General features: G+C 36.0%; 3 protein-coding genes across 3 annotated transcripts; all 3 read right to left on the reverse strand.

Moving 5' to 3' along the window:
• Window positions 1-23,547: 23,547 nt before the first annotated feature.
• Window positions 23,548-24,279, reverse strand: LOC141718769 (putative mitochondrial protein AtMg00310). Its single transcript, XM_074521154.1, has one exon. The coding sequence runs from the start codon at window positions 24,277-24,279 to the stop codon at window positions 23,548-23,550; it is 732 nt and encodes a 243-aa protein (XP_074377255.1).
• Window positions 24,280-65,595: 41,316 nt separating this feature from the next.
• Window positions 65,596-66,255, reverse strand: LOC141718770 (uncharacterized). The gene has a single exon (XM_074521155.1). It carries the CDS (start codon window positions 66,253-66,255, stop codon window positions 65,596-65,598), a length of 660 nt encoding a protein of 219 aa, XP_074377256.1.
• A 2,649-nt stretch (window positions 66,256-68,904) lies between these two features.
• LOC141718772 (uncharacterized) lies at window positions 68,905-71,214 on the reverse strand. Its single transcript, XM_074521156.1, has 2 exons — window positions 70,537-71,214; window positions 68,905-68,982 (listed from the first exon to the last, which is right to left on the reverse strand). Exons 1-2 carry the CDS (start codon window positions 71,212-71,214, stop codon window positions 68,905-68,907), a joined length of 756 nt encoding a protein of 251 aa, XP_074377257.1.
• Between the last annotated feature and the right edge of the window lie 875 nt (window positions 71,215-72,089).

Genomic DNA, 72,089 nt, shown 5'->3' on the forward strand with positions numbered 1-72,089 from the left:
GCTCCATACAGAATGGCCCCGATTGAAATGAAAGAATTGGCTAAGCAACTTCAGGAGTTATTGGATAAAGGAGTTATTCGACCCAGTGTTTCCCCGTGGGGTGCCCCAGTGTTATTTGTGAAGAAAAAGGATGGAAGTATGAGGTTGTGTATTGATTACAGAGAGCTGAATAAGTTAACGATAAAGAATAAATATCCCTTGCCGCAGATCGATGATTTGTTTGACCAGCTTAAGGGAGCATGTTACTTTTCAAAGATTAATTTAAGGTCCGGCTACCACCAATTGAAGATAAAGCCCGAGGATATCCCCAAGACTGCATTTCGAACAAGGTATGGCCATTACGAGTTTCTAGTAATGTCGTTTGGATTGACGAATGCGCCAACAGCTTTCATGGATTTGATAAATAGGGTATACAAGGAGTATCTGGATAAGTTTATTATTGTATTTATTGATGACATCCTCATATACTCAAAGAATCCAGAAGATCACGCGGTGCATCTGCAGATTGCCCTTCAAAAGTTAAGAGAAAAGCAATTATATGCTAAGTTTTCTAAGTGTGAGTTTTGGCTGACGGAGGTACAGTTTCTTGGACATGTGGTGAGTAAGGAAGGTATCAAAGTAGACCCGGTAAAGATTGAAGCCGTATCAAAATGGGAGCAACCGAAGACACCCACGGAAATAAGAAGTTTTCTTGGATTAGCAGGATATTATCGAAGGTTTGTGAAGGATTTCTCAAAGATTGCATCCCCATTAACTAAGTTGACCAGGAAGAATGAGAAGTTCGTTTGGACGGAAAAGTGTGAAGAGAGTTTCCAGGAGTTAAAGCGAAGATTAGTGACCGCTCCAGTGTTAGCATTGCCAGATGAGACGGGAAACTTTGTAATTTATAGTGATGCTTCTCTGAAAGGATTGGGATGTGTGTTAATGCAGCATGACAAAGTGATTGCGTATGCCTCCAGACAACTAAAACCTCACGAACAAAAATATCCAGTTCATGACCTTGAATTGGCGGCTATAGTATTTGCTTTAAAGTTATGGCGTCACTACTTGTATGGAGAGAAATGCGATATTTACACCGATCATAAGAGCCTGAAGTACATATTCACGCAGAAAGATCTGAACATGAGACAGAGAAGATGGTTGGAGTTGATAAAGGACTATAATTGTTCAATTAATTATCACCCAGCTAAAGCCAATGTAGTGGCTGATGCCTTGAGTAGAAATGAAAGGCTGAATATGATTAAGATTGCGGAAGAGTTGGCGCAAGATTTAGAAAGAATGGAAATTGAAGTTCGAGTACCAAATGAAAGTCAGGAGCAGCTATATGAAGTTACTTTCCAGCCAGCATTGATGGAAAAGATCAAAAGGTGTCAAGAAGGAGTTATAGAACAAGAGTTGGATACTTTGACAGAAGAAGAGCTGTGTACTCAAAAAGATAGTCAAGGTTTGTATAGATTTTTGTCCAGAGTTTGGATTCCTAATGTAACAGAGTTGAAGAACGAGGTATTGCAGGAAACACACAACTCTAGGTTTTCTATCCACCCTGGTAGTACCAAGATGTACCAGGATTTGAAGAGAAATTTTTGGTGGCCAGGAATGAAGAAAGATATTGCCAATTGGGTAAGTAAATGTCACGTGTGTCAGACGGTGAAAGCAGAGCATCAACGACCGAGTGGATTGTTACAACCTTTGGAGATTCCCCAATGGAAATGGGAAGACAGTGCTATGGATTTTGTAGTAGGATTGCCAAAGACGAGAGCGAATCATGATGCTATTTGGGTAATCATTGATAGATTGACTAAGTCGGCGCATTTTCTTCTGATTAATGTAAGGTATTCATTGGAAAAGTTAGTTAAGTTATACTTGGATGAGATAGTTACCTAACATGGAGTTCCTGTTTCTATAGTGTCGGATCGAGACCCGAGATTTAATTCCAGGTTCTGGACTAAATTCCAAGAGTGCCTAGGAACGAAATTGAATATGAGCACTGCTTATCATCCTCAGACGGATGGCCAAAGTGAGAGGACAATTCAGACCATAGAGGATATGTTGAGAGTCTGTGTTCTAGATTTTAAGGGTAATTGGGATGAGCATCTACCTTTGATTGAGTTCTCATATAATAATAGCTACCATGCTAGTATAGGGATGCCACCTTATGAAGCTTTGTATGGACGAAAGTGTAGGTCATCATTGTACTGGGATAAGGTAGGAGAAAAGAAAGTGTTAGGCCCTAAGTTGGTTCAGCAGACTAGAGATGCTATAGTGTTGATTCGGAAAAGATTGGAAGCAGCTCAAGATAGACAAAGAAAATACGCAGATTTGCATAGGAAAGACATGGACTTTGAGATAGGAGCTTTGGTGTTACTAAAAGTATCGCCTTGGAAAGGGTTAGTACGATTTGGTCAGAAGGGTAAACTTAGCACTAGATTCATAGGACCCTTTGAGGTTTTGAAGAAAGTAGGAAAGGTCGCTTATGAGATAGCGTTACCACCGCAGTGGCAGCACATTCATAATGTGTTCCACGTGTCTATGTTGAAGCCCTATGTCCCTAATACGAACCAAGTCATAGAATATGAACCGATTGAACTTTAACCAGATTTATCCTATGTAGAACAACCAGTTCAAATCCTAGACCGTAAGGAACAAGTCCTTAGGAATAAATCAATTCCTATAGTAAAAGTTTTGTGGAGAAATCCTCGAGTAGAAGAGTCTACTTGGGAATTGGAGTCAGACATGCTTGATAAATATCCTCATTTGTTTAGTTAAATTAGATTCTGGGGACATAATCTTTTTAAGGGGGAAGGAATATAATGACTCGTGTATTTTTATTTTAATTCTATTTTATTTGGAAGTGTAATAAAGGTTTTAAGTAAATAAATAAAATGTGTATAATGGTTTTTGGCAGCGGTTATTGATTATTATTTAATTAATTATGATTTGTTGATAAGTGGGATTGAATTGTGAGATTTATTAGTGAGTTACATGATTTATTTTGCTTGTAAAAGTGATTTTATGGTAATTTTAATTCCATAAATATTTGGGTTGTCTTTAAAATTGGTTTTCTAATTTTATAATTTCAATAATTATTTTTAGGACTTTATATAATTGAGAAATCAATATTTCGTTAATTATTCATTTTTAAATGATTTTCTGAGTGTGTTAAATGCTAAAATCCATATTTAATTATGGGAATCTTTAAAAATTATGAAATTTATATTTTATTAAATTCGTATTATACGAAGAATTTTAAAATTATTTTGAAAATTTTTGGGATTTGTTTCACCGCGTGTCATTTCATTATTTGTTAAAAACTGGGTACCAAGAGTACCTTAAGAATTGTTTTAAAAAATTTTGAAATTATGTTTTTGTAAACTTCGGGAAATTTCTGAAATTTTAAGAGTATTTCGAGATTTTTCTGATACATTTAAATCGTATTCTGTTTCGTAAAAAAATAAGAATTCGGGTTAAAAATCGAGTCCCTGAGTATTCAGGGATACGTGTTAACAACTTATATTAAGAAGTTAACACGTATCCAATTTTGCAGGACACGTGTTCACAGCATCTTACACTCCCTCAACCTTATTCTTTTATCTCGGTTTTTTTTTCTTTGCCCTGTGCTCTCGGCTTCTTCTTCTCCGATTCACTTCGTTTCCTTTCCGTTTTTCTTCTTCCTTTTTCCCGGTGATTCTCCGGCCTCCAGTTCCGGTAATTACTTCCGGTTCTTCTGTTCGATTTCCAGTCGATTCATTCCTTTATATATATATTTATGTGTGCGTGATTATGTATGTATGTGTGAATATGTGTGTGTGTGAATATGTGTGTGTGTGAATGTGTGTGTATTGGTGTGTTGGTGTGTGTGGGCGGTCGTGTGTTGCCGTGTTCCGGCCGCGGGTGTGACGCTCTGTTCTGTTCTCTGTTGCTTGGTTTCTTTGTTGGGCCTTGCAGTTGGGTTGACTGTTGGGCTGGGCTTTGAAAGCAGTGGGCTAACTGTTATAATTTTAATTACTATTTTCTTTTCTGCAGGAAAATAAATGATTAGTATTCATGAAATTAAAACTTTCGTTGCGGGAAATAATATTAATCGGTATAATTTATTTGGGAACCCGTATCATATCGGGCGCCAATAAATTGTGCCGCCGTTGACGATGAACTTCGGTGAGTCGACGGTGGACGGTGATGACGATGTTCTGAGTCCTAAATTTTATAAATAAATAAAATGATTTTTCGTAAAATATTTTCGGACTTAAATAATTAATTGTGATTGGTATTGGAGTGTAAGTTGTATAAAAGGATAAAATAATATTGTGGATGGTTGAGAATTGTTGACGTCGATTGCAATCGACGGGTAGTCTTATAAATAAAGAAGATGCTGCCAAAATTTCCTAAAAATATGTTCGAAAATATATATTTATGTGTCACCCTAACAATATTTCCGACTATGTGACTATGTGATTACGGGTTTGTGTGTATAATAATAATACGAGTCGGGTTGTCGGATTTGGGTTATTAGTATTTGAGGATATCAAGCATGTCGGCATAACTAATTAGGGTATTCTGTAATTGTAGATCCCAATCGAGTTGTTCCAGGATCGAAGTCAACGTGAAAGCTATTAGGGTTTGTAAAGCGTTGCAAGGCAAGTACCCCTGACCATTCTTTTATGGTTCAGTGTATATGGATAGCTAAATGTTTTATTCTCGTAATGGAACATAAATGTTTTAAGTTACGTATCCCCTGTAGTTATAAAATTTCTGTTTTCGAATTGTTTTGGGGAAAAGTAACTTCGAAAGGTACCTGTCTCAAATGAAATGATTTGCGAAACGGATTTTATATGTGTGCTGGCTAGATAAATGATTTTGAAAATGAGATAGGTACAAGTGTTTTTGAAAACTGGATAAAACGGTCAGATATGGGATACATTGGGGTCAGAGTAGGCCTATTGAGGTGGCGTAAGAGGATAATTCGGTTGCGCGTAATATAAAACCGATTAGTCCAGCAGGTCAGAGACCTAGCTAGTCTCTGAGTTCCGGAACAGGTAAATGGGATGGCAGTTAGAGCCGTCTGGTGTTGATAGCCTGATCAGCTGTCTTCACATATCCGCTATGTATCTGATTGGGATTTGTGAATTATATGAAAGCATGATTGATTGATACAGCGGTTTTATAAAATGGTTAGCATGCTAAAATTGGACTCTGGTATTACACAACACACTATAATGTTGATTTCACAAAGCATGCTAATTAGTGATATCCAGTTACTTTGATTATCATTATGAAATGTTGATATCGTGATTACAGCTCTATTCCTATTATTTTTACTTTACTGTTTTAATTTGTTATTCATATTTGGTACTGCTGAGCGATTATGCTCACCCTTGCAAACTGTTATGTATATTTCGCAGATGCCTAGAAGATCAGTCAGACCGACCCGTGTTCCCGCCCCTATTGGACCTGGCTGCTCTGAGGTAGTTTGTATCAGACCATGAGGTCTGAAGAGTTGCTGAATAAAGTTGGTGTGTCTTAGATAGTGAATAAAGAGTTTGTATTATTGAGAACCTGAATTATACTTGAACCTGGATCAGATCTTGGTTTGGGGTCAAGTTAATATATTCAAATAATAATTCTGTTGTTTATATTTTTGGAAATTGTGTTTAGTAACGTCAACTCCTGACCCCGGGGTTGAGACCGTCACATGTTCTATTATCACTTCTCAATCTTTTTACACAATTGTGATCTTCAGCCTGTTTTTCTATCTTCTTGATGTGCTCAATTATGATGTGTGGAGTTTCATCTTTAGAGTGCATGAACTCTACCCAAGTGTATCTTGAGAAATCATCTACCTTCACAAGTGCATATTTGTTCCTTGAAATAGATAAGACATTTACTGGCCCAAACAAGTCCATGTGAATGAGCTGCAATGGTGCACTTATAGAATTCACAATTTTTGACTTTTGACTAGATCTTTTCATTTTTCCTTTCTGACAAGCTTCACAAACTTCAACTTGAGCAAACTCTAGTTTAGGTATGTCTCTTACCAATTCCTTTTTGACCAAGGTGTTGATTGCCTTGAAATTCAGGTGGGACAACTTTTTATGCCAAAGCTTGCTTTGTTCTTCTGATGCCTTGGTGTAGAAGCAACAAATTCCATCCTTATTTGTTGAGTCCAAGTCTGCAACGAACAAGCTTTCGTTTATTGCTCCTTTCAGAGTTGTTGTGTATATGTTGTGTACTTGATGATTACATGAACAAAACACTTTGGTAGATTTTACTTAGTGAAATTATGTAGCACTCGACGGATAAGGTTTATAGCCCCGACGGATGACTCAATATAGTCTAGACGGATGATGACTTATTATCCATCGAGTGAGTAGCTTATGTAACAATAAGTCTGTAGCACATTTTTGCATATACATTGTTTAGAATCTGTAGTAGTATTTGAATCATGTAGACTTTAGTTAGATATGCAGAATAGGTTGATTAATTGTACATAGATGATGTCTTGTAATTCTGTATAAGTGAAATGAAGTCAAGTGTCTGATTGCTACCCGACGGATGAACAACAATGAATTCGACGGATGATCAACAACCCGACAGATGATCAATAACTCGATGGATGATCAAGAACCCGACGGATAAAGAATTCAAATATTTGTTGACAGTGACAACACAGTCACATGCGTCGAGTGGATGCAAATGGAATATGGTAGCCTATTTCACTGGGTTTTCAAGAACAAAGAAACATTGCCATTTCCATGCTATTACGAAGATATTCAAAGATGCTGGAATAGAGTAATGAAGTAGCATTGTAATAGACTAGATAGTTTTTGTTTTATTATCCTGTCTCATTACTTTGTAATCTCGGTGATATATAAACCAAGAAGTAGCAACTAAGAAAGTATCTAAGAGACACAAGCAGAGAAACATTTGTAAGCTGAATTCTTAGCATTTCTCTGTACTCTTAGTTGTTCAATTGCTATAAGCAGCTGTGAGCATTTTGCACACAGGGTTCTCTCGATATATAATATATATCTCTGGTGGAATCATTCAAATCCACCAGAAAGTTTTTAAAGACTCTTGTTTTTAATTACTTATGTTTTGATTCATTTAAGTAACTATTCCGCATTATGCTAATCAATTCACACTTATATATATATATATTCGAGTTAGAACATTTTTATTTCGAGAAAAAGTTTTAAGAATTCCATTCAACCCCCCTTTTGTAATTCTTGTCATATTGTTAAGGGACTAACAAGAGTAACTTCACCAGTTTTCTTGCTGATAAAAGTGCATTCTTCTTTGTTGAATAAAACTTTAAAACCTTTGTCTGCAAATTGACTAACACTCAGAAGATTCACTTCAAGACCAGCTACTAGTGCTACGTCATCAATGACAACATTTTCAGAAATAATCTTTCCATATCCCATTGTGAATCCCTTGTTGTTGTATCCAAAGGTCACCAAAGGGCCAGCCTTATCCTCAAACTGTGTTAGCAGGGCCTTATCACCTGTCATATGCCTGGAACATCCACTTTTTATGATCCAGATGACTTTCTTCACTTTGCCCTGCACAAAATGAGTTTTAAGCGTGTTTAGCAACCCAAGCAGTGTTGGGTACTTTCTTCTTGTTAACTAATTTAACAGAAGTAGAATGAGTAGTTTCAGATAAAATAGAATTCATTGACTGTTATGCATTTTCCCTTTCTGCTGTAGACCCAATTTTTGTTTCTTTGAGGTATACTCTCAGTTTGTGGCAACTTTTCATCACTTTCAAGTTACAAGGAATGCAGTCAAACTTGTCACAGAAGGAGTATGGATAATTTGTATTTGCTTTATTGTATTTGCAGGCTCCTTCAGTTGGCTTGCTAACTACCTTTTTACAAAGGTGAGTTAGGTGACTCATAGAGCCACATTTTTCACACTTCTTTCTTGGAGCATCTGCAATATAAGCAAAATTGTTGCTTTTGTTTATCCCAATTTTTCCATTTCTATTTTTCTTCTTCTTTCTTGTATCTTCAGTCTTGGTTTCTTTGACAGGTGTCTTGGAACTTTGCTTATCCATGAGCTTTTCTCCAGTATTGGAAGATTGAGCTGATTCTGTAGTTTTCTTTTCTTTGTCCTCATTATCAATTTCTTGCTTGATAATCAGCTCTTCTTCACTGAAGTTAACTTCACATGCCTTGAACATAGGTGATACAACCTTTTCCAGCATAGCTGAAACATTTTCATTAATTGTTGCTTTTTCTTTGTCACCTATCTCTTTCTTCTTGCTATTCAAGGTATCATAGTCAAGACCAATAGCAATATTTGCATATGGTTTGTTTTTCTCATGGTATTGTCCAACTAACTCAGATGCATTTTTGAAGGACTTCAACTTCACCTCATTCCTTTCAAGCTTCTCCCTTAGCACTGCTTCAATTTCAGTTGCACACTTGAGCTTGTTCTTTAGATAATCATTTTCTTGTTTTACAGCTTCAAGCTCCACCAACAACAATTCAGTTTCTTGCTTCTCATTTTCAAGCTTCTCATTTATCTTTGTCAGACTTCTAACTTCTTCATTAGCAGCGACCATGCTTGTGTGATTGTGAAACATTTATGTGTTCATCTTCTCTACAATTTCCTTATATCGACTCACATTTAAATCAATGGTGGTAAGAGTTGGTACCTGTGATTTAGATGAGGATGATTCTCCTTGCTCCAAGGCCATGAGTGCATAATTTCCAAATTCTTCATCTTCATCATTTTCAGAAGCATCCCAACTCTTTCCCTCTGCAATATAAGCTTTGCTTTTCTGTTTCTTTAGAGGAGCTTCATACTTTGCTTCCAGTTCAAGATAAGCTTTATCTTTCTTGGGTTTCCTGCATTCTGTAGCAAAATGGCCTCATTTATCACATTTGTAGCACCTTATCTTAGATCTGTCAACAGATTCAGTTTTGTAACCATTTTTGCTATCATAAGTGTACTTCCCTTTTCCTTTCCAGCTGTTGTCTTTGTTGAAGGACTGTCATTTATCCTTGAAGTATCTTGGCTTCTTTACTCTAATGTTAGAGAATTTTCTAGCCAAATAGGCCATTGACTGATCTAGCTCATCCAGTTCATCAAGAGTGTAGAACTCATCTTCTTCCAATTCCAAAATGACTTGTTCCCGTGAATCATTTGTTCTTTACTCACTTGTTGAGGCAACTGGAGTTCGAGATCTTGGCTCATCATTAGATGTTTGACTTTCATTGACAATTAAAGCACTTGAGCCATCTACAACATGTCCTTGACCAGATCTCAATGATTTCCTTTGAATTATTTCTAGTTCATATGTTTTAAGAATTCATTATAGAACTTCCAGTGTTATTCTACTCAAGTCTCTCCCTTCCCTGATTGTTGAGATTTTCTGTTCCAAATGATCAAGGAGTGTAAGCAAGAACTTCAAGTTCACTTCTTCAGCTTCATAGTATTTGTCATGGAGCTGCAAGTCATTTATCAACTTATTGAAACTTTCAAACACATCAGTTATACTTTCTTTTGGCTTGGCCATGAAACCCTCATACTGTAAAATCAGTATCCTTCTTTGATTAGATCTAACTTCCTCAGTTCCTTCACAGAGTATTTTAATCTTTTCCCAGATTTGCTTGGCAGTGTCACAGTTGACAATGTTGTTGTACATCATATTGTCAAGTGACTCTATCAATATCAATTGCAAGCCACTATCCAGGGAAACTTTCTTCTTTTCAGGCTCAGTGTACTCAGAAGGGTCTTTTGGAGCATAATGAGCTGGAATGACCATATCACCATCTGTTGATTCTTCAACTCTAACCATAGGAGTGAAAGGCCTATTTTTGAGAATCTGAATATAGAGTGGATTGGCCATCCTGATAAACAGCAACATTTTCTTTTTCCAAAGAGTGTAGTTAACTTTGTCAAAAGTAGGAATTTTGATGCTACTAATTTTCTGTGTATTCATTCTTCCAAGATCTTGAATCTATTGACTTTCAAATTTTGCTCTGATACCACTTGTTAGGTAATGAATTACACACATGGGGGGGGTGAATGTGTTTTTATGTTTTTGTGCTTTTCTTGAATTGTTTTTGATTGAACAAAGTAAATCAAATCTTGTAGTGAAATATGTTAATACAAAAATTAAACATGCAATAATAAAGAATACAGATCTTTCAAAACTCACTTAATTTTATATTAAAATTAAGAATGTTTTGCTATAAAATTTCTAGGCTCTTTGTTGATAAAGAGCTTAACTTCTATCTTGAGAGAATACACGATTTCTGATCTGAATTGTTACTTCTAACTAAAGGGCCAGTGTTAACTTTATAATTTAGTTAACTGCTGGTTTACACAGTGTACAATAAGACATGCTGTTAACTTTAGTAAATTGTCACTTGTCATTTCCATTTTAAGAGAAATGTATATTCTATTTCCGGCTTAGCATATCTTAGCATCTTGTATTTACTTTGATCTTCCTTTGTCAGTTGATCTTCACCCTTGATCTTGCACACTCTTCAAGATGCTTTTTGTAGACTTATCAATCCAGCTGGTTGAATTGTTTGTTGATTGTAAATCTTGGATATTGAACTGGTCTGCAATTTTGTACTTTGAGATTTTACCTCGAGATCTCCATTTTGGTCTATAGAGAACTTGACATCTCGATAAGTATATTGGCTTACCGAGATCTCTAATACTCCATAGTTACTTTGACTTGTAAAGGTCTCTGAGTTCTCTATAAGAGAATTTGGCTTGTCGAGATCTCTAGTCTTCATTTCTTCATTTTGACTTATCGATATCTCTGAGTTTCCTAGTGGTTTATTGACTTGTGAATAACTCAGAGTTCTCTAGTCAAATTTGACTTGTCAATAACTCAGAGCTCTCTAGTGAATTTTGGCTTATCGATATCTCTGAGTTCTCTAGTGGAATTTGACTTATCGATAACTCAGAGTTCTATAATGAATTTTGACTTGTCTTTAACTCTGAGTTCTCTAGTGAAGAAATGACTTGTCGATATCTCCAATCTTCATGTCTTCAATTTGGCTTGTCGATATCTCTGTGAGTTCTCTATAAGCTTTTCTGACTTCTCGATAAGTCATTTTGAGTTCTTGAGTGAATTCTCTATATTACTAAATCTGTGACTTATAGAGATCTTTGACTTAAAATATTTTTATTCAAATAGATTTATTCAACTCCAAGCTTCTTTATAATTCTTCTGAGGCATGATCTTCTTGATCTTCTTCCAGATAGAATCCTTAGGCTTGATACTGTTTAAACAAAAAGACTCCAGTCTGCTCTTTTACATTTTTACAGACTTTAAATGTTACAAGTATAAATGCAAACTAAGATTACAATACAACTTACTTAGGGTTGTCAATTTGACTTAGTCTTGTTTAAAGTACAGACATGTCTTGCACAACAAACATGGTGGAAAAGCTAGATACTGATGATTCATCAGATCTTGATACATATACTGACGAGGATTCTGAGATTGATCTGGATGATCCTCAAGTTGTCGAGATGGCTACAATGCTGATTTAGGCTTTAGAAGGATGAGATTTGTAAAACCACAAAGAAGAGGTGGTTTCAACAGAAATTTCTCTGGTGATGGCAAAGGCAAGTTCAGAAAGAGTGATGGACAGTACACCAATGGAAGGAAGTTTGACAAGACCAAAGTGACTTGTTACAACTGCAATGAAAAGGAACATCTGGCTTCTGAGTGCCCCAAGTCAACTAGAAAGGCTTTGGTCACACCAACTCCAACAAAGACTGGATGGACTCATCAAGAACTGACAATGATGATGAATGATATGACTCATGGCAATTCATGGAGAGGATGCTTCAGGAACTGATAAGGTACATTCTGTTATATTCCATGTTGATACTGATAACATGTCTGAACTGAAAACTTTCTTATACTCTTTGCATGTCACTTTTGAAAGTAAGATTATTGAATGTGACAGTTTAATTGCTGATAATAAGAAGCTTAGAGAAAAAAATAATTTCTTAGAAGCTGAGTTAGTATGCATGCATGAGATTGAAAAAACATGTAAGAAAGCCCAACATAATGAAACTCAGATAAACATCAAATATGCCAGAGTAGAGAAAGTTATTGAGAAAGAAAGAGAGGTGTTTAAAACATGGATGACTTAAGGATAGATCACATGGATCTAATCTACATAGTCAACTCAAGTCTTTAGGGTGATGTTGTGATAGTTCAAACTGGAACTCCAAAAGCAAACTACACAGTCAACTCAAGTCTCTAAGGGTAGATCACATGGATCTAATCTAGAAGCTACTCTTGTTACTCCAAGTTCAATTCCTGACAACAAAGATACAAGCATTGAATCTTTCCTAACATTGATAGAGTGATAGTAATTCCTGATTCTGTTAAAACTGAAGAAGAAGAAATTATATTTCGGGTGGATTTGCAGATTCTTTCTGCTTATGTTAAAGCCTTAAATGCTGAAAATTTCAAGGAAGAAGAAATGGCTTTTGACAGAGAAGAAAGGGCACAAGAAGGAAAAATCAGAATTGCTGTTAACAAAGAAAATCAAGCATACAAAAATATGCTTAGTATATCTGAAGGGAATAGATGGATGTGTACAGATATGAAGATGTTACATGAAAGAGCAGAAAGGAAAGCTCAAGTATTTCCAAAGATCAAGAATAAGTACAAATAGAGAAATATTTTTGATCTTATTTGTAATAATAAACCGAGCTTTACTTCTGGAGAAATAAAGATAGATGGTTTACTTGGTTCTAATACTATGGGAAATAAGCAGTCTTGGTTAGTACAAGCCAAGAATTTCAAGTTGATTGAACCATTCACAAGAGCTGGAATAGGACATCATGAAGCTAAACTTGTCAACTTAAAGTTGGTGAACTTCACTCTTGCTGATAGTCCTGCTCAGGAAGTAACTGCCGATCATCTGGATAGACTTGAAGCTGTGAAGATTATTCTTGACAAACATGATGGTTCTGAACCTAAAACAGAATATCTTACTCTTATTACAAAATGATCAAGTTCAAGTTCTTTCACTTGATGAACGGTTGATTATGTCAACAAAGGAATTGAAATATATTCACTATTTGCTAAGAGTTAAGATGAAACTTCAAGATTATGGTAAAAAATGATTCTTTCCAATATCAGAAAGAGGATACTGGATAATGGTCAATATTACTTTGGATCGTATATTCTTACATACATAAATTTCAAAGGGCAAGAAGTAAACATGAAGAAAGGAGAAGCTGTGATTGAAAATGTTCTTATACAGAGACAAACAACCATGAATCCTGATGGTTTTAAAGCTTGTTATGTGACACTGGAGGAGTTGATAATTGAAAGAACTCCTATCAGAAACTTAAGGGCTGCTATCTATCAACTGTCAGATAAATCTGGATATGAGAAGAACTTGAAGATCATATTAGAAGAGATATTATTGAAGAAAATTGATGACAGGGTTAAAGCTTTTATTCAGAGATACTGCAGAGTTTATCAAGAAATATGAAGATAAAAGTCTGAAACAAATTATGCTTTGTAATCTACAATTTGTCTCTTTGGTTTTTGACACTAGACATTAATTTGGAATTTATGCTTATTCTGCAAAACATAAATTGGGGGAGATTGTTAGGAACTGTCATGCCAGGAATCAGGATTTATCAAGGCGTCATGATCTGACAGATGTATCAGGATATGATTAATTATTAGGATATGATTATCCGTTAAAAGCTTCATTATCATCTGTTGACAATTTATTCAGTCATCCATTGATATCTACATATAAATATCCGTCAAAGCTATAGCATATATATCCATTAATCAGGTTATCCGTTGAGAATGACTTGGATGACAAGTCAAAACTGTGAGATAAATCAGAAGGTGCTGATTTATAGGATCGTAGTTGATTTAGATATGTATAGAAAGTGGTAGAATTATACTGTAAGATATCTTGTGATTGATAGTGATTGATTGTAGTTGTGTAGTATATAAACACAGAATAGGTTAACACTTTAGGTGTGGTGTGGAACTCGAGTATTCGCATAACCAGCAGCTCTTAAAAATATTATTCTCAAGAGAGTTTTGTAATAGTTTAATAAAGATCAATATAAAATGTTATTTGATTCATCTGTACTTACTTTACTTTCATAATACATCGATTTGTAAGTAATTTTATCCAACTCCTTTAAACAGTTACTTTACTGGGCAACACAACTAAAACACAACATGCATAAATAAGGATAATTAAAAGGACTTTTATTCGGGTTATAATTGGGCTGGGGACAAGGTATGTCAAGAAAAGTTAAATGTGGCGAATTGACAAAAGCTAGTAATTTTCCATAATCAATCACACAATCTCCCCATATGTCCTTCCCACACTTGGACTAATATGTACATGCAATTTACTTAGTTTGAGACAACTTATCAAAACACAAATAATAAGAAATAAAACAAAAACTCTCACATTATTTTTTAAGGCAATTATTTTTTTTTATTTTCATGCTCATGAATATAAGTTCATGAACGTGAAAATTTTTCTGATTATTTTTGCCTAGCATTTTTTCTCCTTTTCTCGTTATTTTTTTAGAGCTATAAGCAAAACACTAATGTATGTACAATCAAATTGATCCTCAAAATGTCTCAAGAATACATACTAAGCAAATGCAAACAACCTCAACATTCCATAAATCAAATGTATGATCTCAAGTAACCTATCTGTCACACATTATTAATTTTACCTCACTTTACATGCCTTTGGCAAGTTGAGATCAAAATCATATTAGGCCAAAAGAAGAAATGAGTCTAGGTACGCAATATGTTGTGTCACAGAAAGAAAGGATTAACCTCAAAGGGCTACTAATGGTTCATATATGCAAGGTATGTTATCGTGGGATATTTTATGGTTCATCTTAAGTGCCTTTATCATGTTACCATTCATTTCATGCCATGTATCTCAAGAAAGGTCTAAGACAAATGATAGCGATTGATAAGTGGATTTTATATCTACTTGGAACGCTTCATTACAAGCTTAAGTTGGTGTTTTGCACTCAAGTTGTTGTTATTTATGATATGTTTTTGTGTTATTGCATTTCAGGCATCAGTTAAATGAAGAAAGGAGATTTTCAAGGAAATATGCTGAAAAAAGCTCAGAATTGGAAGCCTAGTCCATTCTCAAGTTGTATAAAATCTCTTTAGCTTCACGTGGGCAGTTGAATATCCTAATTCTGACGAGAAGAACTCAAGATACGGCCAAAAGAAGAATCAGCAGAAAAATCCAGAAGTCAGGCGCGCCGCCCCCAAAACCAGCACGGCCGCCCCGCCTTCTGTCAAAAAAAAAGCGCGCCCACGCTGATTTGAGCGTGGCTTCCCCGCCCTTTTTGCCCTAGAATCCTGATTTTAGTACAATTTGATGATTTTGAGGGTCCAGGTCTACTAGGGGCTTATATATACCAATAAAAAGACATTTTTAACGACAAGGAACCAAAGGAGAGCATTGAGAAGACCTAGAGAGCACAAGACGGCTACGGAGAAGAAGACTTTTATTTTCTTTAGTACAATTGATACTTGGATGCTTGTTTTCGATTTGTCTTTGAACCCTAGTACTCTTATATTGTTTATTATCATGCTTTCATTGAAACCCATGGTGACGATGAGTTCGATTATGAACTAATCGTTATCGTGGGGTTGTAACGGATTTACTTATAGATTTCTATAGTTAATTTGTTTCAATATCTTGGTGTGTGATGATTGATTGATATCCTAGTATTGGTTGTGCTTATTCATCTGATGTGCGTAGCTAACATATAAGATAGCGTGTTAATCTCTATTGAAGCGACAGTGAATATAGAGATTTAAAACTTGCCATGCTAGCATAGGTTCATGTATAATTGTTATGCATGATTCGTATATAATTTTAACTATCTTACTTGCCCTATGTAATCACGTTAGATAACTTGTTTATTAAACCTTTATGTTGTCAAATTCTATAGACATATAGGGTCTCAACTTAATTGATGTCTATTCAGCATCTATCTCTTTTGTGGATGTCTGGTAGTAGGGTATTCGTACAACAACAGTTTACTAGTTTTGTGTTATCTAGATTAGTTGTCATCACCATTGCATGTTAAGGTTAAGAACAATGACTTTGAATGAAGTAGTAATGAAGCTAGAATCCCATGTTTGTCTCATATAGTTAATTCAATCACTTTTATTCTTAGTTAATTGCATGTTAGTTTAATCTTAGTTATAAACATCTCAACTTGTTATTGTCTTAGCATTGAGTGATAACCATACCATTGTTGCATATGTGCATAATCTTAAGTTAACTAAAAAGAGTCTATATGGGTACGAATCTGATTTATATCTTATACTACTTGCGAACGCGTATACTTGAGGGAAATTTAGCGCGTGTTTTCGCCCTAACAGCGATGCAAACACAATATGGACACACAACGAATAAGATGCAAAAGATATGCATATAGGCTCTAAAGATGACTGGGTGTCAAAGGTTACTAATCCCAAATCAAAGAAAAATTTCTTTCTACTGCACCTACTTGTATTCAAAGCATAAAAACTAACACATCTTGCACATATTCTATGTACTTTTAATCACTTAAGCATCCAATGAGTCTATTTACTTCAACTTGCTAGTGAAAGTGTGAGCGCAAGAGCATAAATATTAGACATATCAAAAAAATATATCAACAACATAAGATCACTTAACATACATATATACATTTAGCTAAACTTGTAACAATTAATGCATCAACTACTTGAAAGACAACCAAAGATATTTCCCCATATTAACTCTTTCATTTTAAAAGGCTAGAATTTTATTTCTAATTTTTAATTTTTTCAGTTTTTTTATAAATATATAGAGAACACCTCATCCACACACTTAGATGTAGGGGTGTACGGACGAATCGCTCAACCGCTCGCAACAGAACCGTATTTTGCGGATAATCATGAAATGCGGGTTGGTTACGGATTTAAATTTTAATAATCGCTTATTCGCAATTTGGATGCGGTTTTAAATTTTTAAAAATTTAAAAATCGCAACTGCAAGCAGCTACATATATTTATAATAAAATATATTTTTGTTGTGGAATAAAAATTAGAGTGCATTAATAATTAATGCTAGGGTTTGTGAGTTTCAAGCTTTAATGGCTGCTCTCGTGTGCGGGACTATCGGTCCTTGTAAGATGCCTACGTATTGCTGTGTAGTAGAGAATCAAGCCAAAAACGTAGTTCTAGGTTGAGGGGTAGACCTCTTTATATAGAGGTGAGTCTAGGGTTAGACTTGTGTTGGGAGACTTGGTGGACAAGTCTCCAACTTAGATGGTGCTTATGAGTCCTATAAGGGAAGGAACTCTAGAACCTTCTGTGTAGGACTTTGAGTCCATTTAGGACACACATCTCTGCTCTTCCAGCCGTATTGGGCCTAGTCTATGAACAACTTGTGTTCGTGGACCTTGACGACCTCTGTTAGTGGGCCTTGGCTACATGGGTCGTCCTGAGTCTGCTACGAGTTTGGACAAGACAGGCCTGTACTGGATTTTAGACAAGAAGCCCAAGTATAATTAATGTGTCTTTAGGATGTATTTTCTATCCATATCATTTTCTCCCCAACTTCCGGGAATAGTGCTCGAGTTTTCGTGGAAGTTATAATGGTCTTTTCGTGACTCGGGTACTTTTGGCCCTTCTCGGGTATCGGCGCTTCATGGGTATCTCCATATTATCGTAAAATATGGAGCGACCTACATGTTTATAATGACTTATATAGTGCGATTATACACACTTGAGTCCTTTAAAATAGGATGCAACATAATTATTGGTATCTAAAGTACTTGACAAGTATCAGACAATGATATATTGTTAATATTTTGTTGTAGATAATTGTGAGATTTTAAGTTCTAGTGAATCTATATGAGTTGCTATATCTGACAGATTCACTACAATTTGAAATTACCAGCATAGTCAGTCTTATTAAGATTATTTATCAATAAACAATGTTGTTGGTAATAGTTTTATAAAGATAAATTATGGAGCTTTCAACATGAATCAGAATTGCTTAGACTTTACCCTAAGTGATCAATGCTTTTACAAAAACTCATTCATGTTGAAAGACAAAATCTTTCTTTCTCTTCTTAATACTGCTAGGTCATCAGTCTGTGTCTTATCAAATTATTTATCTTTTTAGGCATAAAAACAGACTTGTGTACTCGAACAGTTTTAAGAGAAAATCAAACTTCTTTCTACATTGGTTATTTCTTATTTCATTAAAATCTTTAGAAATCACTATTGTACATCATTTCTCTCAAAAGACTAAATGCATAATTTTCATTCATTATAGATCTTAAGTGCATTTTATCTCTATATTGCCATATGCTCTGTGATACAGGTTCAGCCTCCAATGGCATTCATTCATTTAATAGTCATGAGGTTGAAAACCCACAACTTCTATCCCAGACTGTAAAGACAAATACAGAAACAGAACCAACCAACACTCTCTTACCCCTAAAATGAAGTATGACTGAACGTGAGGGAGAAAGTGCCTTAGTGCACCACATAAGGAAGGTTCTGAAGTCAACCAAGCAGTTATGTCTCCTACAAAGATGAGTAGTATTTAAACCGAGGCAACTGCTATCCCCCATATATCTTCTCAAAAAGATGTAATGGCTGAAAAGGCACAAAACAGTTACTAGATTTATCCTCTCAACAGGGTGCGTCTATTAAAATTCGCCTGTCGGCCAGGGTATTCGATGTAGTGTCACCACCTTAAACATAAACAATTCTTGATGCACAAGGATAGGTTACACACACAAAGGATGAGTTGACGAAAACAAGAGTTTCGACCATTTTAAGGTCCAATTCGATTGTTCAAGGTTCTTTAATTTATAAATTGCCTTTACAGGTGTTAGGAGAGGATACTGATCCAATAGCCATATGTCAGTGGTCAGTGTCTACCTCCCCAGGACTAATAAACCTGGATGCATCTGCGGATAGTGGATCTGACATAGGTGCAGATCGGCAACTTGTTGATAATGATTCAGATATTACCTGATGAGTCACAAGGAAATGTCTTCACAGACATTAGAAGGGAACTTTGATCTTTATGCTAAATTCTTTGGATCACTGTTTACCTTCCCAGAGTTCAAATCTGGAACCCTCAAAGGGAAACTAGCAACTTGTAGATTATGACTCAGATTCATCTGACGAGTCTAACAAGGATGGGGATTTGCGAACTCCCATTGCACCACCTGTGACCTCCTTAAGGATGGCTAAGGTGATTTTCCTTGCAGGTACAGCTGGATTTTGGAGTTATGAGAGGAAAGATACACTTGTGAGAATGAGTGTAAACATGAGTGGAGAGAAGAGTGAAACATTTGGGAGGTACACGAAACAGAATCACACACTCACAGTGAGGAAGAAAGAGAAACACCATATCTCATTCCCTATCCCTAAACATGGTTCTTGATAATTCGAGTCTCGATTCTGTTTATGATTGGAACCTAACTCTTAGGAACCTAAAATTTACAGATTGGATTAGAATACTTAGAGACCTAACCAGGTGGGACATAAAAATTCGTAACAATTGGTGATCTCATAGTTGGGAGGTATAAGGAGTTGAGAATATTAGTTAACATGATGATCAACAATGAAGCCATTATGCAGAATTTAAAGGGACATGGTTGATCAGGCTATGACTTGTTATTTCTTTTCCAACCAAGTGAAATATGAGCACTCCTTCAGACAACATCATACATTCCTGCTCTAAGGGGGAGTTAAAAGCTTATATAATAGTTTGGAGGATTCCTCAACTAAGGGGGAGAAATAGCAGGAAGGAAGAAAAAGGTAAAGCACATGTACACTACACCACACCATTGTTGTTTGTAACTACGGATCCTATTGTACGGGAGAGGTGGTAAACACAAGGTGATTTCCTAGTGATCATATGAAGTGGCTTGGTTCATCACTATTCTTCATAAGGGGAGAAACTGTTTTCCAAAAGGGGAGTACCATTAGTTCTTATCTGCGGATCCTATTGTATGGGAGATGTGGTAAACGAAGGTGATCTCCTTTAAGCAGTTGATTCTCATAGGGGTAGAAGCAAGAGAGATATGCGCTTCTCAACGGGAAATGTGGTTGTACAAAAGAAGCTGCTGATGATTACTTCAAGACTGAGAAGTTTTATCTGGCAGAGATTTGAAGAACCAAGAAAATGAAGATGAAACTACTTGAAGATCAGTTCAGTGCTAGAGGAACAAGCATCTTTCATTTCAGTTACTCAAGAAATCTGAAAATGCAGTATTTGATCCAGAAAACCAGTAGCATTAATTACAAGTCGTGGTACATTACTTTTTCTAGTTGTTAGTTGAGTTATCCTCTCTATTTAATTTGTTTGTTAGGTTTAACAATCAAATAGGGGGAGATTGTTGGTGAGACTGCGTAGCTGTATGAACAGTTACGTGATAACTCAACATGATAACAATATTAGAACATGACATGTTAATAATACTATGTCTACACAATAAATCAGAAAGATTGAAGACAAGGCAAATACACAGAATCAGAAGATTAGAAGAAAGCCTGAAGTCTGTCTATAGATCACTGAAAGAAGTTCATTAATATGATCATGCCTGAGTGAAGAATAAAGGTTAAAGACTTTCATGGTTTCAGAAATGTTGAAGATTCAGTATACAAGTGCTACTGGAAGATTTTAGTGTATTGACATTGATTGAAGATAGACCGTGTTCGAAGCATAGGAATCTGAAGAATTGAAGATATGGTATAGACAGAGGTTAATGAAGATGTTGTCTAAAAGACCATAAAGGATTCCGGTGAAAGTACAGTTGTTTATTGACAGTCAGTGTCTGAAGCAATAAAGTTGACACAAGCTTAACACTATAATCAAGGCTATAATACGAAAACCTGAATCGGGGTTAGTCGTCTGTGAACCAAACCAGTTGCACTAGGCGTCAACAGCTCGTGAAAGGAATCTGGGTATTATTTTTAGAAGGATTGTTAAGTTGAGGAACGTACTTGGATTGAACGTTTATCTGTTAAAGTACGAGAAGAGGTGCGCAGGGTATACAGCTAAACAACTTAGGGGATTGGCGAAGCTCAAAATTTAATTGTTTAATTAAATAAATTTATTTAATAGACTTTAATATAATTTATTTAATAAACTTAAAATGATTTATTTTATAAACTTTAAATAAGTTTATTTTATAAATCTAAATTAGTTTATTTATATAAGTTATATTTAAATTTATTTTATAAATTAATTTAGTTACAATTTAAACTTAAATAAAAAGAAAAAAAAGTAAAAGAAAAAGGAAATAGAAAAGAAAATAAAAAAAGAAAAGAAAAACAAAACAAAAGAAAAGAAAACAAAAAAAGGAAAAAGGAAAAAGAAAAAAGAAAAAAAAGAAAATAAAAAAAAAGAAATAAAACCAAACGTGTACATTTTGTTCAGGTTGTTTAAGTTATTAGTTAAGTACATATTCATGTACTTGTAGTAAACGTGTCGCCACAAGATTCTTCCCCCTCCCCCGTCGCCACACAAATCAAAATTACTCCCTCCTGTTCTCTTGGTCGCCACAGAAATAAAGTTGTCGCCACAGAAGTACTCAATTCTCAGCTATACAATTTTATTGTATAAAGACTACACTTTGCAGCAGATCTGAAATAGTTCTGTTTATCTTCTTCTCCAACAAAAAAGAGAGCTGATAAAATAAGAAGCGGAGATTTATAGAGAAGCTCCGACACCTTGAATATCCGTTTAACTTCTCACCGGAGTAACGTTATAATGTCTGATTTAACTCTTGTATATTCATAGGGGCATTATAATCGTTACCCGGTAATTAAATCCTAGTACAAACAAAATCTAGATTATTGTATAGCATTTGATTTATAAATCTTTGTAGTAGCTAGGAACTTTGTTGTTCTTAGATTGTAGCCGATTAATTTATTTACCGGAGTGTAGCAACACCCCTCGAGAATTTATATACGAATATATACTTCCCTGAATATCTTGTGTTCCTCGTTTTTATCGTTCCAAACACTATTTCTCTCAAGAACACGAAACCACTAATCGAGCACTAAATATTTTATCCGCTAAAGATTCGAAAGAATTTTTAATTTAGTGATTATCGTATTCAACCCCCCTTCTACGATAATTCGGGACTTAACAATTGGTATTAGAGCTGACTGATTGATAAACAAATCAGGATCCAGAAATTAATTTATTTTATTAATTTGCATTTACATAAATTTATTTTGTAAATTTGATTTAACAAATTTATTTTATAAATTTAATTTAAATAAGTTTATATGAACTTAATTTAAATAAATTTATTTTATAAATTTGATTAAATTAATTTATTACTTAAATTTTAGTAAGTACAATTTTTTTTTTGACAGGAAGCTTGGATTTTATTAAGGTTTCAAATCCATATCAATACAATCTTGAATCGAACTAGGAATATCAGTCCTATCGAAACTACGACCAGACAGAAAATATGACTCCCTAGCTAACTGATGGGCAACCATATTGGCTGATCGCTTAACAAAAAACAAACTAACTTTGTTTAAATGTTGCAACGTGCAACGACACTCCTCGATGATTCTGCCAAAGTAAGACCGCATGGGCACCCGACTTCTGACTGCTTGAACCATTCTTAGACAGTCGGACTCTACAACTGCATCATGCCACCCACGGTTATCCAGCCAACTCAAGGCCTCTTTGAAGGCCATTGCTTCTGCCTCGACGGGGGAAACCAGCCCCGGCTTGAATATTGCTGTAGCTTCACACAAAGCTCCTGCAGAATCTCTGGCCACTAGACCAAAACCAACACCACCATGAACTTTAAACACCGCTGCATCAACTGATATCTTGATTTTGTTCGGTTGGGGCTTGACCCAATGAATAGCTCCATCTCCGTCTACCTGAGGCTGAAGAGGAGGTACAAAACTTCTGTTTTGGGCTGAAATCCATTGTTCAAGATACTGCTTTGCTGCTGCAACTATCCTGTAAATTCTTGTTGGCTTTTGATTCCAGACAAGGTCGTTTCTTGCTCTCCAAATAGACCAACAAAGAGATGTTACCTCTGCAAATTTACTCTTGTTCACCGTATCAAAGATAGCCACCATCCATGAAGGGAAATCACTAGCTTCTATGGACTGACATTCTGGGAGTAGAAGCGACCAACACTGCCTAGCATATTGACATTGTACCAGACTATGAATTATAGATTCTTCTTCCTCTTGACAAGTTGGGCAAATAGCCTGGACCTGCACTCTCCTGGACTGAAGCTGAGTTAGAGTCGGTAAAGTACCTGTTAAAGCACGCCAGACCAGGTTAAGAACTTTTGGAGGTGCTTTTATGCTCCAAAGAGTTTGCCAGATTTTATCATTGTTGTCTACACCCCAATTGCTCTTCTGCTCTTGGAGGATTCTGTAAGAGGATTTAACCGAGAAGATACCTGACTCCTCAAATCTCCAATATAACTTATCCATTTGATCTGGGGACGATAACGGAACTGCTAAGATGCCCTCCTGATCTCATTCATTAAGCACACCAGCAACTACGTCCAAATCCCATTCCATTCTATCCATGCACATCAAAGAGTCCACTGTGTGTCCTTGTAAAGCAGCTGTAGTGGTCGTGATATAAGGGTTTTCTGTTGTGAGTAGCCAAGGCTGGTCCAATATTTGAATGCTTTTACCGTTACCAACCCTCCATCGCATCCCCTGCCTAAGAACCTGTTGGGCCTCCATAAGACTCCGCCAAATAAAGCTAGGATTGTGGCCTTGTTCAGCACGAAGCACATCAGTTTTGTCAAAATACCTAGCTTTGTAGACTCTTGAAACTAGGCTCTGAGGATTCGTTGCCAACCTCCACAATTGATTTGCCAGCATTGCATTATTAAAGTCTCGAAAGTTCCTAAAACCCATACCACCATGATTCTTATGATTGGACAGCCTCTCCCAATTCATCCAGATTATTTTCGAGTTGTTTGTTTGCCCGGAGTTCCACCAGTATTTTGTTAAACACTTCTCGATGTTCCTCGTGATTTCTAAGGGCAAGAGAAACACGTTTATAGCATACACTGGTAAAGCTTGGGCCACTTGTTTCACCAGAATTTCCTTACCGGCTCTTGAAATAAAATTCCCATCCCAACTACGGATTCTTGAATTAACTTTGTCCTTCAAATATCCGAGGACAGCGGATTTATTCCTGCCAAGGATGTTTGGCAATCCCAGATAAGTTGAGTGCTCTGACGCCTCCACCATCTGCAGAGTATCACAAATGGGTTGTCTGTTATACTGTAAAACATTTGTGCTGTAGAAAATTTGCAGATTTTCCTTTGTTTACTTACTGCCCTGAAGCTTTTTCATAAATATCCAGCAGCTCCCTTATTCGCATAGCCTCTGCTGGGTCAGCTTTGTAAAACAGATACGAGTCATCTGCAAATAGCATATTATTGATCATTGGAGCCTTCCTGCAGATTTTTACCCCGTGAATCCATTTGTTGTTCTCATACTTCCTTAGCAACGCTGAAAAACCTTCAGCACAAATGATAAACAGGTAGGGGGACAACGGGTCTCCTTGGCGGAGCCCCCTCGTTGGCTGAATAGGACCTATTTCCTGCTCCCCATGATTGATCGAGTACCTCACTGTGGTCACGCATTGAAGGACCAACTGAACCCACCACCTGGAGAAGCCCATCTTCAACAGAATTGTCCTCAAAAACTCCCATTCAATTCGATCATATGCCTTGCTCATATCGAGCTTTAAGGCCATATAACCATCTTTACCAGTCCTTTTGCCTTTCAAATAGTGCATGATCTCATACGCTACCATAATGTTGTCAGAAATAAGACGATTCGGGATAAAAGCACTCTACGTATCGGACACCACACTGTCAAGCAGACATTTCATTCTATTGGCCATTACTTTAGTGACAATCTTCATGAGAACATTACACAGGGCTATTGGTCTAAGCTCTCCTAACATCGTAGGGTTGGACTTTTTCGGAATCAGGATAATATTAGTGTCATTCAGCCCCTGCGGCACCTCCCCTGTATCAAAAAACTTTCTGACCAATTTATAGATATCCTCTCCAACTATATGCCAGTGTTTTTGAAAGAATGCCGGGGTCATCCCATCTGGCCCCGGGGCTTTGTCAGGGTGCATTTGAAAGAGAGCACGCTTCACTTCTTCTCGGGTCACTTCTGACTTAAGCTCATTGTTTTGCTCGACAGAAACTGATTGGGGGATACACCCTATTACCTCCTCAAGATCCACCTGTCTTGCTGTAAATAGGTCTATGTAAAATGTCTCAATGAGATTCCGGAGTCCGTTTTGCCAGTCTACCCAATTCCCAGACCCATCTTTGAGTTTTGTTATGCGATTCGTTCTTCTTCTTTTATTACAGACGGCATGGAAATATTTAGTGTTCTTGTCACCAGCACTCATCCAGAGCTGCTTAGAGCGTTGCCGCCAGAATATCTCTTTTTGATCAAGGATTAGGAACAGCTGGTGCTTAGTGTCCTTATACTCTTTGACTGATTGATCATCTCTCTTACGTCGAAGAGATTTAAGCTTCTGGTGACAATCTCGAATCCTCTTATTGAAGCAACTCGTAATCTCCTTTCCCCAAATACTAAGAGAATCCGCACATAACTGAATCTTCTGTTGAACTCCCAAAGAGTCACTAACTTCCCAGTTGTTTCGAATAATTGTACTGCACAAAGGCTCTGTCAACCAAGCATTCTCAAACCGAAAGCGGAATTTCTTCACACCTGACTCTACATCGGCTGCGTCGAGAAGAATGGCGCTATGATCAGACGGTGATCCCTCTAAATTATACAGTTTTGTATAGGGGAATGATTCCAACCAGTTATTAGTAGCTAGGGCTCGATCCAACCGAATCTCCACCCAAGTGTTTGTGCCCCGGCCTCTTTCCCACGTAAACTGGTGACCATGCAGCTCGATATCTTGTAATCCAACTTCCCCCAGCGTGTCATTGAAACCATCTAAAAGCCATTGAGGGTATGGCATCCCTCATTTCTTATCTTCTTGAGATGAGATATTATTCATATCTCCAATAATACACCATGGTAAGTTACCGTCCCTAGCAAGATTCCGCAGCAACTCCCAAGTTTTTCTCCTCCGACTTCTATTCGGCTCTCCATAGAACCCCGTTAGACGCCATGGCTGCCTATCTGGCATCGAAATGATCACGTCTATATGGTTGCTCGACATACTCAACAACCTGACTTGGTTGAGGTCCTGCCAGAACAATGCTAGCCCACCACTACGTCCCTGGGCTTCTACTACCAGCATATTCTGAAACCCAACTCGAGTTCTCACACTTTCCATCTTCTTTGTATTACTCAACGTTTCACACAGAAATATCAAATTAAGCCGTTGTCGACGTATAACGTCTTGAAGGAACTGAAGCTTCCAAGGCGGCCCCATACCTTGGCAGTTCCAACTTAAGATTTTCATGGCGTCCGGCTAGCTTGCTTAGCAAGCTTAGCCAGTTGAGAGTTGTTTGACGTTGTACAATCCGTTGTAGAAAGTCCACCATCCTTTTGTTGAATACTTAACGTAGAGTCTGTTATTTTTCCAAGATCTCCTGGAGTGTCCATCGTATCATAATTGTCCGGCCCACCTCGCATCCTTTTTCTATCCGTAACCAAAAGCCCAGTCATTTCATCATTATCCAGACCATCCTCAAAATTTAAATTTTCCCCCTACTCTCCAAACTTAAATCTTCCCTTCGACTTTCCTTATATGCTGCTGCTGCAATTGCGGGATTAACATTATCTCCATGATTTCGGTTATCTTGTCTTACTGCATTTCCTAAAATCATGCTGTTATCTATATTCCCGTAACCACCTCCCCCTGATTTCGGGCCTGACGTGTACCGTCCCTGACGCGCCTCCCACTCGGTGTCGTCTTCTTCCCTCAGATAACGGCTTCTCACCGGACCACCAGCTTTCCTAATCGGAGCTCTAAGCCAACTACCCCACTCCTTGCTACCTTCCTCGCTTGTTCTAGAGAGGAATTTCCTACAATACCTCTCTGTGTGGGTTAGCATGCCATATGTAAAACAGAATTCACCTAACCGTTCATACTTGCACGCCACCATCACCTCTATTCCATTCTTCTTCGTAATTTTTTTTTTACGTTTGAGGGGCTTCCTGATGTCCAATCTAATTCTGATGCGCATGAACTCTCTCCATACACTTGAATTGTTCTTACTATCATACTCCAGGAATTCACCAAAGAAATCACCCAAGAGTTTTCCCACCGATTCTGACATGAACCCAGATGGGAGATCAAACAATTGTATCCAGATATTCACATGCCATAGAGGGACATGTAGAGGTTCCTCGCCATCTGGAATCTCCGCCATTACAATCATAGCGTTATCAAAGGACCACGGCCCTCCCTTCAGAACCCAGTTCTTATCCTCCTTATGGTAGAATTGAAACAAGAAAATCCCTGTCTCCAACTCCTTGATGTTTACCCCCATCGCCGGCCTCCAGACATCCGCCATCTTTGTTTTCATAGCATTGACATTTATACTTTTCCCCGTCAAGAATCTGCCCACCAAACATAATTCATACTTGTTGCCATCAGTAACTCCTACTCCTTTAAGCACAAATGCAGAATTTTCCTCCTCCTCAATATCTAACCCATCAAACTGATCGTTCAAATCAAAATAATGCGCCATAAGAAAAATAACTCTCACGATTCACCCTTTAGGAGAAAGGTTGAACGAAGAGACCATAAAGCTCTCACAGAGATGGAGAGAAAATGAGTATCCAATTGTGATATTGTAAGTACAAATTTTTAATTTAATTATTTTTGATTCATGATTATTAGGTGCCAAATTGGTAAAAACAGAAGCTACCTGTTGTTGTTTGTTCAGCCACGCACAGAATTAAACAAGGAAACTGGCTTGGTTTTTATATAAACAAAAACATGCTATTTGTGTTGTTTGTGGTGTGGTAATGTACATGCGCAACACGCGCCTTGGTTATTAGAAATTTGCGGTGCACGCGCGGGATATCATCAAACAACAACCTCCTGGAAAAGTAGCACACGCGCGATAATTGGTAGCAGCAAATTAAGGAAATGGTATGGCAGCCTCGAAGACTTGGTGGTCGCATAGAAGGGATTCCATTTTCTCTCGAGGCAAATGTACATTCCTTCTGTACGTCGCCATACAGGTAGTCGCCGTATAAACAGTCACATGAGTCGCCACAGAGTAACACGAGATTGTCTAAGGCGATTATGTACACCTCCTGGCACACCCTCCAGTCGCCATAGAAATTTTGTAGCCCCGAAATAATTATTTCTGATTAATTTAATTTTCCATAAAATTTAAAATTCTTAAATTTATTTTTTTTTTAAATTATGATTTACATTTTATTTAATTTTTAAGAAAATTCGAAATTCTTGAAAATTAAATTTTACGTAAATATTTATTTTTGATTAATTTATTTTCTAAGAAAATTAAAAATACGGGAAATTTAATTTTTCTTAAATATCAAATTAAGGGTACTCAAGATATTGGTAGACTCAGGATTCCTCCGGGCTTTTTAAAATGGATTTTAATCTTTTGAAGAAAACGAAGACCATGTGATATTCAGACGGAAAATTCCCAAATACGGAAATTGAAGATAATGGTTTTCTCACTCCAATGAAAATGAGTTCAAGACCTACAGAAGCAAATTGTGGAACTTCCTCGAAGGCTTACTCCATAGGATACCACTGGGTTTTCAGACGCAGGAAATGAATGAACTTTTTACGGGTACAATTTTTCTCGGAGATTTTAAGACAACAACTCTATGATTCCAGATTATACAGTCACACAGTGGTTTGTACCAATGCTATATTTATCTGGGAATCAATGAGATCATACAGGCAGGAATTGTGGAGGTTAGAGAGAATAGTGGGGACATACAAACATCTTAGTTACATGCAGTAAAGTTGAAACCTCTTGACAAAATGTAAGAGTTACTGATAGCTAAATCAGAAGAAGCCCAGGTAGAAGTACTTGAGGGACTGGACGTCAGGGCAGTGTTTCACTTGTCAGGGAAGTTTAGTCGCATCAGATTCACAAGGAGTACATAAGCTACATCCAAGGATCAAGCCTATCTATTCTGAAGCAGAGATTCTTACAGATTAAGTTCAAGGGGTGATTACAAGACTGAGAATGGGACATAAACAAGATTTGATAGCTACAATTATGACAATACATATGTGTCAAGTAACTATCAGGGGTTTTGCTACAATAGAACAAGAAGCTTGACAAATAAGGACAAGTAGGGATTCAGTTGAAGAGTTGAGACAAAGGTGGAATGTTTTCTTAGGGAAGCAGCCAATCAAAACTTATAGTGCATGGGAAAGAGTTGGGATGGATCAGATGACGAGAATCATGAATATCTTGCTTTCATAGCAATCTCCGAAGATGGTCCAACTCACATATCTCAGGTTTCAATTTCTTGAACCACTGCAATATTTTGTTCTCAATATTCAATGCATGATAAGATCATAGTGTTTAAATGTTTAACACTCACACAAGCATGATACAATCACACATAGATAATGCTGAACTAGTTCACTAGATTATTTTCTGGTAACTAGGATTGATGTTTAACTTGTGCATGTTATATTAGATGATCTTAAATATGTGTTTGAATATTTGTTGAACATGATTATTTGCTTTAGTGAGGTATATGTTTTTTCAGCATATAAGACCTTTGTTTATGCTTATCTCATGCATCCTAATACAATGTGATTTATTCATTTGATCTGAATTGTTTGTTAAGATGTGTTAGTTAATAATTAGATTGAGATAGCTAGATGAGATTTATCAACAGGATTGGACTAGATAGAATTAGTGATTTATTTGTTAATTCTGTTTGTTCCATATCATGCCTATCTTGTTTAATTCTTATGTATAATGTGTCTGAATGAATGCCATGTATTCTTAACACAATGCTTGCTTATGCTTATGCCATGTATGCATCTCTTAGTACTTGCATTAATTTGTAGAAAAAGCATGTTTAGAATTATAATAGGGCAAAGACTACTAGTCCTCCTTATATAAGGTTGGAACCATTTTCCCCTAGCTTAGAGACAATTCTTTCAAGGGTAGTAAAATGGAGAAAATGGTCAGTCAAAGATAAGAATTAACATGATAAGGTTGAAGCTGTTGTTATCTCTGATTATAATAATATCTCTAATCCATCTGGACCCAAACTAATAAGTTGGGTACCAAAAAATGCTAATCCATTTGTGAGTGTTGGATATAACAGGTCAATTAATTTATATGTATTCTTGATAATTCATACTCAATGCATATGATCAAAGAAAGAGCCTCACAATCAAATGTGATTAACAAAAGCTATTCCGTCAGTAATCTTTGGAGATAACAACAAAGGTTTTCATTACGAGACAAAATATACAGAAAAGGGATGTCATCATGGATTCAACAATTGCTATCACTGATAACAACTGATAATTGGAGTCACTGATAACAGTTGAAGTAACTTCCTTGTTGTAGAATCAAGGCACAAATCCTCTTATCAGATAGTTCTGCATCAAAGAACAAAATGTTAATTCAATGAAGGATTAGTGTCTCATCTGAAGCAAGAAGATTGAGAAGCTTGCTCTTCTTAGAGTAAGGAAAGGAAATGCTCGTGGCTAGACTGGAAACTCTGAAAAGGTGAAGTCAATGGTTTCTACTGAAAAGTTTCATCTGACAAAAGTTTAGCTATGGCATTAGAAGCTCTCACCCTTGAACATCAACTCAAGGAACTCTTTTGTGAAAAGTGGTTAGTGAGAGGACTGCCTCATCTGAAATTCAGAAGGACGATAAATGTGAGGCATGTCAGGAAGAGAAGTCAAAGACAATATCACATCAAAGTAAAGATATACCTTAGTGATGATTAATGACTACTCTTAACTCAAAGTTGTTGTTTGTACGTTCTCAAGTCAAGACATCACATATGGTGATTGATCACATCAAAGAAGATCAAGCTGGAAGCACTTGTAAAAGAAATGATCTTATGGTCTAATAATGAGACTGAATTCAAGAAGCAGTTCTGATTAATATCTGTAACATCAAGAATATTCTGAGACATATTCAGCACTAGGAACTCCGTGTCAGAATGGAGTGGTACAAAGGAAGAACCGGAACTTGATTAAAGCAACAAGGACAATGACAAGCTAATCAAGACTTTCTAAAATACCAAAGGGCTGGAGTAGTCAAAACAGTTTGTAATAAGTAAGATCAAACCTTGATCTGGATGTATACATGAAGACCACTAATGAGTTAATGGCCAACAGAAGCAAACAATAAAATATTTTTAGTTGTTTGAAGATCTTGGCATTTGCAGCTAAGACTTGTAAGGATATTCTTCATGGCTACTCAGTGGAGTCTACAACCTATAGGGTGCTTGTGGTTGTTCAACAGAAGATGATTGATAGTCTAAGTGCACAGTTCAACAACTCCATGCTCCAAGCTGTTAAATGAGAAATTAATGGTATTGTTAATTCATATCTGAGCAGTGGAATGGCAGTGTATAACACAACTCATTATTTCAATGAAGCCAGACGGCAAGGGTAAGGATTTTCAGGAAATCCCAGCAACAACTTAGGGGGAGCATAAGAAGGATCAACTAGTCAGACACAACACCACATTGAAAATCAGAGGATACAATAACATATCTGCTGAGACAAAGGGTTTGATGTCAAGTCTATTCCCAGAGTCTAGTTCTTAAGTGATCCATATGGTGGAGTAATGATTAGCAGGGCTACTGAGTGCGAATGATTATTTCTCTAGTTTTCTTTCTGAAGATGAAACTAAGAAAGTTATAGAAGCTCTGATAGATCCGGATTGATTGGGTGATTGTAAAGCAAGATGAACTCAATCATTCAGCAAGCAGATTGTAGGGAAGCTGGTATCCAAACTAAATGATAATATTGTAATTGGTACAAGGATAACCAGAAGTCAAACTGGATGACAATGGCATTGTTATGAGGGACAAGGACAAACTGGATGCTAGGTTATTATCAGGAAGTAGTATCTAACAGATAGCACCAGTGACGAGACTTGAGGATATTACGACATATCAGGCACTTGATGCACATTACACTTGGAATTGGACTCTAGTAGATGTGTACAAGTGCACTCCTGGTTGGTAAGTCAAAAGAGGAAGTCAGTGCACCATAGTTCATGGACTTTGCAGTTGCAGATCTATTGGACTATGCATATCTCTTCTTCACAATCTTACTTCAGGTTGGTATGAACTAGTATACTACTCAAGAAATCGTCAAGGACATGGTATGGCACTCTAACTGAAGTCACAGTTTAAATATGAACTAGTAGAGTCGTCATATTAATAACTCTCTTATCACTAGGCACAAACATATTATTTTATATGTGCAGTGATATAATGATAATGTTATATGTTGGTCTACTAACAAAAACTTGTGCAATATTATTTGCTAAGTAATTGCAGAGTAGGTATGGAGGAGCGTGTTGAAAAGGTTGCAATTCTATTTGGAATTACTACAAACAAGCCATTAGGATAATTATTTTAGGAGCACAAGTAAACCAAAAGAATGATGGCAATACAAGTAAGTGAAGGATCTTTTGAAGATGCAAAATTTGGAAGATTCTGAACATGCCAAGACTACTTACCAACGGAAACCACTAAAGCTTGATCAATGCAACTCAGGTATAATGAGAAGCTATAGACGTATGACAAGCTCACTCTTTTACTCAAATGCTAATAGACAACATGTAATATTCTCAAGATGCCAATGCGCAAGGTTCCAAGTGGATCCTAGGGAATCCAATCTTATAGCTATTAACAAGATTATTAGATATCTTAAGGGACTATCAACTCTTGGAGTAAAGTACCCTGAAGATATTATGCTTAACATGTTTGGATATATATATATACAGATTATGCAGGTTGTAAGAAAGATAGGAGAAGCATCTCTGAAGCTGTCAACTCAAGTGACATGAGAAGCATCTCAGGAAGCTGTCAACTTCGTGGAAGAAGATTGATTTCTTGTTTTGATAAGAAACAACCTCAAGTCCAACAACTCTGTGGAACACTCTATGACAAGGCACTTGACACTAGGTATCAGTTATTTCGAAAGCATGTTTTTTAGTCAAAGAGTCACTTGCAGAAACACTTATTAAATCACTTGTTAAAGTTAATTTTTCAAGACTGGTTTGTAAGTGTGGGATACCATTCATTGTATATTAGTTGGAAATCCCATTTATAAGGAATTCTTAATATAGTTTCACAAATATTAAATCTTTAATTTTTAAAGGACTTGTGAATTTATCAGTAATCCAGAACCTCGTACTTAGTGCTACTATCTTGATTATCATGATTACAATATCATATACATTTGTGGTAGTTAAGTATTATAGCATTAAGTTTGAACTTTATTTTCATTGATTTAAATTATGACTGTAGACAATTCCATTCCATATCAGTCTCATAATTTGAATTATGTTAAAATAATATGCAGCATAGTTATTTGTATCTTGAATGAATAATTATGATACTTTTAGTATTAGTGATATTATTTAGAATTTTTATTCTAAGTAATCAATATTTATTTCTAAAATCACTGATATTGAAATTTGAAGTATTTTCTAAGTCATGTGTATAAAACTCTCAATAGTTTATATGCTTAGAAAGTATTTCTAAAATTACTAATCATCCAAAGAGTGATTGCCATGTATATAATTAATATATCCTATTGGTGCTTACTCAAGGATAATTATAAATATTTAAGTGCTAGTATCTAACTCATAGATATTTAGTATTTATTTATTTAATATTTATGTCGGGTTGTTTAGATTATGGAATTTGAAGCAATTCAATGATTTTATTTGCTCCATAATTCAAACTAACTTAAAATAAATAAGCAGCATGATTGATTATAACTAAATCTGTGAACAATTGATATCTAATATATTGATTGTAACTTATGTGTTATAAGTTAATTATGAGATTTTGGTTTTAGTGAATTTAGCAATGCTTATATCTCAAGAATTCACTGAAATCAGAATATGATTGTAGCATGATTAGTTGTGTGCTAATTCTTGACTTATATCGGTTAATGATATTTAGTTAAGAGTTCAAGTATGAACTAATTGTGAAGTATTAGTATTTGTGACATTACTTAGAACTCCTCTAAGTAATCAATGCTTATCCTCAGTCACTTATACTAATATAAAAAGTGTAAAAATATCTCTTAAAGTACAACTATGGTCAATGAGGATTTTGCTTTATTAGAAGTAACCATATGTTGTCCACCTAGAATAATTTTTATACTTATTTGCAAACTCCTAAACACTTTGATAATAGATGCAATACTCAATGGATCAAAGTATATGGAACTTAGAACATTTTTCTAAGATTGCAAACAAGACAATGTTGGTTAATGTTGCTTTATTTATCGAACCAATATTGTTTGAGATATTACAGTTGTTAGGAGTTAACAATTGTATGATATATATAATTGAATGCTGATGTCTTTTTGATAGATAATTGGTATTTAATTCATTGATATCTTATTTTAATATTTAAAATAGGATGCAACATAATTATTGGTATCTAAAGTACTTGACAAGTATCAGACAATGATATATTGTTAATATTTTGTTACAGATAATTGTGAGATTTTAAGTTCTAGTGAATATATATGAGTTGTTATATTTGACAGATTCACTACAATTTGAAATTAGCAGCATAGTCAGTCTTATTAAGATTATTTATCAATAAACAATGTTGTTGGTAATGGTTTTATAAAGATAGATTATGGAGCTTTTGACATGAATGAAAATTGCTTAGACTTTACCCTAAATGATCATTGCTTTTACAAAAACTCATTCATGTTGAAAGATAAAATCCTTCTTTCTCTTCTTAATACTGCTAGGTCATCAGTCTATGTCTTATCAAATCATTTATCTTTTTAGGCATAAAAACAGACTTGTGTACTCGAACAATTTTAGGAGAAAATCAAACTTCTTTCTACATTGGTGATTTCTTATTTCATTAAAATCTTTTGAAATCACTATTGTACATCATTTCTCTCAAAAGATTAAATGCATAATTTTCATTCATTATAGATCTTAAGTGCATTTTATCTCTATATTGTCATATGCTCTGTGATACAGGTTCGGCCTCCAATGGCATTCTTTCATTTGATAGTCATGAGGTTGAAAACCCACAACTTCTATCCCATACTGTAAAGACAAACACAGAAACAGAACCAACCAACACATTCTTACCCCTAAAATAAAGTATGACTGAGCGTGAGGGAGAAAGTGCCTTAGTGCACCACATAATGAAGGTTATGAAGTCAACCAAACAGTTATGTCTCCTACAAAGATGAGTAGTATTTAAACCGAGGCAACTGCTAGCCCCCATACATCTTCTCAAAAAGATGTAATGGCTGAAAAGGCACAAAACAGTTACTAGATTCATCCTCTCAACAGGGTGCGTCTATTGAAATTCGCCTGTCGGCCAGGGTATCCGATGTAGTGTCACCACCTTAAACATAAACAATTCTTGATGCACAAGGATAGGTTACACACACAAAGGATGAGTTGACGAAAATAAGAGTTTTGACCCTTTTAAGGCCCGATTCAATTGTTCAAGGTTCTTTAATGGACCAATTTCCTTTACGGGTGTTAGGAGAGGATACTGATTCAACAGCCATATGTCAATGCTCAGTGTCTACCTCCCCAAGACTAATAAACCTAGATGCATCTGCGGATAGTGGATCTGACATAGGTGCAGATCGGCAACTTGTTGACAATGATTCAGATATTACCTGATGAGTCACAAGGAAATGTCTTCACAGCCATTAGAAGGGAACTTTGATCTTTATTCTAAATTCTTTGGATCACTGTTTACCTTCCCAGAGTTCAAATCTGGAACCCTCAAAGGGAAACTAACAACTTGTAGATTATGACTCAGATTCTTCTAACGAGTCTAACAAGGATGGGGATTTGCGAACTCCCATTGTACCACCTGTGACCTCCTTAAGGATGGATAAGGTGATTTTCCTTGCAGGTACAGCTGGATTTTGGAGATATGAGAGAAAAGATACACTTGTGAGAATGAGTGTAAACACGAGTGGAGAGAAGAGTGAAATATTTATGAGGTACACGAAATAGAATCACACACTCACAGTGAGGAAGAAAGAGACACACCATATCCCATTCCCTATCCCTAAACATGGTTCTTGATAATTCGAGTCTCGATTCTGTTTATGATTGGAACCTAACTCTTAGGAACCTAAAATTTACAGATTGGATTAGAATACTTCGAGACCTAACCAGTTGGGACATAAAAATTGGTAACAATTGGAGATCTCACAGTTGGGAGGTATAAGGAGTTGAGAATATTAGTTAACATGATGATCAACGGTGAAGCCATTATGCAGAATTTAAAAGGACATGGTTGATCAGACTATGACTTCTTATTTCTTTTCTAACCAAGTGAAATATGAGCACTCCTTCAGACAACAGCATACATTCCTTCTCTAAAGGGGAGTTAAAAGCTTATATAATAGTTTTGAGGATTCCTGAACTAAGGGGGAGAAATAGCAGGAAGGAAGAAAAAGGTAAAGCACATGTACACTACACCACACCATTGTTATTTGTAACTACAGATCCTATTGTACGGGAGAGGTGGTATACACAAGGTGATTTCCTAGTGATCAGAAGAAGAGGCTTGGTTCATCACTATTCTTCATAACAGGAGAAGCTGTTTTCCAAAAGGGGAGTACCATTAGTTCTTATCTGCGGATCCTATTATACGGGAGAGGTGGTAAACGAAGGTGATCTCCTTCAAGCAGTTGATTCTCATAGGGGAAAAAGCAAGAGATATATGCGCTTCTCAACAGGAAATGTGGTTGTACAAAAGAAGCTGCTGATGATTACTTCAAGACTGAGAAGTTTTATCTGGCAGAGATTCGAAGAACCAAGGAAATGAAGATGAAACTACTTGAAGATCAATTCAGTGCTAGAGGAACAAGCATCTTTCATTTCAGTTACTCAAGAAATCTGGAAATGCAGTATTTGATCCAGAAAACTAGTAGCATTATTTACAAGTCCTGGTACATTACTTTTTCTAGTTGTTAGTTGAGTTATCCTCTCTATTTAATTCATTTGTTAGGTTTAACAATCAAATAGGGGGAGATTGTTGGTGATACTGCGTAGCTGTATGAACAGTTACGTGATAACTCAATACGATAACAACACTAGAACATGACAGGTTAATAATACTACGTCTACACAAGAAATCAGGAAGATTGAAGACAAGAAAATACACAGAATCAGAAGATTAGAAGAAAGCCTGAAGTCTGTCTACAGGTCACTAAAAGAAGTTCATTAATATGATCATGCCTCAGTGAAGAACAAAGGTTAAAGACTTTCAGGGTTTCAGAAATGTTGAAGATTCAGTATACAAGTGCTACCGGAAGATTTCAGTGTATTGTCATTGATTGAAGATAGACAGTGTTTGAAGCATAGGAATCTGAAGAATTGAAGACAGGGTATAGACAGAGGTTAATGAAGATGTTGTCTAAAGGACCATAAAGGATTCCAGTGAACGTACAGTTGTTTATTGACAGTCAGTGTCTGAAGCAATAAAGTTGAGGCAAGCTTAACAATGTAATCAAGGCTATAATACGAAGACCTGAATCGGGGTTAGTCGTCTGTGAACCAGACCAGTTGCACTAGGCGTCAACAGCTCGTGAAAGGAATCTGGGTATTATTTTTAGAAGGATTGTTAAGTTGAGGAACGTACTTGGATTAAATGTTTATCTGTTAAAGTACGAGAAGAGGTGCACAGGGTATACAACTAAACAGCTTAGGGGATTGGCGAAGCTCAAAGTTTAATTGTTCAATTAAATAAATTTATTTAATGAACTTTAATATAATTTATTTAATAAACTTAAAATGATTTATTTTATAAACTTTAAATAAGTTATTTTATAAATCTAAATTAGTTTATTTATATAAGTTATATTTAAGTTTATTTTATAAATTAATTTAGTTACAATTTAAACTTAAATAAAAAGAAAAAAAAGAAAGAAAAGTAAAAGAAAAAGGAAATAGAAAAGAAAACAAAAAAAAGAAAAAAAAACAAAACAAAAGAAAAAAAAGGAAAAAGGAAAAAGAAAAAAAAGAAAATAAAAAAAAGAAATAAAACCAAACGTGTACATTTTTTTCAGGTTGTTTAAGTTATTAGTTAAGTACATATTCATGTACTTGTAGTAAACCTGTCGCCACAGGATTCTTCTCCCCCTGTCGCCACACAAATTAAAATTACTCCCTTCTGTTCTCTTGGTCGCCACAAAATAAAGATGTCACCACAGAAGTACTCAATTCTCAGCCACACAATTTTATTGTATAAAGACTACACTTTGTAGCAGATCTGAAGTAGTTCTGTTTATCTTCTTCTCCAACAAAAAGAGAGCTGATAAAATAAGAAGCGGAGATTTATAGAGAAGCTCCGACACCTTGAATATCCTTTTAACTTCTCACCGTAGTAACATTATAATGTCTGATTTAACTTTTGTTTATTCATAGGGGCATTATAATCGTTACCCGGTAATTAAATCCTAGTACAAACAAAAGCTAGATCATTGTATAGGATTTGATTTGTAAATCTTTGTAGTAGCTAGGAACTTTGTTGTTCTTAGATTGTAGCTGGTTAATTTATTTACCGCAGTGTAGCAACACCCCTCGAGGATTTATATACGAATATATACTTCCCCGAATATCTTGTGTTCCTCGTTTTAATCGTTCCAAACACTATTCCTCTCAAGAACACGAAACCACTAACCGAGCACTAAATATTTTATCCGCTAAAGATTCGAAAGAATTTTTAATTTAGTGATTATCGTATTCAACCCCTCCTTCTACGATAATTCGGGACCTAACAATAGGATGTTCTGTACTCCAACGAACTCGTTCTCATAGGCGTTCTAGTCTTCATGAAACCTAGTTCCGCTGAGAGTTATCCTTTCCAAGAAATTACCAGGAGACTTCACATGAGGATCTCCAGAACAACTTCTGAAGGCCTCGGGGCTCTCCTACAGGAGTTTCTGGTCGTTCTCAAGGCTTCAATTGTAGCCTGGTCGGCTAGGCTTGCTCTTAGTAGGTCTTGGGGCCACTCTCAGGGTGGTCTGGTCGGCCGGGAGGAAAAGTTCTCTGAATTTGTTATCGTGAACGCTTTACTCTTCACGAAACTTGTTTCCGTGAACCCTCTGGTCTTCACGGAAGTTGTTCTCGCTGAAATTCTGATCTTTATGGAATTCATTCTCGTGGACCTTCTGATCTTTATGGAATTCATTCTCGTGGACGTCCTGGTCTTCACGAAACTTGTTTTTCATTTGGAGGTCAACCCCTTTTTACGAATTCTCACAAAACATTTCTCAAGAGAGCCACCAGAATAACTTTAGAAGGCTCTTGGTCATCCAGGGCTACTGTTAATGGAGCTTGGGGCCCTCCAGGGTGTCCTACAGAGGCCCATGGTCGGCCATAAGGCCTCATTTTGTTGGATGGTCGGCCAGGGCTAGTCTAAATGAACCCTGGAGCCCTCCGGGCTCTCCTACAGAGGCTCCTGGTCGGCCATAAGGCCTCATTTTGTAGCCTGGTCGGCCAGGTCTACTCTTAATGGACCTTGGGAGTCTCCTGCAAGGTAGTATGATCCGTCATGAGGAGAACGTTCTGTTCTAGTACTCGTGAACACTCTGGCCTTCACGAAACTTATTTAGCTGAAAAGATAATCTTGTTTTAACCTTTATAAGTTTTACTAATCATGGTAATTAACGTAATCAACCATTAGCTAAGACTAATAACTTATGTTTAGTCTCAGCTGGGCTATTTTCGAAAGACTGATATGATAAGCGGTGTCCTGCATCGCTTTCTTCGTTTACTATGTCGTTCTTTCCTATTTTTAGATCATTTTTCTCCACCATTTCTAGTGTTCTTTCAAGAGGTACCTACTAGCGCGAACCAGGCAGAGTTACGACATGTTGTAGCATGTAGCTCTTTTTCTATAAAAGAAGATGAGAAATGTTCATTTTCATTCACACTTTCATTTCTCAACTTCTCAAATTCTCAAAATTTTCACAAGTTTGCGATATATTGGAGCATGTTGATATATATATATATATATGTATATATATATGCATGCTTGTTTCATAATCTTGATATCTCATTATTGATTCAATTGCTTATAAACTGCATAATACCTATGCTAGAGATAGCCATCATTTGCATATACCCTTAGTATAGGGGACCCGTTGAATATTTTCCTAAACCGGGAGGTGATACCCCCGTGTATAAACTATATATATACATATAGTTTTCTATGTCTATTAATCAAATAAGGTTATTCGATAGTTTTGATTAATAATCAAACTTTATTTTCGATTATTCAAATAAAGATCTTACTTTCATATAAGTATATCTTTTGTTATTTAGTATTCGTTTCAAGTATTAGTTTCAAAAAGCTTTTACTTCATTTATTTTTATAAAAGCTACTACCTCCGTCCCACTCGGTTCTACACGTTCACTATTTGCACGTATTTCGAGGCTTCTATAAAGTACAGTTTCATAATGTTTTTTCTAATTTTTTTTGAACAAAAGTTTAAATATAAAACTTTTATTCAGAAAAAAAAAAATTTAAAAAAATATTATGGAGATATACTTTAAACGAGCATTGAAAAGCGTGCCAAAAAGTAATGTATAGAATTCAGTGGGACAGATGGAGTATTCTTTATGGGAATATTATTTAAATAATAATATTCAGATATTTTCTGATATATCGGGACTGATTTATTTTGTTAAATCATCCTTACTAAAAACATTTTCAAAAATGTTTTCGATTCTTCAAAATGATTTTAAAATCTAGAGCGGACCCCAAACTCGATTTTAATTTAAATCTTCCCGTTCGAGGAGGGATTTAAATACTCGCTTAAAACCTAAGGGATCCGACTCTGTGGTGTATCTTTGGCACAACGAAGTTGCTAATTTAATAAAAGAGTTTGATTACTTTCCCAACGCTCGGGAAGTAAGCCCAATCGAAATGCGTCGGCATAGGCAACATGGGCCGGGTGACAATCCATCAAAGTGTAAGTGGTTGGGTGGCAGTCCATCAACACGTAAGAGGCCGAGTGGCGGTCCATCACAAGGTCCCAATGCGGTCAGGGTGATGATCGGTGGGGGATTCATCCATCTACTAGTAGAAAAGGTGACTTGATTGATATCTTTGCCTGATTAGCAAGATATCAGGTTTATGCGAAAGTTTCTTCTTTCCAAAGTTCTTGTGAATGACAACTCTATTTATATTTTTCATAACAGAGGAGTGTATAATATATATATATATATATATCCGGACTTTATGAAGTATCTCGTAACTTCATTTTATAAATGATATTTCAAATATTGATTCTATTCAAGTCTTATCTTGTAGTCTCATCTATGTGATAAACTTTTAAAACTGATTATACCTTGAACGGTGGTAGTTCAAGTAGTATTCGAAAAATATATAAGTATATTGGAGTATCTTGTAACTTCATCTTTTCAACTTATATCTAGTAGATGATTATCTTATGCATGATAAAGTTCTTATAAAAAAATGTAGAGACAAGGTTAAGGTTAGATATATGAGATCACCTTGCAATGATATTTTTATACAGTTATAAACTTGAACTCTGTGTATATTATGCATGGCAGAGGATTTCAAAGATTTTGAAAAGTATATATATATACTGAATATTTTGCGACTTCGTCGTGTTAAGATATGAAACACTACACCATATATGGCCTATTGCAACGCACCCTCTAAACAATATTACCTAATATGTTACCCTAGCTATGCTACTTATGAGCTAATTTAACATTGTGTTTCTTGTGTTACCTTAGCCAAAAACATGATGTTGCATTAGGTAGAAAATGTTGCAGGTTGCAACAATCTTGTCAAACTGTTGCCTTAGAGTATTAAAATCTAAATATAATATTTTTTAAGATTAAATATTTATTTAAATTAATTTTTCAAGAATTTAAATTGATATACAAATACCGATTTAATAAATGAGATACATGATACATGAATCTTTTATATAACAAAATTAATTTTTTTAAAGATGTTATATAAACGAATTTATAAAAAATAGTAAAATATGTAAAAATAGTATAATAAATAAGATATATGATATGGAAATTTTGTTAAAAAATATTTTAAAAAATAAAATGGAATTTCAACATACTAATTAAATTCCCATTTTTGTTATATATAAAAATTAAAAGTAGTACAAAAATCCTCTAATTTTAATATGTGTATTTTTATATAAATTTTTGTAATAAAAAATATTAGAATGTAATTATACGAATTTATAAAATTAATAAAACATATAGAATAAGTAATAAATGTGATTTTTAAATGTAAATTTCGAAAAGTAAATAATTTAATAAAAAAAGTCCTAAGGGGGTTTTTCATTAGAAGGCAGGCCGAAAATTTTAAATAAAGAGCGGAAAATTCAGGCGGGCTTCTACTAAAAAATTAACAAAACATATCTCACATCTCACAGAGCTCAACCCTATCGGCCGCACTCTATCTCTTTTTTCTCTTCTCTTTTTCATTCACTGCCTCTTACACACTTCTCACACATTCATTCACTCCTCGGATCTATTAGGGTTTGGATTCTTCATATAATTTGGTTTTTAATTTGACTTCAATTAAATTAGGGTTCTTATGTTTGAATTTGGGGTTTTTTGGTTAATCTTTTTTTCTCACTTAGTTTGTTCAAATTAACTCTGTAATTTGTTTTGTCCATTTGTTTCAGGATGTATTTAAGCTCCGGGCTTCTTTGATTTAGCTAAATTAGGGGTTGAATTTTGGCTCTATTGATTTAAGGTACTTTCCCTCTTTTGGTTCTTTATATGTCGAGTTACTTTATATGTGGAGTTAACTGTTAAGAGTGAATTAGGGGTTTAAGTGGCTTTATTTCAGTATATTTAGTTTCAATAATAATGTTTCACAACTACTGCTCCAAAGACTTACAACATCAAAGGACTTTTACCATATATTGAGTGGCTGTTATGTTACAAAACATATATATCAATCTCGTTATCTTTTGTTAACCTCAATTGCAATTTTAGTGTATACGGTTAAAACAATTGTTATGCCACATTGAAATGGTTTAGTTACATAACAGTAAGGTTTAATTGCTAATTTCTTGAACAATAAGGTTTGAAACGTAGTACTAGTGAGGTTGAAGGTTAAAAACGTCCAAAGGTCCTGATGTAATTATCAAAGCTAATTAGTTGTATCTAAATATTTGTATTGAACTTGTGGGTGCTAGATTGTAGGACACTCATTGGGTGGTGGTACAGCAGCACTTTTAACTTTTGTATTACGGGAGCAGAAGGAATGGTCTACAGCTTGTTGTGTTGCCTTCGCTCCAGGTTTACTTTGTTACATACTTGTTGAATCTGCAATTTTACAAGCCTATCAATTTATAACTTAAAGCAAAAGTGCATCATCCTATTACTTTTTATTCTGGTTCAAAGTCCTATATTAAATAAATATTTGTTACAGCTGCTTGTATGACTTGGGAACTTGCAGACTCATGCAATGAATTTTATTACATCTATCATCAATGGAGCAGATTTGGTCCCTACATTTTCAGCTGCTTCCATGGATGACTTGCGTAAAATATTAGTTTAAAGGAATTTGTTATGGTACAGTGTTTCAAGATATATATATATAGTGGCTATGAGTAAGTTGTTTTTTCTGTAAATTGTTCTTTTAAGATGATTCTACAGTATCCACTGTTATTATGCACTGTTTTTATGCTTGCTGGAGAAGTGAGGCATCCTGGTTTATGTGTTAATTGATCTTTCCTGCTGTTTGGAAAATCAGGGTGGCACGACTCAGATGAGATTTCAACCCCGTCATGGGAGATTGCTTGCTGCCGCAGCAGAGAATGTGGTATCCATACTGGATGCGGAGACACAAGCATGTCGGCACTCGTTACAGGTTGGCAATTAGTCATTTGGGAACCAATTTGTATCTTTTTATGTTGAATTTTCCGGTATTCAAACTATCATCAAATTGTTTTCTTTTCTGAATGTACTGATAAGCTCCAGAGAAACTAGTACTGTTATATCAAATTTTTCTAAGCTATCTCCCTGGTGTTTTTGCTGTGCAAGTTTACTCTCAGGAGAATCATTGTTGTGTCTGGTGTTGTCTTTTTGCTGCGGGGTGTGGTTCAATCATGGCAATCTTGTCTTGAGAATGAGATACATCCTTAAATTATTAATAAACTGTCATTCTCGATGATAAGATTTTCTCAACAAAAAACAGGTCAGGTAGCATTCTTTATTTAAGATGTATATTTCACTGTCTTATCACTGTGATGACACCTGATCTAGTAGTAGGAAATCTATCTTGATACTTAACTGCTAAAAAAGGTTTTCTTTACTACCAGTTTAGCTTGTCAATTGATGAAAAGTTTAGGTTTTACAAATAATGCTCAAAATGTCCTCAAATTGAAATAATATATACAAATAGTACTCAAAATGTCAAAATAGTAGTTCTTGTTCTGAAATTTATTCTCACCAGTTTCATTTCTGCATATAATGTTGCTGTTGTTTTCTGCATTTTTTTTACAAGAAATGCTAATAAATGATAGAGGATAATTTTCTGCATGTCTATATGAATGCACATTTGGTATCATTTGGTTAAGTTTTAGATAGAATCAAATTAAGAGAGAAATCATATGACAGGCTTTCTAGTGTTAATCGATTACTATTGCTCGGTTTAGGATCAAGGTCGAAGCTATTAATGTCGGTGTGGAAAATTTGGTTCCCCATGTTTCCCCCGGTATATATCTTATTTTCTTTCGATTTTCTATAGCTTTTTCAAGTGTTTGTTTGGAAATTTTCATGTTTCCCCATATCTACTTGACAGTCACACGAAGGCTGAAGCTGCTAATGATCAGCTTATCAAGGAGTTGGAAGAGAGGAAAGAGTTGGTTAATACCTTGTTCATGAAGCATCATTCAGAAAAACAGGTATTATTTGTGGTTTATCAATGACTATTGAATGCTTACTATCCTTTTAAAAAAGGCAATGACCAAACAAGGTTCTGTCAAGATCCTTTACTCATTCTAAAGTTATTATCTTTGGAAGTGAGGCCTTGATAGCGATCTCGCAGGAGCATAATAATGAACCAGAAAATACTGTTCCCGCACAAAATACATGCACTCATATGCACGCTATACACGTACACTCGTGCACACTGCACATATATATACAGAGTCACATACTTGCATGTATAAGAAATTGTGGGGAGGACAAAATGTTTAAAATCAAGGAGAGATGAGGAGCGACCCTGTAATATTTACATAAACACATTTACATAAGAGCCCTGTAATATTTTAGATGGTGGTAGCATTGTTCATGTTTGCTGGTTATTAACTAAGTTATTAACTATGTTTGCTGGTTCGATTTCTTTCTTGCAAATAACTTAGTTAATATTTCAGGGAACAAAGAAGACTTACAAGAGAAAGCTTCACGTGTATAAAAAGGAAAACGTCCGGATGGTGGAGTCGAGGAGAAAGTGAAGCAAATTTAAGCATTAGCTTCTAGTAGTACTTTTTAAAATTTATAATCTTGGGTTGTTGAGTAAAAAATATGAACTAGTTTATAGTGAGTTTTGACTTTTAATTTGGTTGTATATTAGGATGTTTAATGTTTGGGTTGGATGCATTATTTTGCAGTTATGAAATTGTATAATTGGGATTCTTCAGTTTACGGAATAAGCATTTCAATTTGTTTGTACTAAAGTGTTACAATTGCCTCCTAAACTGTTACCATATTATGTTTAAAATGTTTTATTAGGCTAGTTATAATGTTACAACAGCTACTCAAAGTGTTACATTAGGTTCTATGGGCCCACTTGCCACATTATCAAGACAACTCAGCACTGTGGGCCCCACACTTGCCATGTCAGCTAGTGGGTCCCACCATGGGGTATACTTTTTAAAAACATTTTAAAACTCTAAGGTAACATAAAAAACAAGTTACAACTGATCTCTCTTTATGTTGCATTAGCAAGCTAAGGCAACATATAAACAAGTTAAAACACGATGTTGCCTTAGGCACCAAAGATGTTACCTTAGACCCCTGAGGCAGCATGGAAAAACCTATCTTTAAAAAAATGTTACCTTAGCTTAAAAGTGGGGCAAGAGCAACATATTTACCCCCTAATACAACATTTTTTTGGTGTTACAGTAGGCATTTTATGGTGTAGTGAAACTTGGTTCATTTCTGCTGGACCAAGACTTTCATGAGTACTATGAGAATGGTCATATATTGTTAATCATTATACAAGTTATTTTGGTGGGCTTGTTGCTCACCTTGATTTATTCTTTCATCACACAACAACAGCTACACAAGATGAACAGGACCAAGCTCCCAAGTCGCGAGCGGATATGAAATGTTCCGCAGTTTCCTGTAGGCATTGATGCCCCTGTAGCTGAAGTAGGAGTTACCAATAGGCTAGGATTTCAACTTTAGATGTAACAGACTTATGTATATCTATAAATTGTTATAATGGGCAAATAACATGTAAATTTTATTCAGAAACTGTTTTGAGGTGTAATAACTTATAAGTTGTGGATAATATGACTTGTACTATTTTTCGGAATTCATCTCTGAGACTATAACGTGCTGTGGATTGAGTATTATTGTGGGGTCACAGTGTGAAGTTGTTTAGTGAATTAAAGTAAAATGTTATGAATGGAAATAAAGGCCGTGACAACTAGAATCTCTGACCCCAGATTTGGGGTGTTACAGAAATGGTATCAGAGCTAAGCGTTATAAACCTCAAAGATGATGCTACGATATAATAATAAATTCACAAAGATAATAAGAACTCTTTCCAAATTCATAGTCGGACTACCTAACGTAGTACCGACATTTAAAACCCTTGCGAGAACCCTTATAAATATCATGATATTAATATAGTTCGTTATCGAATAGGGTAGCGGGGCACCGAACCCTAAGGTTGAGGAACAATAACACGATGATGTTTTATTACATGTTGGAGATCATATTGTGGATCCGATGGAGTACCCTAGAAAGGGACCGGATGAGATTAATATTAAGAATGTAGCAGTTGAGGATGTTATCCCAGAAGGGATTGTTGCTGAGGAGGATCCTGACAAGACTGAAGAACTGATTGCTGAGGAATTTATGACCATAGTCAGGGCGAATCCCAGAGCTAGGATGGCCAAAAGGGTGGTACTAGAGGATGGAGAGTTACCAAGGGCACAACAAATAGTGAGGGCAGATGGAGTGGGGCCTTTCATGGCACCAGTTATACCAATATCAAACCATCTTCAGGAAATTCATGCAGACATCCATGAGGTTCCACCTGTTCCCTCCCCTGCATCGAGCCCAACACCTATTGAGGAGATTCTACCTTTATCTCCTGCACCATTGTCACCTGATACTGTGCTTGGTTATCGTAGCATGGAATGCTAGATGCAACCGTTCAAGCTTCTCTTATTTCCAATTATCACATGACTTTGGGCGGGCTGTCTGAGGCCCGTAATGTTTGAAGTGATTTGTTGGATCGACATACTACACCGAGGAGTGAGGGCGGGGTACTTCCGGCATGCTTAGTTTATAGCATGGACAAGATTAAAGCTACCACCCGAAGTACAGTTATACGCCATCTTGAGGGTCAGATCGATCCAGCTCTACTTGAGACTATGCTAGACCTCATCACCTTTTTGATGGAGCAGGTTATGAATGTAGTTCGTTCCCGCATTCCTTGAACTAGATTAGTATACAGAGTCAAAGCGAGTAGACAAAGATATTCATTCAGCACCACTTTTGGAGGATTAGCCTAAGTTATGAATGATTAATCTAGATTGACTAGAAGATTATCTGTGGTAGTATTTTTGGGATAGAATCGATCAGATCAGATGTAATTCTCTTTTATGAGTTTAGTTGTTGTACTCTCGAAATAAATGGTTATGTATATATCTGTTCCTTTCAGTTCGGATTAGATCTTTTGTGATAAGATCCAAGTTTATTCGTAGTGTTATCTGCATTGTTAACACTTAAGAGTGTCGTGAAGTATATAGAAACTGGGGAATTCATATCCTCCGACCAGGTAAGAGCCGTACCAGAGAAAGACTTAAGCAAAGTAAGTAAAGCCAATATAAAAAGATTCATAAAAAATTTCCACGCATTATGCCCCCACAAGGAATAAGATTAGGGAAACCCTGAGTTTGATAATCAGGAAGGTCACACTCAAGATATAAGGAACCCAAAACATTATGAAGTCAAAAATGAGGATTAAAACATATAGGATGACCCCAATTATGGGGAGAAGGATGAAACATTTCATACTGAGAAAATAGAAGTTGAGAAAGATAGGGAGAACCAGGACGGTACTCCTATGGGGAAATTCATGGACCTGCCTAAACAAAACTTATACTATTATCCCCAACCACCACCCTGAGGAAACAATGTGGTGGGAAATTCTTCCAGGACCTTTAAATCGCTAAGCTCTCAGAGTTCCAAGGAACAAGCTGACCCAGTCGAGACGAGAGCCTGGTTAAAGGAAATACATGAATCATTTGAGGTTCTAAATGATTGATAAAGCGCAAAAGACTATTTTTTCCACTTACATTCCAAAGAGAAAGGCCAACGCTGATGAGAGGCTAAGAAATAAATGAAGATAATATAGAGGATTAAGAGCCAGACCAAAGGTGAATGAGTAAGATGAATTATGAATCAAAGTTGTGAAAGTCGTCAAGGTTCATTTTGAAGGACACGAATCCAGAATGACGAGATGTTTGAAATCAAGGATTATGCTACGTTGGTTCATGAAAGGATTGTAATAGAAATTAAAATAAAAAGACTGAAAGGGAAATGGATATAAAGAAGATAGAGTTTGAGGAATGATAAGGGAGTTAGGAATGTGGAAATCCTAAGGGAACCCTAGTAATAAAAATAGAGAAGCGTGTCATCATCAGGGTGATGGTGACTGATCACGAGATAAAATCAAGATTTGAAGGCATAAACAATACATATAATTAATCCCATTTAAGTGAGAGGATTTGATGAAACCTTGAGATAGATCGATGGATTAAATAATGAGACATGAATGGACTGAGGAGACAGGAAAACAAGAAGTAAGGGAAATTGGATGAAGGAAGTGGCATTCAAAAATATGAAGTGTATGTAACATATGTGACGTGATACCCAAAAGGGAGACGCCAGGTATAATAGATATCCCAATATTGAGAAAGCTGTTGAGATAAATAACAGTAGTGAATGAGGACTTATTAATAAGAAGTTCACGTTGAACACGATCAATATCTTTCAGAACGTCTTTGTTATCATTACCAAATCAGGCAAGAAAGCGGATAACCGTTGTTATCTTTCGGAGGTCATATAAATTGACCTCAGTTTGGAAAAGGATGTTTACATGAAACTAAGTATGGACTATCGAGGTAGAATTGATTGAATGAGATACCCTTATCAGGGATAGATGACTTGATTTATCAATGAAAGAATGTAAATGCCTTTTTAAAGGTGGAATTAAGGATAAAACCTTGATAACTTGAGATGAACCATGGGGGAATGCATAAAGGCTGACATTTCACCCTTAATAGGGACATTATGAGTTTTGACAATATGAATTGGAAAGATTCAGGTAACAACAACCTTTAAGGATCAGTGGAGAAAGTTTTCAAAAGTATATAGACAATGGTTCTAGTATTAGTAAATGGTATTTTGATATGCCCTGTACCTAGGGAATACAGGAGGAACGATTCAAGGATAACCCTCGAGATTTTACAAGAAGATAGGTAATAATTAAGTTTTCCAAATAGAAATTTTGGTAAAGGAAATATGACGTAATAATATTGATGCCAAGTGGGGGCACATGTTGAACCATGAGGAGTATAGATCGAACCAATAAATGTCGATTTTTTTTAAAAAGTGAGAAGGACCCAAGATAAGAGATGTGTTAAGTATGATCGAGAATCAGCCGTGATGAAGTTCACATTTAAAGACTAAGGCAATAACTTATCGAAATATGGTGATATTTTTTTCTCACCAGAACTTAAGAAGAGCATTTTCACATAAACAGTGATTGGAAATGAGGTAGAAAATTTAGTTGAAGGTGGTTCAAATGACTTTGATTGTAAGGAAATATTACTATCAGGAAAGGTCAATGAGGTGGCCGACACTTTAAGTGTAATAGAGCAATTATAGGCGTTCGTGCCAAAGGAATATAATAGTGCTGGTCAAAGATGTGAAGGTTATATTATGGTATGGAAGAATTACATTCCTTACCAATGATGTTGAATACTCAGACATATAGTAGGTTGGTAGAGTTTTAATTCATGTTAATCGCTGTGAGCGGGCTACCCATCTTAGAAGGTCCTATCTTGAGTTAAGCCAGGACCATGTTCCAAAAAGGACTAAATGAATCATTGAGTTTCAAGTCTCCTATTGGGGACATATGATTAATAATGGTATAAAACTGCTATCGTTGCTTTGATTAAAACTCTTCTATAATTTTATCTGCTTCATGTCATATGTACATTAAGTTCAAGAGTGTTCTTCATGAATCATGAATGGTGATTATGTTACCTCCTTAGAAGAATTTGATACGGCAGGTATGGACTCCGTATGATTAGATATTAAGATTCCAAGGAAAACGAATGACTATAGTAGGTCAGTGGTGGCCAATAGTAATGCAGCAATAATTTTTTGAATAATGAGATTATAACAACTGTGAGAGTTGTATTGTAACGGATGTTGAGAGTGAGTACCACTAATCAGGTCGTGGTGATGTATAAGTTATCATTATAGACTAGCTAAGTCGATTAATTACTTATTGAATATTTATTCCTTCTTATCAACAAAGAGTAGTATTACTATGCGAAGAAGGTTGTGGTGTAACGATAGATTCTAGTAACGATGACGTCGAGTGTGAAATCCCAGATTCAATTCTAGATGTTGAGGGAGTTTCAAGGTGATTGCTAATGAGATCGAGCAAGAGCATAGGTCCATAAAATGATGGACAAAATAGCAAAAATATTCAGGCACATGTAAATGCGATGCAATAATCCTTAATATTGATATATATATGTGTGTGTGATAGTTCGTTATCTTTTAATAAACCTCTATAGTTCGGAGGTAGATTCAAAGCCAGATATTTTGTGGCAATATTTTTATATAATTCTCTTGAATTATTTCTTTTTCTCTTCTTTTTATTTTCGTGTAAACTGAGAAGAAAAACCCTTCCAGAAGGAGATGTATTGCCAAATGACTATCTATCTGTATGATAGAGGCCTAGTAGGATACCACATATTATTTAATTGCTTGTCAAGTACTAATGGCTGGCCCCCTTCTGTACTAACTATGTGATATAAAAAGTGTTCATGATTATAGTGATCTCTCAATTAATTCTTTTACTTCTATATGATTGATCAAGCTTCAATGATAGAAGGAGCTAGGAAAGAAGTAGTAGAAGTGCGTTGGTCTCCGAAGTCAAAACGCGTTCGTGATACTCAGGTTGACATAATTATTAAAATGTTATAGAACGCTAGCAAGTAAAGGTATTGTTAGGGTGAAAACACTCACTAAAATTATACGCAAGTATACGCGTTCACAAGTAGTATAAGATATAAATCAGAGTTGTACCCACGGAGACTCTTTTTAGTTAACTTAAGATTATGCACCTATAAAACAATGGTATGGCTATCGCTCAATGCTAAGGCAATAACATGTTGATATGTTTATAACTAAGATTAAACTAACATGCAATTAACTAAGACTAAAAGTGATTGAATTAACTATATGAGAAAAACATGGGATTCTAACTTCATTACTACTTCATTCAAAGTCATTGTTCTTAACCTTAGTATGCAATGTTGATGACAACTAATCAGATTAACACGAAACTAGTAAACGCCAACTTTCGTTGTACGAATACCCTACTACCAGACATCCACAAAAGAGATAGAAGTTGAATAGACACCAATTATGTTGAGACCCTATATGTCTATAGAATTTGACAACATAAAGGTTTAATGAAAAAGTTATCTCTCGTGATTACATAGAACTTGCCACGTGTCAATGTTAAGGAAGTATTATCGGGACGCCAGGAACGTAGTGGAATATGAGCATGTGGACATGCAACCAGACTTGACCTATGTAGAGCAACCAGTAAGGATCACATATCAAAAGTAGCAGGTGCTTCGAAATAAGGTGATCAAGCTAGTCATAGTTCTATGGCAGAATCATAATATGGAGGAATCAACTTGGGAACTAGAGAGCGCAATGCTAGAAAAGTACCCCCATTTATTTTCAATATGATTCCGGGACGGAATCCTTTTAAGGAGGGGAGACTGTAATAATCCCAATTTTTGGAATTTTTGTAACCCTTGTTAATAATAACTTTTGTTGATTGTGCTGATTAAGGAAAATTATCAGACCACACTATATAGGAGTACTGTTATGGAAATTCTGAGATCGTATTAGTATTCCATAAAGTAAATGACTGTATGTAAAGGTCGTCAGAATTCAAATTCGGACACTTTGATTTTTCCCAAAAATCCACCAGATACCGAAAGAATTAAGTATAAGGTAACATGCTTAAAAATATTTCAATTCAAGGATTATAAGAGAGGATTATTAAAGGAATATAAATATTAAGAAAGGTTTAGGGAAGCTCAAGTAATAAGATCCCGGATATTATCCCGCAAACGATCAACGAGAACGAGAGTTAAGCGAACCGTAAAATAAATAAACAACCAAGGGGCAAGAACATGCAAGTAGCATGGGAAGGAAGCTTCCAAGAGAAGCTAAAACTTGTGGTTAAAAGTAAGGTGACATCATCACACCACAAGAATATGACATGTGGCTTGGGGATGAGGTCATCAAGATGATGCAAGCACTTTATTGAAGTGAAGATGAGATATTTAATCAAGTGACCACTTGGTTAATTCACAACCAAGAAAATTTTGGCATAGATCTCAAGGTCAACCAAGCAAAAAGGAAAGCAAAAGACCATTTCTTCATTTTTGAAGAGAAAACTCGAGAGGAAAGGGAACAAAAAATGGAAGAGAAAGAAAGTATCTTGAGTTTCCCTTGGTCGATTCGCGCGTGCTACCGGTCAAATCGAAGCTCTCGATAAGCTCTACACATATAGGGTAACCACTATCCTCACCTCCTTGATTCACATACTCGTTGTTCATCATTTACAGTTAGATGAATAGTAACCATGTTTGTGTTCTTGATTTCTTTGGAAATATCAAGGTTGTTTAAGGTTAGATCAAGATTCCTAGGGGCTATACAAGCTCTTATCTTGTGTTAAGAAGCTCCAAGGAAGGTATGAAGGTCTTGAACCCTTAGACATCAGTAGGTTTAATAAGGCTTTAAGCTTGTATGATTTGGATTAGTAAATAAGAAGCTTGATCCATGTTTGTTAGTAGTTTTGGTTGATTTGTATAAATTATGGTTAATGAATCTTTGATTACGATTAATGGATCTTGATTATGATTGGATGAGTTAAAAATCTTGAGAATGTGGACTGAGATAGTGTTGTGTAGATGAAATATTGATGGATTGGTGATGGTTGATGAATTGGTGAGGTTTTGGCGTAGTGAAAAATTTGGAAAACTCGTAAACATAGTCGTCGTAACGCCCGTTTGCATATAGACTGTTATGCTTAGTATTAGGATCAGAAAACTCACTGACCAAACTGTAATTTTTCCATGTTTAGCTAGACCGTTTTGTAAGATTCAATTTGGTATGTGGTTCTCTTAGATCCGATTTACGGTTTAGGAAAAATGATCATTTTAAGTAATGGTGTTTCGCGAACGAACCCTTACCCCTCGCATAACTTTGAGACCTTGTTTAAGGCCCTTAAAAGACTAATTGGATTATGAAACAATTATGTAAGGTTGATTAGTCAGTTGGTAGAGTACTCGAAAAAAAGTCACCTTAAAATATTTAACGGTTAATTTTATAAAAATGGTAGAGCAGAGGGTACTCGAGAGACTAATATAAATAGTTAAGAGCAAAAGCGAGCATTAGGGTCTAAGTTGATAAAGTCTAGTTTCTTAAAAGGCCGTGGTTTAATTCTATCTTATATGTTGTTCTTAGGTTACCAGACTCACACCAGACCTTTTACTACCCCCCGATCGCTCATGCAAGTTTTCTACTCGTATATTGTTGTTGTGATGTAAATATATTTACGCATTATCTTGAGTTAAGTGCATGGTTGTTATTAGCATGTTTGTGATATATTGGAGCATGTTGATATATATATATATATTCAGGCCTGTTTCGTAATCTTGATATCTCATTGTTGATTCAATTTTTTATAAACTGCATAATATCTATGCTAGAGATAGACATCATTTGCGTATGCCCTTAGTATAGGGGACCTATTGAATATTTTCCTAAATCGGGAGGCGATACCCCCGTGTATAAACTGCATATGTATATACGTATATTTTTCTATATCTATTAATCGAATAAGATTATTCGATAGTTTTGATTAATAATCAAACTTTATTTTCGATTATTCAAATAAAGCTCCTACTTTCGTATAAATATATCTTTTGTTATTTAGTATTCGTTTCAAGTAGTAGTTTCAAAAACTTTTAATTCATTTATTTTTTTAAAAACTATTCTTTATGGGAATATTATTTAAATAATAATTTTTAGATATTTTTTGATATATCAGGACTGATTTATTTTGTTAAATCATCTTTAGTCCAAACGTTTTTAAAAATATTTTTGATTCTTCAAAATGATTTTAAAAGCTAGAGCGGACCCCAAAACTCTATTTTAATTTATATCTTCCCGTTCGAGGAGGAATTTAAATACTCGCTTAAAACCTAAGGGATCCGACTCCGTGGTGTATCTTTGGCGCAACGAAGTTGCTAATTTAATAAAAGAGTTTTATTACTTTCCCAATGTTCGGGAAGTAAGCCTAATCAAAATGCGTCGGCATAAGCAACATGGGTTGAGTGGCAGTCCATCAAAGTGTAAGTGGCTGGGTGGCATTCCATCAACGCGTAAGAGGCCGGGTGGAGGTCCAGCACAAGGTCCTAATACGGCCAGGGTGATGACCGGTGGGGGATTCATCCATCTACTAGTAGAAAAGGTGACTTGATTGATATATTTGCCTCATCAGCAAGATATCGGGTTTATGCCAAAGTTTCTTCTTTCCAAAGTTCTTGGGTTTGACAACTCTGTTTATACTTTTCATAACAGAGGAATGTATGATATATATAGGGACTTAATGAAGTATCTCGTAACTTCATTTCTTTTAAATGATATTTTGAAGATTGATTATATTCAAGTCTTATCTTTTAGTCTCATCTATGTGATGAACTTTTGAAACTGATTATACCTTGAACGGTGGTAGTTCAAGTAGTATTCATAAAAGATATAAGTATATTGGAGTATCTTGTAACTTCATCTTTTCAACTTATATCTAGTAAATGATTATCTTATGCATGACAAAGATTTTCAGAAAATATTGAGACAATGTTAGATATATGAGATCACCTCGCAACGATATTTTTATACAGTTATAAACTGGAACTCTGTGTATATTATGCATGGCAGAGGATTTCGAAGATTTTGAAAAGTATATATATATATATATATATATATATATACTGAATATTTTGCGAATTCGTCGTGTTAAGATATCAAACTTGGTTCATTTCTGCTTGACCAAGACTTTCATAAGTACTATAATAATGCTCATATATTGTTAATTATTATACATGTTATTTTGGCGGGCTTGTTCCTCACCCTTGCTTTATTCTTTCATCACACAACAACAGCTAGACAAGATGAACATGACCAAGCTCCCAAGTCACGAGCGGATAGGAAATATTCCGCAGTTTCCTATATGCATTGATGCTGCTGTAGCTGAGGTAGGAGCTACCAATAGGCTAGGCTTTCAACTTTTGATGTACTAGAATTATGTATATCTATAAATTGTTATAATAGGAATAGAACATGTAAATTTTATTCAGAAACCCTTTTAAGGTGTAATAACTTATAAGTTGTGGATAATATGACTTGTAATATTTTTCGGATTTCATCTCTGAGACTATAACGTGTTGAGTGAGTATTATTATGGGGTTATAGTGTTAAGTTGTTTAATGAATTAAAGTGAAGTGTTATAAATGGAAATAAAGACCGTGACAACCCGAATCCCCGACCCCGGATTTGGGGGTGTTACATTCATCCATGCCAACTGTACCCCAACGGGTGGGCTTTTATCATTGTCTTCATAGTGAGGTTCCATGAATTAGGTATCCCGCTGAGCGTAACGATGTTCCGAAGTATATTTATGATGAAATCTTCTCCTCTGAACAGACTTGGCTGGTCGTGATACAACATAGACCTCATTTTCCTCATATAGTGAACATGAGCTGTAATATCCCATATTTTCAAATATTATTATTATTATTATTTGGAATTGTTTATGTGATTTTATGTGAACTTTGGTGAATTATCTGGTAATTGGAGTTGATGTTTTGGATGTTTATATATGATATTCTTTGGGTATTTTAATTTTTTATATGTCCAGAATAAAATATAGATAATTATGATATTTTTCTGGTATTGTTATATGATTTTATAAGGATTTATAGATTTATTAATTATTTTCTGAATAATTACAAAATTATTTTATAAAGCCGGGAATCATTCAACCTCAACCGTTTTTACGTTTTTACAACCCGAAACTCTTCCGGAAACTCCTTCCTAACCTAATCTGGTAATTCCGGACATTTTCCGTGTTTTGACTTTTTCGATCCGGATTACGGTTTGACCCGTGCGCGACCCGTCGCAAGATTTTCGATACGATAACCATTTCGATAAATCAACAAAACCCGTATTCTCGAGAGACAGGATATTTTTACATTATTTTCGTATATGGTGTTTTATGAAAAGCTCGGTTTTGATAATTATCCAAATCTGGTATTAAATTGTATCGTTTTTATAGTTACTTAGCGGCTAAGTAATCTATTTTTGGATCGTTTTGTAGTTACTTAGCGGCTAAGCAACTAATTTATCGATCCAAAACGATCCAGAACGAACCAATATTCCGTAAATATAAATAGCCTATTTCTTATTTTATTTATTTCGTTTATTCATTAGTAACCAGTAAAAATACAGTAAATACAGAGAAAAACCCTAAAAACCTATATGTTCCTGAAAATCAAATGCGCAAACGAAGGCGTTATCGAACTCCGATTCGGGCGTGCAGCATATCAAAACGAAGCTCTCGAAATCTTCTTTCTGAATCAATCATCAGTTTTTACCCAGAAATCAAGGTGATTTTCTAATTTAATTATTTTAATTCAAATTATTTAGGAAAATAAAATATGAATTTTTGCAGACGTGATTATCTGAGTGTTTTGATGATTCCATGTTGTAGAGCATGTTTTTCTGCTCAATTTCATATATTATACTTCAAAAATAGAGTTCAATATCATATAGTAATTGAAGTTTGATTTTCTGGAAATTCTGTAAAAAGGTTGATCTTGTGTTCTTGAAGAGTTCTGAGAATCAAACTTAAATTTGAAGGTGATATTGAACACTAAATCACAAGTATTTGTAACCGTTGTGAAGCCCTTGATGAGTGCTATATGTTCGTACCTATATTATCAACATAGGTTGATTATTTAATAATTTTGATTTTTCAATTTTATTAGTTAAATTCGGTTTTTTTATTTTAAGTAATTGTTTGTTTGATTTGAAGTTAGATTATCATTCTTGGGAGTCTGAGGATTGATTTCGTATATTAATATGTTAATTTTGGTTCAGTTTTGATTAAATTCGAAGTTCTTGTTTTATTTTGGTTTTTAAATTTGAATTTCTGGATTCTGTGATGATGTGGTGATAATTTTAAGGTCGTGAATAGTTTGAGTGTTGAATTAGTGTTGTTTTGACATCAAAATCGCGAGTTTTCATCAAGTTTTAAGCATAATCGAACTTCACCGGAAGTTCGTCGGCTTTTCGTCGGTTTTTGTTTGATTTTCGTTGGAGAAGATGAACTGGTGATGGTCTGTAGTTGTTAAGATATCAGAGTTGATGTTGGAAGGAAGTGGAATGGTTTGAGCCTGAAATCTATGAAAACCTGGCTGTGTTGACTAGGTTTTGAGACTTGCCGGAATTCTGTCCGGCGACCGGAACGGCCACCGGTTTCTGGGTTTCCCAGATTCCGGCGGACCTGTTCTTGGTCCGACCCGGTTCCAACCCGTTGGGTTTTGTTTATAACCCGGGTTTGATCCATCCAAACCCTAACCCCAAATTTAAATCCTGTTTCCAACTTTTTAGTTTTTAAAATAATTCAAAAATCCTATTTTTTAATTTCTAAAAAAATTCATTTTTATTTTGAAAATTATTATTTTTATTCTAAAAATTTATTTTTAATTCAAAAATAAATCCAAATTATTTAATTAATTAATTTTAGTTGATAATTAATTATTTAATTAGTCAATTAATTTAAATATTAATTGATTAATTAATTTAATTAGTTATTAATTAATTTTAATTGATTATTTAATTAGATATTATTATTTATTTGGATTTAAAAATTCCAAAAAGTAGCTTCGAGCTTTAAAATATTATTTTAAATTATTTTCCAGGCTCGATAATTCTTGTAAATTATTTTCGGGTGTTCGAGCCCTATTATTTAATTATTAAATGATTTAGAGACCCGTTTTAAATACTTTTGTTTCGAAAAATCGCTTGTCTTACAAGTCATTCTGAGTCAATTATTGATCGATAAATCATATTTTTGACCCGATTTCAGTTTTAAACATACCGAGTCGAACCTTTTGATGAACCCAGTCATATGTGATATGAATTATGTGATACGTGAATTATATGATTACGTGCTATGTGAATTATGTGCGTACGTGAGTCAAGAGTCTTGTGTTTGACTATTTCCTTTATGTGTGGGCTATCGTATGGGTAGACAATAGGGTTTTGACGCGCAGTTCGTCGAGTAATTATCGTTTAAGCGATTAAGATGTGTATTTTAATTATAGATGCGGATCATTCGAGTTGATCAGGATAAGATGTTGGATAAAGAGTGAGATGAAATGGTATTAGATAATTGGCTTCTAGCAGTCGCAGGAGCAGCATATCAGTGAGTTTTCAAAATGGAAGGACAACAAGGTCATGAGATGCCAGACTGAGATAACTACATTTTTACGAGTGTGACTAACTGCTAAAAACCCTAAGGCAAGTATCCCTATCATCACTTACTGTTCAAGTGATATTTATTTTAAATCTTCTTATGCAAGTATTGCTTTCCCTATTCTCAGTTCGGAATAGATAAATGTTTTACATATCGCTGAATTAAATGATTCTGTTTATGCAAGTACTCTTCTGCTATTCTATGTTCAGAATAGCTAAGTGATTTTACTTATCAAATGAATGGATTTATAAATGTTTTGGGTTTTGAGAAAAATGAGTTGGTTTTGCGAGTATTCCTGCCCAAGTAAATGGGGGAATAAAAGTTTATAAGGGTATCGAATATTATGACCCCTTTTAATAACATGTTTTTAAGATTGGATGGTTGCGTAAGAGGCCGTGGCGGCGGTCCGGTGTGAGCTATGTGTTATACAGGATATAACACCTTGCTAGGCCGATATGTGCCTTGGGTACCCCTTTGTTTAGTTGGATATGCTTCGGCATACCGGTGTTGCTCCGCGGCTGATCACCGGCGGCAACACACCATCGTTAGAGGATTCCAATCTAAATTATGATATTGTTTTGATAATCTTAAAATAAAGGGTTTATCAACTGTTTCTGTTTTGGATTAAAGATGAAATGCAGTTTTGATTCAATTTCTGCTTGATGTGGATATTTAGGTTGTTGTTAAATATCAAAGATGGTATTAGTATAGATGATTGATGTTGACTTCAGTATGGAATGTTGTGAGCATCAAAGTTCATATTGATATCTAATTTGATAGGACAACAAAATAAGTATTAATTTCAAGGTTTCGGTTTCGAATAAAGTTTATGACTCAATCCATAATCATTGTTTCATGTTATTGTTGTTTACAATATTTCCGTAAACACTATTTTACGAGTTTTATTCTCGTCAAGATCAAAGTATTGCTGAAGCATTTCGCTCAAAAATATCAAGATGATTTTGAATACAATTAAGGAATCAATTTTGGGATTCCTCAACTATAATTTTATGATTCAACAATTATGATTTCAAATGTTCTGCTCTAATGCAGATGTCGGTTTTATATCAAAATGACCCTATATTCGCTATAATAATCTTGCTGAGAATTTCTTCCGCTCATACTTGCCTGTTTTAAAATTTAACCTTCAGTGAGGATTAGCTTGCGCTTTTAGCTGCGTAATTCAAGGAAGCAAAAAAAGAAGCTTTTGGAAGGTGGTTGGTCCAGGGTTACGGGCTAGTGTAAGTTTTATTGTGTAAAGTTGTTTATATTATATTATATTATAGTTTTGTATTTTATAGTTGGGCCTAGTATACTTCTTTTCGAAGTTATACTAGGGGGTTTAGCTTTGAGTTTGGAATTTGGTGAAAGGAGTTTTAAAAGAAAATGAAAATTTATTTGTGGAATTTGGATATCTTGTTTCTAGAACTATAACCTTAAAAGATCTTGGGTTAGTTTGGGGTCATTTATGCTAAATATCTTCCGCTGGCATTTGCATTTTGATTTAACAGGTTAATTTGGATTAACGTTTTATAGTCACAACCAAATCCCTTGACCCCGGATTTGGGGGCGTTACACGAGCTCTCCTCATGACTCAAACCACGAATGAAATAAGAAGTTTGTGGTCTTAGAATGGAAGGGTGGAGACTGGGGGTGTACTTCAGATGTGACTTCAGTTGTCCGATTGATAGTTCTCACTACATCCTCAACCTTTCTGATGCTGAACTTCATGCTCACGATTTTCATACTATTGATGAAGGAAGAACCCCCTATTGGTAATTCATAACAGAAACCAAGCTCGTTGAGGCTGGCATTGGCGGCCTCTCTATAGAGGGTATCTATTTTCATTTTACTTCAACTTTGTACAAGTTTATTCTTATATTTATCTTCTTTTATCTCGTTTCAGCTGCTAAGCCTCTTGACGCCAAGGTCAATAAGATCGGTGCAATTACGAGAATGATGGATCGGGACGCAGCCAAGCAGGCCAACTGAGTCCCTAAGAATCCTGTTTTCCTTGAAACGTCTGGATCTGGCCAGAAGAGGATCAAAGACTTTGATGGGAGTGCAAGGACCCCTTGGGAACCTTCTTGGGGGCATCTCCAACAATAACTCAGTGTTCGACAGTCCGGAATTAGCCCTTGAGTGGTCGAGGAACTGTGTTACTCCTCCTGACCTTCTTCATATCTCTTCTGGAGAGAAATTTCTTGAGGCCAAGATATTGGGGGCTCACGCCTTGTATCGGGTATAGTTCAACTTGTATAAACATTTTGTTTAACTGGACTTCTTTTAGAATCAGAAGAAATTTATAGGAATCACCCTCACAGGGGGTCCTGGTCAGCCAAAAGGGCCTTATTTCATGCTGATCGGCCAAGGATGGTCGACCTAGGCCTTGTGTTTGGGGATTCAGCCCTTCTGACTTTCTATAACTCCTTTTAATGTTCTTCTTGTCAAGCTAATGCTTACTTCGCTGCGTCATCTACTCAGAGCATAAAGATGAGGAGTGACTATGCAGCGCTGCAGACCTCAATAAACAAAATGAAGATCTCCTCAGAGGAGTGGGAATTCAAAGCTCATGAAGCAGAGAGTAAGATTGTATCCTTGGAGAGGAAGTGCGCTAAGGTGGAGGAGAAAAGGAAGAAGGAACGGAGAGACCTCGTGGACTCATACCACAGATCCTCGTCGTTCACTAAGATGATGGATGGGCATGATGATGAGATGTACCATGTTAACCTAACCATAGGTTGGAAGAGGGGAGTGAATAATGCTTATGGCATATACCCGGATGTCATTGATCCAAGTCTCCTATCTTGCTCTTGGTCACTACCTGTTATGGACCCTTATGGGCAGGCCTCTGAGTCCATGCCCGAGACCCCCCATATACGGTTTCAGTCTAGTTCCAGTCGTGGGGGGTTCCAGTTCTAAGGGTAAGGCCCCAACAGCTCTTTATGGGAAGATCAGGGAGCCTGTTGCAAGGAGCAGCAACTCCTTCTCCGAGGCTAGTTCGGACGCGAAAGAGGAGGGGGAGGAAAATGGCCAGGGAGCGGGGAAATGGTGAGGAAGAGGAGGGCTCTTCTGACGAGTGACTGATATGGCCTTACATGGATTTGATTGCCATATGTGGCCTTGTTTTTATAACTTATTTATTCGAACTATATTGGTTTGTAACCTATTGGTCCTTCGGGACTTAACTCGTGATCCTTCGGGATCTTTATTTATGCACTTCATTTGATTTGATTTCATAATTGTCTTTTAGTTTCGGCATTTTGTCCTTCGGGACTTGCATTCTTTAGATGCTCATACTTAAATAAATTGGTAGACAAGATGATAATAATAAACTTGCATAAATAGATAATATCTCTGAGAAACAGGTTCAACCCATACATAAGATGGTTTTATCGACCTTATTTATAAACTTAATACTAAATACTAGAAACACATCACAAATTTCCTAAACATAATAAACCTCCAGGTTTGAAGCGTGCCAAGTGTGGGGCACTTCATCACCGTTTAGGGTCTCCAACTTGTAAGATCCTCATCCTAATGTCTTTTTGACCTTATAAGGTCCTTCCCAATTAGGGGCTAGCTTTCCTCTCTCCCCGACTCCCGATGCCTCAATCTTCCTTAGAACCAAATCTCCTTGTTAAAAGAACCTTTCTTTAACCCTTCTAATATAATAGAGGGAGGCTCTTCATTGATACTCTGCATTACGGGCGTTGGCCTCATCTTTGACCTCGTCAATGAGATCGAGAGTGAGCCTCATGCCTTCTTTGTTGGTCTCTGGATCATAAAATTTGATCCTAGGGGATCCATGAGTGATCACGAGGGGCACCACGACCTCGACTTCATAAGCCAGTATAAACGAGGTAGCTTCGGTAGTCACTTTGTAGGTAATTCGATATGCCCATAGTATAGGAAGTAACTCATCTGCCCAAGTGTTCCTTGAACGTTCAACCCTTTTCTTAAGCCCATCAAGGAGGATTGTGTTAGCAACTTTCGCCCGCCTGTTTGCTTGTGGGTGAGCAATCGAGGTGCAGCGAAGCTCTATGCTGTTATCATTGCAATACTCTATGAATTATGTATTATCAAATTGTCATCTATTATTCGTGATAAGGATGCGGGGGATCCCAAATCGGCATATCACATTCTCCCAGAAGAATTGGGCAATTTGCTTGGTGGTTATCTTGGCTAGTGCTTTAGCCTCAATCCACTTTGTGAAATAGTCTATAGCTACCACAATGAACTTCCTCTGTCCCGATGCTACAGGAAATGGTCCAAGTATATCCATTCCCTATATTACAAAAGGGATGGGTGTGCTGATAGATGTAAGCCTCTCAAGGGGTTGTCGTACTATCGGGGCGTGCCTCTGGAACCTGTCACATTTCTTCACATAAACCTTTGCATCGACTATCATAATTGGCCAGTAGAATCCCAACCAGGTTATCTTATGAGCAAGGGCCCCGCCCCCAGTGTTATCCACAAATCCCTTCATGGGCTTCTTTAAGCGCCTCCTCTACTTCAAGAGGTCTAAAGCACTTCAGGCATAAAATAACAAAGGAACATTTGCATAGGAGGCCTTCAATCAATGAATATCTCAATGCTCTCATCGACAGCTAGCGTGCCTCCTGGGCATCATCGGGGATCCATCCAGTCTCTAAGTGGGTCTTGATCAGGTCTATCCAACAGCTTATCACACCAACCGGTGCTATCAGATTTATGACATAAATAGTAGGGGTCTTCAAGACCTGGAAGGAGATACTTTTCGGATAGTTCTCGATTTCAGATGAGGCGAACTGGGAGAAGGCATCTGCCATAGTGTTCTCCTCTCTCAGAACATGTTCTGCGTACCATTCGTCAAACTGAGCTAGTATTCCCTTTACGACTCTCAGTTACTTGGCCATAGTATCATCTTTAGCCTCAACTCTCCATTGACTTGAGCAACTACAAGTCTTGAGTCTCCACAAACCTTAAGGTTTTTGGCCCTCACGGCTCTAGCCAAGCCTAAGCCGACTATCAATGCTTCGTATTCAGCTTCGTTATTTATAGTTGGGAAGTCCAACTTCAAGGCATACTCAATTATGAACCCATCGGGGCTTTGCAAGATTTGGCCTGCTCCACTGGATTTTGTTTTGGATGCTCCGTCAAAATGGAGAACCCAATACTCTTTCAAGATTGTTTCTTTATCCTTCTCTTTCTCTCCTCCTTCTGGGACTACTATCTCTTGCCCCCCGACTTCTTGGTCGTTAATAGTGCATTCGACCACGAAGTCTGCTAGGGCCTGAGTGTTGATGGCCGTTCGAGGCTTGTACTTGATGTCAAATTCTCCTAACTCAATTTCCCACTTGATGAGCCTTCCACTGGCCTTCGGGCTATGAAGAATGTTCCACAAGGGTTGGTCTGTCAGGACTTCAATCTTGTGAGCCTGGAAATATGGTCTTAACTTCCTAGAGGCTATAACGAGAGCAAGTGCGAACTTTTATGTGGTGGAGTAATTCAACTCTGCTCCATGGAGCACCTTGCTTACATAGTATACATGCTTCTGGAGTTTCTGTTCTTCCTTTACGAGGATTGCACTCACGGCTTGTTCAGATACTGCTAGGTATAAATAAAGAGTATCCTCCGGACATGGTTTAGCCAGCAACGGGGCTTCAGTCATGTACTTCTTTAGCTGTTCAAAGGCCTCTTGGCTCTTAGCTGTCTATTCAAAGTTATATACCTTCTTAAGGGTTCTGAAAAAGTACAAGCATTTACCTCCAGACTTGGAGATGAACCTCCCCAGAGCTGCATCCCATCAGCTTTTGGCATCCTTGATGGAGCATGGTGGCTCCATATCTAGCTAGGATCTTATCGGGATTGGCCTCTATTCCCCTCTTAGAGATCATGTGACCCAAAAAATTTCCAGACCCAACACCAAAAGCACACTTGGCGGGGTTTAACATCATCTTGTGGTGCCTCAGCACTTCAAATGCCTCTCTGAGGTGAATAATATGATCGTCCTTGCTTAGGCTTTTGACTAACATGTCATCAATATAGACCTCCATGGTCTTCCTAATTAGATGGGAAAATATCTTATTTACCAAACTTTGGTAAGTAGCTCCTACATTCCTAAGTCTAAAAGCCATAACAAGATAACAAAACACGCCAAAGTCAGTTATAAAAGATACCTTGGGGTTACCATTCTTATGCATTTTAATCTAATTGTAACCCACTGAAGACTTAACATCTCGTGTCCAGCAGTAGCGTCAATCAGGGTATCAATCCTTGGTGGGGGTAGCAGTCCTTAGGACAAGCATCATTCAAGTCAGTGAAGTCAATGCACATCCTCCACTTCCCATTGTCCTTCTTAACCATTACGGGGTTGGCCAACCATTCAAGGAATTGTACTTCCTCAATGAACCCAGCTTCTAGGAGCTTCTCGAACTCCTGTTTAATAGCTTCAAGCCTATCAGGGGCATAATTTCTCTTCTTCTTCCTTATAGCCTTCCGAGTCGGATTGATGTTTAACCTATGAGTTATAAGGTTCGGGTCAATCCTAGGCATATTAGTTGATGTCCAAGCAAACACATCATTATTCTTTTGTAGAAAAGTTGTCAATTGGCCTTTCAAGGGCTTGTCCAGAGATGCTCCAATAAACATGACATTCTCCATGTCTAAGGAGTCTAGCGTAATTGGTACCAAGTCCTCTGTTGGCTTCCCTCGCAGTTCGTCATTCTCGCGGACACCCATGTCTTCTTTGGGGAGGACCTGCCCCCCAATTCCATTAGGCCTAAGTGCTGCAACATAGCAACCGCAGGCCATTTTCTGATCTCCTTTCGCTTCTCCAACACCGTTCCTAGTTGGGAACTTCAGTACCATATGGTAGGTTGAGGGCACGGCCTTAAACGCATGGATCCCTATTCTACCCATGATGACATTGTATGTAACGCCCCCAAATCCAGGGTCAGAGGATATGGTCGTCACGATGAAACCTCAATCCAAAATAACATGTTTAATCAATATACAAATGTCAGCGGAAGATATTTAACATCTAAGACCCCAAACTAATCCAAGATCTTTTAAGGTTACAGTTCTAGAAGCAAAAATTCCAAATTCCATAATTAATTTTTCACTTTCTTTTCAACCACTTTTCACAAATTCCCAAACTTAAAACTTAACCCACTAGTATAAGTTCGAAAAGAAGTATACTAGACCAATGATTTAATAACATCACTAATACATATATATAATTACAACTTTAAACAATAGAACTTACACTAGTCCGCAAACCCTGGACCAACCACCTTCCAAAAGCTTCTTATTTGCTTCCTTGAATTACGCGGTTAAAAAGTGCAAGCTAATCCTCACTGGAGGTTAAATTTAAAAACAGGCAAGTATGAGCGAAAGAAATGCTCAACAAGTTCATTATAGCACGTATATGGTCATTTTGATATAAAACCGACATCTACATTAGAGCAGAACATATAAATCATAATTGCTGAATCAGAAAATTTAGTTAAGGGATCCCAGAATTGATTCCTCCTCTGTTTTCAAAACCCTTTTGATATTTTCGAGCGAAATACTTTAACAATACTTTGAATCCTCGAAAAATAGTGTGTTGCCATCGGTGATCAGCCGCGGAGCAACACCGGTATGCTGAAGCATATCCAACTAAACAAATGGAGCACCCAAGGCACATATCAGCCTAAAAAGTTATTATATCCTGTATAATACCTAGCTCTCCGCTGTACCGCCGCCACGGCAGGAAGGAGATTTTTCAATGCGAGATCTAAAAACATATCTTTCCGTGGCACCGGTATTAAGTACTCTATGGTTCGGGTCTTAAGCAGGTCTTACGCAACCAGTAACCATCAAATCTTAAAACTTTTTGTTAAAAAGGGGTCATAATACTCGACACCCGAAATAATTTTATTCCCCCATTTACTTGGGCAGGAATACTCGCAACAAAACCATTTTTCCCAAAATCTAAAACATTTATAAATCCATTAATTTGATAAGTAAAAACACATAACTATTCTAAATATAGAATAGTGGAAGAGTACTTGCATAATAAACATTTAATTCAGCGATATGTAAAACATTTATTTATTCTGAACTGAGAATAGGGAAAACAATACTTGCATAATCATAAGCAGTTGGATATGAAAAATATTGAACTATTCTGGAAATAGAATAGCGTAGAAAACTTGCATAATAGGATTCAAAATAAATATCACTTGAACAATAAGTGATGATAGGGATACTTGCCTTTGGTGTTTAACAGTTAGTCACACTCGCAGTAACATAAAAATCTCAGTCTGACATCTCAAGACATCAACGTCTTTCTATTTCAATAATTCACTGACATACTACTCATGCGATTGCTAGAAGCTTGATAACCCACACCATTCCATTTCACTCTTTATCCAACATCTTGTCCTGATCAACTCGAATGATCCGTATCTATCATTAAAAGATAACACTTTAATCGTCTAAACGATAATTACATGACGAACTGCGGTTCAAAACCCTATTGTCTACCCATACGATAGCCCGCACATAAAGAAGACAGTCAAATACAAGACTCTTGACTTACATACACATGTAATTCACATAACATATAAACACGTAACTCACATATCACATAATTCATATCACATATGCCTCGGTTCGTCGAAAGGTTCGACTGGGTACGTTTAAAACTGAAATCGGGTCAAAAATATGATTTTTCAGTCATTACGCGACTCAATTCGATTTACAAAACAAGCGACCTTTCGAAACAAAAGGTTTTGGATCTCGAAAGTATTTTTATTGAAAGCGGAATATTTTTCTGAGTCTATTTGCATTCGTTTCGTATTAAACGGACGAACAATTTATTTATTACGAATAAAATAAGAATTAAATGAGAATAAATCAATTAATATTTATATTAATTGATTTTTAAATACCAAAATATAATTTGTAAAAGCTTAAAAATAATTTTTAAGAATTATTTGAATTAATTATAAATAATTGTATTTTATTTAACTATTTATAAATAAAGTTAATTGATTAAATGAATTAACCAATTAATTAAATCTATAAATAATCAATTAAATTTTTTTATAAATAATTAAAACAAATATGGATTTTTTAAAAATAATAACCGAATTTTTTTTTGGAATTTAAAACAATTAAGTAAATAATTTTTAGAATTTAAAGTAATAACTAAATGAATTTTGAAATTAAAAGAAACGATTTTTAAAAATAGAAATTGAATTTTGAATTAAAAGTAAAAAGAAATTGGCATAAATAGATTTCAGGAAAGTAACTTGGTAGTTTTAAGATCAAAAGCGGGTCAATAAGAACCCAGCCGGATCCGGGTCGACATCGGCCGGATTCTGGAATTGAAGCCTAGTTTCCGGCGGTTCGCCGAAATCCGGCGAGCTCAATTTGGCCCACAAACACCTCTGTTTCTCTGATTTAACAGCGGGGTTTTATACTAAATCAACGCAGCAACTCAGAACTGCGACCAACCAAATCAAATCGTCATCGGAGTAGAAACTCCGATCAAACCCCAAGAAACGCCGGTGAGTTCAATCAAACTCCAGCTAAAACTCCGACGTCGCCCATTTCTGAACCAAATTCAAATGTTCTTATGGCAAATCGAAGCTTATACTACATAGAATCATTCACATGTCTCCATACCAACAATTAGGTAATAATCAATTAAGAAAAATCGAATCAAAATCCGCAAAAAACAGAATTCGTCCTATAGCTTCTGCTGATCAAACAATTCAAGTAATATATGGAATCGATCCTAAAACTCAAGATAAAGCTAATTATAATACTTAAAACAATCAACAATCAGTAGAAATTAAAACCCCAAATTCTTGACCAAGAACCCTAAAAATGAAATTAAAAAATTACTAATCTGGGATTGTTTTTTATGATTGAAACAGTTAGATAATTGAAATCCAATCATTTTGATTACTCATACTTATGATTTAGAGTTCAAAATCACTTCCAAAGTTGGGATTTGATTGCTTAGCTCAAGAACACCGCCACCCTGCTCTTCAATTTCTTAATTTTCTGAATTTTTAATAAATAAATGAATAAAAATATATTTTTGCAGTTATTTATATTATATGTAAAATTAATACCCTAAAATCATTTAAGGGTGTTTCTATTCCCATAATTAAATTAATTTGACCCAAAAATAATAATTACGGGGAATAATTTTAAAAGCGATAAAATATAAAAATTTGCATCAAATTTTCCCAAAAATTACGAATAACGCAAAAATGCAAATATATTGGGTGTTTGAAATACGTATAATTCTATAAAAATAAAAACATGAATTTTGTAGGCTTTGACGTCCCGGTGGGGTCCCGATCCGTTGAGTTTTGAAAAATAGATGCGATACCTGAATTAACAGAAAACTCCGAAAACACATAAAATACATTCAAACACACATAAAACGAGATAAAACGAGTAACTCGATAAAGACACAGTTAAACACGCGTCCAGATTGTGGATCGATTCACATAAACGCATTTTAAACACATAACGAATATCCCGTTGGATCATATCGGATCCGAAAATAGATTACTTAGCCGCTAAGTAACTATAAAAATGATACAATAAATACCAGATTTGGATAATTATCAAAACAGCTTCTTGTAAAACACCTTACGAGAAAATAACGTAACATATCCCGTCTCTTGAGAATACAGGTTTTATACATTTTTTTTAAAATGAATATCGTATCGAAAATTTTACGCCGAGACTCGTACGGGTCAAACCGTACTCTGGATTGAAAAAGTCAAAACACGGAAAATGTTCAGAATAATCAGATTAAGTTAGAAAGGAGTTTTCCGAAGAGTTTCGGGTTGTAAAAAACACAAAAACGGTTGAGGTTGGACGATTCCCAGCTTTATAAAATAGTTTTATAATTACTCAGAAAATAATTAGTAAATCCATAAATCATTAGAAAATCATATAACAGTCCAAAAATTACCGGAAAAAAATATCACAATTATCTATATTTTATTCTAGACATATAAAATTGAAATACTCAAAATTTATCATATATAAACATCCAAACATCACTTTCAATTATCATATAATTCACTAAAATTCACATAAAAATCACATAAACAATTTCAAATAATAATAATAATATCTGAAAATATGGGATATTATATTGTAAGTAGAGGCTTCCTTAACAACCTGGGAGTTCAATATCTGCGTGTCCTCCTTGGGCTCTTCCCCGATAGTCACGGGAAGTTGTATTGCTCCTTCGACTTTGCATTCCACGTGGTTAAACCTGTAGATGGGTATATCAGATGGAGTTAGTTGGGAATCATTGTAGCCCATCCTTATGAATGTGTCATGGAAAAGAATATCCACAGAAGCTCCATTATCCACTAGGACCCTCATAGCAGGACAATTTCCAATTACTAGAGTGATAACCAAAGGATCATTCTGAGGAAATTTCAAACCTTCAAGCTCTGGGTCACCAAATTCAAGCATCATCTCTGACTTAGAATGCTTAGATGGTTCTCCAACTATGCTCATCATTTCTCTCGCATAAGCTTTTCGTGAGTTCCTTGTAGTACAAGCTGTTGTAGGACCTCCTAAGATCATATTGATTACTGGCCCTCGGGGCTGCGGGTTGCGATCTCTGTCATTACCCTTTCGATCATCATCGCTTCGATCATTATCTCTTTTTTGGCCTACAGCCTCTTCACCCTTGGTGAAGCGTCCAAATTTTCCCCTTTGGATCAGATACTCAATCTCATCCTTAAGTTTCTTACAATCGTAAGTATCATGACCAACACCTTTGTAGAACCTGTAGTATTGACTCTTGTCTCTTTTATCGGGATCCCCCTTAGTGGCTTCAGCCATTGAACTCTTTGTCCTTCTCAATTTCCATAAGGATTTGGCTCCTTGGAGTGTTCAACCTCGCATATTTAGTGAACCTTGGTTGCTGATTCTTCTTAGAAGAGGAGGAGTCGGTGCTTTTTCTAAATCGAGGATACTTATCCTTGGCATCATACTCCTGATCCGTCTTCCGCTTCTTGTTTTCAGCGGGTTCATTACTCACAATTGTCTTCTTCATACTTTCCTCCACTTTGATATACTTTCCGGCCCTATCCAAGAGCTGCATCATGCTTTCGGGAGGGCGATTGGCCAGGGACATCTTAAAGAACTCGTCTCTAGTCCCTTGTTGTAGGGCTATCATAGCTACCTTATCATCAAGATCAGAGACCTTTAAAGCCTCCTTCATAAATTGATTCAGATATTTTCTCAGGGACTCCTTTTCTCATTAGATTATGCCCATGAGAGAGGCCGAACTCTTCTCGTGTACTCTGCCATTTATAAATTGCTTGATAAAAGCTTGGCTCAAGTCCTTGAAAAATCCAATATAGTTTGGGGTAGACGACTGTACAACCTTTAGCCATACCCGATAGGGTTTGAGGAAAGGCCCGATACTTGATAGCGTCATTCACGGGCTGTAGCAATAGGGCATTAGAAAATGTCCTGGCATGATTAGAAGGGTCGCCAATACCCTCGTATGCTTTTATGGTGGGCATCTTGAACTTCCTTGAGATGCGGGAATTCATTCTCTCATCAGTAAATGGTGGGTTTGTATCATCAGGATTCCCTAGGGGCATAAGATCACTTGGATCAGCCCTTCAAAACAACCCTTCTTGGTATTGGACCATTCGGGTCTATGATTGGAGGAAGATCTCTCCGCCTCGGAGCAAATGGAGGTCTTG

This window comes from Apium graveolens, chromosome 4, assembly GCF_009905375.1.
Source record: "Apium graveolens cultivar Ventura chromosome 4, ASM990537v1, whole genome shotgun sequence".
NCBI lineage: Eukaryota > Viridiplantae > Streptophyta > Magnoliopsida > Apiales > Apiaceae > Apium > Apium graveolens.

Excerpts from the sequence above, each read along its gene's own strand:
- LOC141718772 (XM_074521156.1), bottom strand. The coding sequence starts at position 71,214 with ATGGCTGAAGCCACTAAGGGGGATCCCGATAAAAGAGACAAGAGTCAA. Across the intron at positions 68,983-70,536 it reads CGCAGATATTGAACTCCCAG|TATAAGCTTCGATTTGCCAT; the intron begins GTTGTTAAGGAA and ends GATTCTATGTAG.
- LOC141718770 (XM_074521155.1), bottom strand. The coding sequence starts at position 66,255 with ATGGGTAGAATAGGGATCCATGCGTTTAAGGCCGTGCCCTCAACCTAC.
- LOC141718769 (XM_074521154.1), bottom strand. The coding sequence starts at position 24,279 with ATGGTGGAGGCGTCAGAGCACTCAACTTATCTGGGATTGCCAAACATC.